This window comes from Sceloporus occidentalis, unplaced genomic scaffold (assembly GCF_023333645.1).
Source record: "Sceloporus occidentalis isolate IW3139 unplaced genomic scaffold, rSceOcc1.0.p SCAF_85, whole genome shotgun sequence".
Lineage (NCBI taxonomy): Eukaryota > Metazoa > Chordata > Lepidosauria > Squamata > Phrynosomatidae > Sceloporus > Sceloporus occidentalis.
In genome coordinates, this window is record NW_028317065.1 from 1,082,895 (window position 1) to 1,154,983 (window position 72,089).

The 72,089-nt window shown below is 41.8% G+C and overlaps 1 protein-coding gene and 1 pseudogene across 1 annotated transcript; both read right to left on the bottom strand.

Moving 5' to 3' along the window:
- Window positions 1-7,500: 7,500 nt before the first annotated feature.
- Window positions 7,501-35,454, bottom strand: LOC149285053 (anoctamin-8-like). Its single transcript, XM_089495851.1, has 19 exons — window positions 35,448-35,454; window positions 34,685-34,795; window positions 34,284-34,416; window positions 33,635-33,773; window positions 24,740-24,836; window positions 24,470-24,586; window positions 23,839-23,966; window positions 20,063-20,224; window positions 19,526-19,678; window positions 17,704-17,830; window positions 17,244-17,299; window positions 16,691-16,765; window positions 13,466-13,609; window positions 11,039-11,770; window positions 10,032-10,223; window positions 9,555-9,686; window positions 8,383-8,493; window positions 7,648-8,157; window positions 7,501-7,575 (listed from the first exon to the last, which is right to left on the bottom strand). Exons 1-19 carry the CDS (start codon window positions 35,452-35,454, stop codon window positions 7,501-7,503), a joined length of 3,201 nt encoding a protein of 1,066 aa, XP_089351977.1.
- A 34,487-nt stretch (window positions 35,455-69,941) lies between these two features.
- Window positions 69,942-72,089, bottom strand: part of LOC149285054 (actin-related protein 5-like) — an 11,490-nt pseudogene continuing 9,342 nt past the window's right edge.

The following is a 72,089-nucleotide window of genomic DNA, read 5'->3' on the forward strand; positions in this document are numbered from 1 at the left end:
TCATACATGCAAAGTTAACCTGTTATTGACATCACCCCATCGCCTCCAAAATGTTAAAAAAAATTAAAATTTTTATGTTCGCCAAAAGACACAAATTGTGTATTTGAATGTTCATTAATACATATAAATATGTCTTAGAAAGATTTCTAACTGGTGACAATTTATGCAGGAGCTTCTGTATAACATTTGGTTTTATAATGTCTTTCAGAACAGGCGGCCTTCAGTTTATCTCCCTACAAGAGAATACCCTTCAGACCAAAGTAAGTGTTCTTATTGGAGATGGTTTGCTTGTTATTGTATATTTATCTATTATGGTATTATCTGGTATTTTAATCTTCAGATTGTGATAGATTGAGCATCTTAGTCCATCAAAGATACCAAACAGAGGGGTTAACAAAAGTGAGTTTAACACATTGCCAATGGGTGGCAGAGAGGGAAGACTAAGTGTTATAAGGGCAGTGGTTAAAAAAAATAATTTACATCTACATTGTTTTACGTAATCAATTATGTAAAAATCTTGCAGTCCCATAGAAAACTATAATGCTTTAATTTTTTTTGTTCCAGTCATAGTAACAGAGAAAACAAATATACTTTTGCGTTACCTACACCAACAATGGGACAAAAAGGTATGTATTTTGAACAAGTTTAAATCATTCATGATGTATATAAGCTTTATCACTTCTGGTTCAATATCATACCATATATATACTCAAAACACTGCTTAGATTGCAGCGAATGAAAAAATATTGGGCGCAAATGTTTGTTCTGCTTTACATGTTGTCGTCATAGCTCCATATGATAAAATAAATTCTAGGACGTCCTCAAGTACCAGTAATTTTTGTATTGTAAGAGTGCGCTTATTTGGTTTTCGGCAACTTTATGGACATGCCTGCCGGATAAGGGGTAGTTTGTTGCGGCATGTAGAAAGGTGCTTGGTTTGTGCACCAAGGATTAGGCATTTATTCTTCAGCTGAAATGAAACGCATTGCAGTAACTAGAGAAAGAGAGACTATCAAGACTACTAATAAACTGCTCTTCCACACCAAGCTTTAGCATATGATTTCAAGACTCCTAGCATAAATATCGCCCGTTTTAAGATTTTGTCAAAACTCTCATTTGTTGCGTGAATTATTATTTTTATTAACACAGTTGACCTTAGTGTGCATTAGACTGCTTAAGAGGCACATTTTATAGACAAAATGTTAATCTCCTTTATGTAACCGCTAAAATGTAACAGCAACCGGTTTATATGTTGAAATATAAAGAAATCTGTGGCAAACATAGCCTAAAGTTCAAACCCGGACTGAAAATAATTCTCTTCTCTTCTCTGTTCACGACAGAATGCTGCCAAGAAAAGAGACCAAGACCAGTTTGAAATAGCTGAAACGTCTGCTCCCCCGCGAAAGATAGCACGGACGGACAGCCAAGATATGAATGAGGATACCTAGACACTATTGACAATGCTTCTCTGTGACCCTTCAAGTTTTCCTCCCTCCCCTTCCCTCAACGCTTCCCATTTCTCTTCAGATCTCATAGGAGCCAAAATTGTATTTATTTCTTCCAGATTTTATTTATGCTGTGCTGCATACAGTTCGGAGAAAGGATGTTAAAACAGAAATGAACCTTTTTTTAAACTATTTTTTTTTTTTTTAAAGACTTTTCCCCTCCCTTTCCCTGCTGCTGACATCGGCATGCATTTAAAAAAAATCTAAAGTATATTCCCCCTTTGTACTAGAATCCACTATAACACAATTCACCACTTGCGAGAAAAGATTTCTTTGGTGCCAGAAAAACGATTCTATAGGCAAGGGTGTAAAACTGAAAATCTTTGTAGTTTAGTAACAAACTACGTGGTTTTTTTTCCCCCCTTACTTTTTTTTTTTTTGGAGGAATGGGTATATGGAAGTGTGCATGTGTGTATATGTATATATATATTAAGAGAAAGATGTACACAAAAACGTTCTAGCTTGTGTGTCAGAAATCCTCACCCAACACCATAGCAAAGACTGACTACTTACCATAAAGGATTAATGGAGTTCCTCTTCTAGAGTCACCTGCATGACCACCATACTGATGTACTACATTGGACTTTGTATGTGTTGTTGACTGGTCTCTTCACTAGTCTGAACTACAATAAGCTCGTGTTTGCCCAATCAACTATATCGATACCCAACATTTCAAGCCCCATGTACACTAGACTTGCTGAGAAGCATTAAACAGATGTTGATGCCGTAATTGCACTTTGATGGCCACCAGTTCTAAGACCTGGGGTTATTGTGCTGCATTGCTCATATTTATGTAGGAAAGATGTCAAATCACTTTAACAATTCACTCACCAAAACTAAATATTTTTTTTTTTGTAAAAACATTTTGTCTGTTTTATGAAGGTCTTTGGATGAATACCAAGGTTATTTTAAAGTGCTTTTTATGTTATTAAAAAGACTGAAATCTGAATGTTCTTGGCACAAGTTTGATGGTCATTGCTCGTAGTTGCCTGTTAAGCTCTGTTGGTGCTACCTGGTGGCGCCGTTGTACAAAAAAAATTATGTTGCACTCTACTCAATTCTGCTACGTTCTGTGGTCAGGACCTATCAATCCTGTGGCCTTCCAATAAAGTCTCCGAAACAGCATGGTCTGCAGTTTTTACTTCATTTTTGCTGAAGCTTTGTAATTGTATTGCTGTAGGCCAACTACTGAGGTGATTATACTCTAAACATAGATGGTGAAACGCATTAAAGAAAATAAATCATTATATACTCATTTAAAATAGGAGCTGGCCTTGCATAATGCATACTTGGTTATGCATTACACAGGACCTAAGCTCCTCTTGCAGGAGAAGCTTTTAGTTGGCCCTGTGGTTAATTTGTAACTGTAAAAAAGTCCTATTGCAGTTTGGTTTTGCAAGAGATTTTACTGCATTCTATTGTTAATGCTGTTAAAAGTGAGATTTTCATCATTCCAGTAAACTTTTTCAAATAGCAATTTAACCTTGAATGTATATCTGATGTCCTGGAAAGCAATTCTGTGAGCTAGCTGTGTCCATAGTGGTTATTCTAGCAAGTTATTTTTGTCATTCTGCTGACGGATAGTACAGTACAAAAATGGGTAAAAAATAAAATAATTTGAAGCTCAGATTTTTTTGTTGAAATATATTTTTATTGCATTTCTGCTGATTTTACAAAAATATGAGAAAATAAATTAAAGAAATAAATATCCCCATTCCCAGGCTGTTTAAAAGAAGATAAACAGTGATGTCATTGAGATCTCCTTTATAGGAGATGTATACAGATTATCACGCAAAGCTCTGCAGGATTCTAGGGGAAAAAGGCCTGTGATATATATATTTTGTTTAACCCACAGCTTTACTAATGACAATGACAAAGTTAAAGGATTAGTCTCTCCTAGAGCCAGTGTGTAATACCAAAATGTACTAATGACATGCTTAGGGTACAGTCCTTTCTAAGACCAACATTTACAGTTTACATGAAACCATTTAAAGGTTAGTCTTTGCTTACCATGTTCCACATATTACAATGGAATAAGTCAAGAGATTCTCCTAAATCTGAAACCCACTCCTTATTTGAGTGCATGTAGAGACTGTATTGTTCTGTTATGGCAAAATGAGGTGTATGTTCAGGCCAATAAGATACATAAACAGAATTATTGGTTAGTATAGCGCCATCGTATTCTGCAGTGCTGCACAATGGGGTGCTGATATGCCTTAATGTCCCATAGTGATGGCATCTGCCACGCAGTACTACGCAAGGTCGCATAGGGCATGTTTTTGGTTGTATTATACCATGGGGCTACTGTATAAAAGTTTGAAAAGTGATCTGGCTACCTTGGCAACCAATTGACTTGTCCAACCAGCAACATCATTCCAACTAACATTGCTGTTTGGATCAGACCACTTTTTAAAGTTTTGCACCAGAATAACTTTCTATACATAACCACCAACGTCTTTACACCAAGCCAGCTGTATGCATTTTACCATATCGGGTCTTTTTACGTCTGGTTTCTTGCTATCAACATTTTACCCATTTAAATTAGTTCTTAACCGTGTACTCTACTTGAGTGATTATATTTCCTTGTATCTACATGCTTACCAACCTCTACTTTGAGTTACACAATGAAACTTCCCCATAGAGCATTTTTTTTTTTTTTACATCTTCAGGAATACAAATTATTTCCCCAGATTTTTTTTTCTTTTTAACATTATTAGCAAAACAATTTTTCCTTGCATAGTTATAATTCAAACATTAAAATAACAAAATGCTTTTTAAACAAATATAAATCCTTCCATGTGAGATGGATGCCTACATAATAAATCCAGATAAAGTCAGACAGTGACACAAGCCAAAAGAACAAGCAAAGGAACTAGTTCTATCAAGGGTGATGATGGGCAAAGAAGAACGGCAACACACGGCTCTAGCCATGGCTGTGCATGCTAGGATTGGTAGTCCACACAAGCCAGATGTTAGATGTCCTTGGCTGGGAGGGAATATGACTTTTAGCTGACAACACACTGCTGTCTTCAGTAAGAGCTGCAGGCAGGTATGAGCTGATGTTCTGCAGGAAATTGTGGCATTTCAGAAACTCATGGGGTTAAAAAAAAGAGATCCTATACACTGATTTAGAAGGAAAACTTCCATGTATGAGGGGCTGACACATGAAAACACATATAAACGGCAGCTAAACAACATAAATAGCACCAGATTCACACACCCTGGCTGTAGAAATGATTAATGATGGAACTTTGAATTATCATACCTTATAAACACAACCCCTCATGTAACCTGTATTTTTTATTAATATATGAGTTTTAAAAGTTTTAACATGTTTGCTCATACAGGCAAATTTCTAGGCAGAAGTTACGTAAAGGGATGTAGTTTCCTGTTGTCATTGGTTATAATGCAATGCTAAGGCAGCAGGCACTCTATGGCCAGAAGTCCATATTTATTCCAATCTGAGGATCTAATGGCAGTTTCTTGGAGTCATACACAGGGCTGAATTTGCTACTAGGCATGTGCTGACAGCATCATGTCTTTATGAGGGCAAAGGAGGCAAAAAGGATTGCACTTAAAGGTAGCCCTTTCTGTAACTGAATGCTGCTGCTCATCCTACGTTGCCATTTTTATGTTTTGTTGTTTTCTACCCATGGGAGCACTGTTGATGACTTTGTGAATATTGTGCACTTTTAAGTGTACATCTGGCCCAGGCCACAGAGTCAAGAACTGACTCATTCATGGTCTATTGTAGGGGTGGGTAATTATTAAATCATTGTAGCACACAAGATACTTCTGAAGCTTGGCAGTCAAATGACAAGGCATGTCCTTTTTGACTTTTTAGTCGCCCCCCCCCCAATTCATATCTCCAATGTTCTCAACCCTCTTCATTTCTCCCTTACCACATTCTCCACCATAGTTCCTCGTTTTAGTTTACAACTTCATCTCAATGTTTTCCTCTCCATTAATTTCTCTTTTGCCACACGCTACTCTTTCTCCATTTCATTCCCCTCTCTATTCATTATTTTCCACATGGATCAAGGAAGTCATCACAGAGGACTTTGGCAGGTTATCTCTTACTGCTCTATAGATACTTCCTGTGGACCTGTCAGCGGAGATCTTCACTTACATTTTAAGGTTTCAGTTAGTGAGTTATGTAAGGATAAATATATATATATCTTGAAGCATGTCTGTTTAATGTCATTTATTGGGTTCCTAAAAATGTCTACGTACTAAAGAAGAAGAAGAAAAAAGGTTAGAAAAACATTTTAATGGCAGAACCATTCATAAAGCTTATTTTTTTTGTAAATAGTTAAAAAATGTTAATGTGTGCCTAGTAGAGATGTACTGTGTTGGTTCTTTAACAACAGGCCATATAAAAGGTTACCTACAGCCAGTACTGATCTTATTGATACACATTGCAGGTATTTTCTAGAAACAAGATGGACCGATGGAATAAAGAATAAAATATCACATTAAGAAAGAATGTGTTTTCAGGATTCTTTAAACTGAGCAATTGGCTTCGTGTTAAATTGAGTTGACTAGGGTCTCCAACAGGTCTAGCTGGTTTTATAATACAAATCTCCATCTAAAAATGGCTACAGTGGAGAAAGGGAACTGTAGTCCAACACGAACCAGATGGCAGCAGTTATCTAGCCTTGATCTAAGCACCTTTGGCTATAGAGTAATGTGTTGTTTGTAGTACAGTCGCTAAAGAAAAAAGATGCATTATATTGGTCTTTTTAATGGTCTAGATTTTTTTTATCAATCCCATTCAATTTTTTTAATTAATTTCTTCCTTATACACTATTATGTATATTTGACCACATTAAACTACTTGATTCAAGGTTCCTTCACACACATAAAGACCTGCAATGATTGGTAACAAAGACTCTAAAACCTGGCTTTGATGTATTTTATCTAGATATAGTTCCAATGGAAATGTTAATGGTGTTCACATTTCCACACTTAGCTGTGGATCATTGAAAGGGCTGACACCTAAATTCCATTGTATCTGATCCTATGGGAGAGTCCTTGAATTTATACTCCCCACTTCCTATTACATTCTTTTTTTAATCTAGAGGTAGGGAAGTAATGGTGTGATCAAAGGCTAGGCTGGCAGAAGTCAAAATGAAAACATGCACCGAGTTTGTTCCTCCAGAGTACTCAGAATCTGCAGGGGGGGCATAGGGCTATCCCACTACGCACCCAAATGATTAGCCACATTTAAGTGACTGAGAAAATAAGTTTGAACAAGATGCTAATCTGTTAGGAAGAATTTAGGAAAGTGACAGGTTCAACTGATCCGAGTGGAAAGATCAACCCGTCCAGCCAGAACTAGTGTGTCTTCAAAAATCCATCACAACCCCTCCTCACCCCTTGTTGTAAGAGCTTGGAGTAAATGTTCTAGTTAAAGTATCTGGACACTAGGGGATGATTTACGGTACAGTTCCATCTGCAGCTTATGGGAAAAACAGAGTGGCCAAGCCCGGTATCCAGACCCTCAATATCATTATTTACCAGCATGTACCCTATAAAGTTTTAAGAAATGTATTGGATATACTTGAGTGACCACAAAGACCCTTGTGTATTTGATGAAAGGAAACGTGGCTCGATGCTACCTCATTGTTATACAGCGCTGTGCATATGCACGACTAATGCAATTCCATTTATCAAAACCTGGAGTTTGTATAGATACCTCTGGCATCATTAAACATCACATACTGTTTGTTATGCAGAAGGCTGTAAGCATAAAAAAAGTATTCAATATCACTATGTACCACAGTGCCTTCTTCCCATGGACCCATATAGGTATACACAGCAGACTCTTGTTGGCAATGGTATTCAGTAGCCTGTGTGGGAACTCCACACCAGCAAATTTACATGATCATTGGGACGGAGACTGTTTTCAACCTTATGATAACGATACACATCCTGCGAGGCTGCTAAATCCCTCTATCACATTGGATTGAAGTGGAAAAAGGGATTGCTGGTTTCACTGTTTATGTGCCTTGCCCTGGTCCTCCCCATCATCCATGGATATATCCTCTGAAAGCCCATTTAGCTGAGACTTGCCAGGTACTGTTCCATCAGAGGATGAGCCCATCCCTGTGGCCCCTCGTGGTTGCATGGAAATAGGTACCCCGAGTCCATTACCTCCCACCTGTCCTTCTCCCTTGCCCCCGAAGTTAAAAAGCTTTCCAGGGTTGAAGGGCTTAGTTGGAGAGTGGGCTCTCTCCGGTGTAGCTTCTCTTCTTGTTTCTGGGGATTTCAAGAACTTGAAGCTGAGGAAGCTAGGGATTTTAGTGTCTCCCCCTGGGGGTGATTGTGGAGATTTGGCATTGGTCCCTGACAAAAACTTGCTCTGCAGGGGAATAATTTGCTTTAGTTTTAGCACATTATTGCTGGCCAGCAGTGAGCTGGGCCTCTTCGGTTTGTCATGGGTGTTCCCCCCAGAGGGGCCACATGGCTTAGGTTTACTTGTGTTTTTTTCATGGGATTGGGAGTCTTGCCCTGGGGGTCTTCCTTCATCGGCTCCTCGGGATTCCCGCTCTTTTCGAGCATGGTAATCAGCATGGCGCTGCCTCTCCTCCTCCTCCCGCTTCCTGCGCTGCTGTTGCTGGTAGCGATGCTGAGCCTGGCGCTCATGTTTCTGCAGATCACAAATAATGGAAATACATGAGGGTGAGTTTATTACTATTGGCTTGTAGATGTTTTCTGACTTCTGACAGTGTATGTTTAGGACTATCTTTTATAGATTCCAATAAAAAATACAGTTAATCTGACAGACAGTGATCACTATAAGAATTAGAAGGTCATCTTCTCCTTACCACCATGTCTTTTAACACTAAAATTGATTCACATTCCAGCTTACTACCTTAAACGCTTCTCTCCTTTGATATTCCAGCTTTGCCATTTCCTCAGCCACCCATCCGGGGATGTCTGGAATTACCACATGTATGATGTACTTCAGGAGCAACGCAAAGTGCTGCAGGGAAAGAGTCATTGAGAACATTACACAGCTTTAGACTCATGTGCAGGCCAGACAAGTTTACAAGATAGAATACTCAAGTGTCTTAGAGAAACAAACATAAATACTTTCTATTCTTATAGTTAGTAAAAAGCCATCAGTGTGATGCAAGCAAATGTAATCGCCAAAATGCCTTTAATTCTGCGAGAACATACTGGAAGGTAGAGTTTTGGTTACTGGCATATAGTTTGGCCAGGGCATATATTATGGCTACAGCATCTATCTGCTAGTGCTAGTGATTTCAACCAAACTTTAGGAATGTCAGCTTGAATGCCATGATGAGCCCCAAGTTGTAATGGAAATTATAGCAGCTAGTATATTCAGAGGTAGTAAAGTTCAGTCAAGTTTACAATAGAGTTGTCAATCTGTTGTCTTGCAACCCAACAAATTTCAATTTACCAACTCGGGAAGAGCCAAGTAAACCCAGAATTGTATTAAACTCAATAGCACCATCAGATATGACAAACAACTTGACAACTATTAAGTGGAACTCAACAGAACTTGATAGTAGACTTGCAATGTCCAACTTGACAACACACAATGCTGCAGTAAGCTGACTGCAGCAACACTCTAACAGGTTCCTCCCATGTGTGCAGCCCACACATAAGAAGATTAGAGATTCCACATAGAATTGGCAACACAAGAAAAGGTAAATGGAATACAAAGCAAATGTAGCAATGTAAAAAAGTGTCAGTAAGCTTGTGTTAACGCGTGGCAATATATAAAACCCATGTAAATCCCTTACCGCCAACCCCACAAAAAAGTTGTGCAAGCCGTATATAAATAGATTTACTGAAATTAACTTTTTATAAGTCATTTATTTATAGGGGCTGTCAAACCTCCTTAACAAACTATATTTTTATGCATTCACAATTTACCTTTTATGTATTCAGCACCTGACTTTTATTTTTTGCATACACACATCATAACAAACCAAGCCAAATACAGGTGAAATGCACACATGCTAGAAACACTGGTATTTACCATAAGCTAGAGGGGGGAGAATGACTGCTACAAACCTCTAGGACCACAATAAATATGATCACACTTTCAGGTCCCAGCCACGGTAGGAGTCTCTGTAGCTGCCCGCACTGACCAATCAGGTAACAGTTCACAATTATGGCTATAACACCCATTGCCTCCATCACATTCTGGAAAGACATGGTGATAATCATCAAGCATGGCTTTTGAAAAGTGTCACACTTTGCCATTTTCTGCCAACATCTATATTACCCTGGAGCCCTAAAGAAAAAGTTAATTATTAAGTGGAATAACAGGCCGGTTTCCACAATCATACTATAAACCTTAATAAACACATAATTGAATTATATAGTGCGATCATGTTCCATAATATATATATATATATATGTGTGTACTTGAGAAAAAAATTATGAGTTTATGTTAAGGAAATATTAAATAACTGATTCAAAATGTAATAAAGGGGATTCAGTCATTCTGTTGTCTAACATTACTTTCCAAACCCACCAGCTCCTTACTTGCCACTGTCCTATACCATCCACACGGCGACCAAATGGTCTCTGATACCCACTGCATAGCTTGAAGGCATCACTGCGTATTTCAATGATATTGTTAATAAGGGCACATAATGCAGCAAGTGGGAAGGCCGAAGAGAAGAGGACCACATAGCCAAACTGCACAAACATCTCTTGGTAATCCTGAAAAGTATCCTGGGAAAGAGAAATGGTCTTATGAAGCTGTTTGTGTTGCTAACTACAGTATGGTACACGGGATAAAGAAAATTCAAGACGGCTAAGCAAGTCACAGCAATAAACATTTCCACAATACAAAATCTAGAACCATATAGACAGCATACGCCTAGAAAAATTACCTAATTCTGAAAAGGAATTTAAGGACGGCACGATTTGTGAGTGATAAATTATATCGCAACAATGGGGTCATTATTAATATATACTGTATATAAGTGATTATGTTGCAGGATAAAAGGCCTTTAGAAATAAATCCATTGTGTTAATGTACTTGCTTACTACTGTTACAAGAAATAGATAAAATGTGGACCGCAAGCTATATTTACTAAGGTCCATGTTGAAGGTACAGAATAAGATAGCTATAGATCAGATTTGGAGGGAATTTATGTGGAACTCAGTACAAGCAAGCAAATCTGATTGAACCCTACGCTCAAGATAACTTCTAGCAAACACAGTATTTCTAGATGCTTATTTTGAACCAAATTAACTGGAGCCATAACGCAAACTGCTGAAAAGCATGTAATACCACATCTGTGCTATTTGCATATATACATTTAGTCTATGTCATATCTTTTAAAGGGCCAGCATAAAAAAACAAAGCCGCATAAGATTATGGGACCTCAGAGGTCTCTTCAGATCAAATACTTTTTTCTTTGTTAGGCCATTAAGCAGTATCACCTTTGACTAATTACTCCATCTTCACTTGGACTAACACAGCTATGTCCTAATTCATAAAAGCATATTCAATTATACACATGTATTTCACCCCCTCTCACCTCGTACTTCTTCATACAACTTTCCACCTCAGCCTGTGACAGCTTTGTGGGGTAAAACTCATCTGGAGGGACCATCCAGGAGTCTCTTTTCTGCTTCTTATCCAACTCATACTCTTCCTCCTCTCCGCCCTTGCTTAATTCCTCACCCACAGTCACTTTCTTTCTTGATCTCCTGTACTGCCTCAATTTTACCCCAGTCTCTTGTTCTCCTCCATCCTGCTGGCCATCAGTCTCTCTCTCGTCTTCCTCATCCTCTTCCAGCTGAAACACAGAGGCAGGGTCACTGCCTTTCTCTACCAGTGTAGGGCTACCCTCCTGCAGGAACCCATCTTCCTCCTCTTGCTGGGGTAGAATACAGCCTTCTCCTCTTTTCTCACCCTTCTCCACAAAACTAACCCTCTTTAACTTTAGTCCACAATCCATAATACTTTCTTCTTCTGTCTCATCATCTTCAGACGCTATGCCTTCTTCCTCCTCCTCTGGCACCCCACATCCTCCATTTAGGCACTTTTTGCGCCCAACTGAACCAGGTTCCATTGAGTCCCCAGAGAACCATGTTGGGCGCTGAGGGATAACATACTTCTGCAACATCCTCCTCAAGCCATGGTGAATGATGCGCCAGGCGGATTGTGGATTCAATTCTCCTTGCTGGATTTTCTGGTAGAGGTGGGGCTGTGAGACCTCCTTCATGTTCTGCAGGAATTGGCGTATGACCAGGAGCGTGGCCAGCATCTGTGTATGGGGGCAACAAGGCACTTCTGGGATCAGGCATGGACACCATGGACCCTGTCTATTAAATGGTGCAAATTAATATTGCACCTTACAGAATATGACACTGCAATTCCCTAGATGATCTTAATAACATAAATGACAGATTTTCTTTGGGGTATTACATATTTACCAATGTAAAATATATGAAATATGTACGTCCCTCAAAAGAAAAAAATGTAACTAAAGGATATATATGTGTGTAAAAGCAGCGTCACAGCTCTTTGTCTGTAATACTGATTTCACTGCTTTACAGAGACAGAGTGGAAATTGGTTCTCCCACTGCCTGTGCTATGAAAAGGGTGGGACATATGGGGGCAACAACGCACTTCTGGGATCAGGCATGGACACCATGGACCCTGTCATCATGTTATATCGCATAAGCCATAGATTACACCTTTTTTTCTGTACTTAACTTATTGTGAGAACACAACACAAATTTTATTGGCCCCTTGTTTGGTAGCTTGGGTTTTGGGTAAAGGCAACCCACTGAAATCAGAGCTGTTTAAACCCACATTTTGGAAATAGTTGCTGTAGTACATGCTATACTCTGGGCACTGCTTAAACAAAAATTGGCTACTGGATAATTACATGATAGCTTGGGGTGTATTTCTAAGATATTATTTAAATAAACGTTTTCTGGTTTGATGATAACTTTGCAGTGTTCATCTATTCAAGCTCATAACCCGATTTTTTTTAACACATTATCCCAATTTCTTCCTATTTTTATTTAGTAATTTGCTTATATTCTGGATATTGATGACATTTTTCCTATAATTATTCAACAGTAAGATAAATATTCCCTGAATAGGTGTCCAGAATTAACCTCCACTTTTTTGTTTTTCATAAATAATGAATCTTTAAAAGTAGGTCTCTTTCCTAAAGCATCTAGGAATAAGATTTTGTTCCAAGTATTTATCTAATAGCATTATATTCCACCAGTTAAATTTACCAATTTTACCATTTTTTCTCTTACCAAAGAGCTTCACAAACTTCCAGCCCTGAGCCCCTCACTTTACTTAGAAGAGTGGCACCAATCTTAAGAAAATTCTTAATCCAGGCAAAATCGATCTTTTATTTAAGGATCTGTAAAACCCTTGCTATTTTTTCTGAATGTGAAATCACTTATATTATATGACCATACAGAATTACTTCCATATACACAAACATTTTTTCCTGCCGACTGGAGTTAATTATACTCACAATTGTCCAATATTAGTATTAGTTAAATGATTTGCTATGTATTTTTGTTGCTTGTTTACATACATTATCTATATGCTGTGAGAATATTCTTTATTTTATTTTGGTTTATGTTCACTTGAGGTTTACCTTTTTAGACGGTTCTTTGGCATTTTTGTGTGCAACAGAAGAACACTAGACAAATGATTGCCCATTTGGTTAATTTACCTTCTTACTTAGACTTAACTATCCATCAGCTTATTTGGCATTCCATCACAGGAGGTTTGTGGGAGCCACTGATTTTGGCAGTGTTGTTTTAATAAAAGCAACTTATATTCATACGCCAATATACTAGAGGTGAAATGCCTTTTGGTAACATTTACATTTAACTAGTGGGAGTAGCTATCATGCATTTTCATTATGCTCTGTTATGCAACCCACATTAGCACCAAGCTTCCCACCCCACCACTCCCTTCATACTTTTGATCTGATGAGACACCCGGCTGATCTGAGTAGTGCCCTGAGGAAGATGAAGAACAGGTGAAACTGAAGGGTGAGGAAAGGAAGGAGAGCATCTTTAGTCTGACGGGTGATGCTTTGGGGGAGAGAGAATACAAGCAGGAGCTGTAAGGTGAGATGGAAAGCAGGTAGGGAGGGAAAAGACAAGGAAAAACAGAGGGAAATGGGAAAAAAAGAGATAATGAACAAAAAATGAAAGAGGGAACTTAAGAGAAATGACAGAATTAAGGCAACATCACATGTTCTAGTCCCCATCAATTAACTGGCTCACCAATAATTTAGAAAAGAACACAGGTCTAAAATTATATTTATTACGTTTATTACATAACGTGCTAAGGAATCCAAGCAAACTAATCGCCCCCGGGGGTTTGTGTATGCGGGTACCCCTGGCCAAGGGACTGTGAGAGTGAGGCGGTGAGCAGCACAGAAGAATTTTCTTTTTCCTTTCTTGATCACCAGTAGTAAGTTATGCTTATTGATGGTTTTTTACTTATTATCAATCCCTTTATTTGTTGCCAATCATGAGGGTATTATTTGAAGAAAGAGACCATCACTCTTAGGAGACAGCTATTACTTTAAACTGCTGCTCCTTCCCACATCAATTTTACCCATCCTTTTCTATCTGTTCTTACAGTGAATATGTTACCAACAACATGTTGTAAAATACTCGAGCATTAAATTGGGGACAAGAGATCAGACAGGCGCTAATGAGTATTAGGATGGTATTAACGTTTAATATGTGCTGATGCATATAGTGCCATCATATTCAGCTGAGCTATATAAGTGATATGGAGCATACTAAATAAAATATTAGTTATGTATTTAAAGCTCCTTTTTTTCTGATTTTGGGTTATGGCTTGTAACAGCCCACCTACTGTCACAGTACAGCTGTACGAAAAGGGAAAGCTGGCAGGAAGGCTGTGGTTTTGACTCCCTCACTTCGCTATTCATTATGAAGGACACACACTAGTACGTTTCTCCAGCAAACATTGCATAATGCATAATTTAATGGGAAGGGAGACTGATGGAATCACATGGATCTAACTCTGTGTTACACATGGCCAGCCAAGGTCTTCCGCACACTCTCACAGGGGTTGGACCTTCAAAACATATAATGAAGTCAAGGATACAAACCCACTCTGTGGCAAACTCTCATGTCAACTCTCCCTTTAGGGAATAGATCCAAAAGAGTGAGTTCCAACTGTAAGGTTCTGCAACCTTCTATATGTTAATATCGTACAGCATCAAACAAGAGCCCAAGGGGTTTAGTTAAACATGTGATTCTGCGATTAACTTGTCACTGTCGATTAGAAGAGTAAATAAGTTGTGAAATGCATTTTATTTCCGTTATTTTTTTATGTGCCATTTATTTTCTACATAATGATCCTTCCAAGTGGCATGCATTAACCCTTCACTGCCATAACGTCACAGAGACAGCTCGCTTTTAGGTCCTTTTGAAGATGACAATATAGTATTGTGAACTACTGTTACCTACAGTACACCTTATATTGAATATGTAATACCTATATTTCCTCACAATGATCGCACTACACTGTGTATTAGATTTTTTTTGTCATGGAATTAAGTCTAGGAAAGGACCTTGTGATAAAAAATATGGAGAAATGGTAGGGAAAAAGCTGCAGTAATAGAAGCTCCAACAGTCCAACAATATGGTATGGTTTTCTCCATTGAACTGCAACCTTGAAGAAGGTGAAGAAAAATGGGACAGATGGGATGGAAAGGCAAATGGATACATTGAAGGTTGATACAAGCATTCCTCATTTTACATCATCAACTTACATCAGTCCTCCATTTTAGACCCAACTGCAAGTTTTTGGATACTATTGCTTCCCCTGTGCCGTTCCAATAAAAACTAATTTCCTGCATAGTGCTATTATGCACATATATTTAAAGCAGTGCACTTTAGATTAACTATAAAGCCCAGTGAGTACTGTGTTTCCTTTATATAGTTACTTTAATTTCATTTCTATAAGCAAAATGGGCAACAGACCTCAAAAAACAAACAGGCAACAAAAATTGTACTTAACTGATATAATTTTGTCTTATGTCATTTTTTTCCTTAAGCCTAACCAGATGTGAATGTGAGGACTGCTTGTATAAGGCAGACTGTGGGACACTATTTTGTTTTAGTTTTTAAATCAAGCGCTCTTCCCTGTTTAATTGCGTAGAAGCAAACAACAAGCTGACTTCTACCCAATAACCAATGCATACCACAAACACCTACCTTACCTTAGCTAAGCAAAAATATGGTCAAAAAGTGAGACAGATTGACTTCAGATAGGTGCTTTTAAAAATAATTTGTTGGGTAAGCGCTGATTTCATGCTTTCTTGTACATATTGGTTATTTCAGTAGCACCCCAAAATTTGGGCTTCATTGCTTTTAAGGGTGTCTCTTTTTTTTTGTACAGTTCTAGGTTATGACCAGACCTAAGGTTTGAGCACCCCACCTGCCACGCAGGTGCCTCAGTAATGGTGTCCAGAGAGGGCTTTGAATTGCACAAGAGTCTCAGTGGGTTAAAATGCAATGCAGTCTCACTGATTTAGCTCCTTGGTAAGCAATACAGCCATGTTACGATTACACAGGACTACTCCGACATAGTTGCAGGCTAAGCAATATATGGCCATATAGTGCAACAGAAATCCCAATATTTATGAGTCTGATAGGTGCTTTAAAACAGTATTTGCTGGGTGTGTGCTAATTCCTCGCTTTGCTGTATGATCTGTATTTTTTTTATCACTGCCCTTTTCCCTTTGCATTTTTGGATTTTTTGAGGATTTGCCAATAATATGTCCTGAGGAAAGTTAGCAATGACTGAAACGTCGACTTGACTTTGAATAAAGAGAAATTGTTAATTTAAAGACCTGGAGTGCTGACCATCTTTTGAAAGTGCTATATATATATATATATATATATATATATATATATATATATATATATATATACATATATATAATCTGTATTAAGTTTTGTATGCAACCTGAAAAAATGCAATTTTCAAATATATTACAGTATGTTAGTAAGCTTCCTTGACCCTTTTATACCACCTGGTTTATACATGCTAATATAATTAATGGATTTTGGTCGATTATCCCTGAAATGTGCTTCTAACACCATATATGGATCCCCACCAAAAACCACAGCCCAAACAAAAAATACAAACTTACCTCCTTCAGTCGCTCCATGTCCTTGAGGTAGAACCCGATATAGAAAAGACTCAGGTAGGAATTTACAAACTGGAACTTAAGGGAGACGGGTAAAATAAAAACATACGGTGTCAAAATATGAGAAAGAAAAACGGAGAAAGCATAAACTGTATGTAAACAACTATGCATAAAGATGGTTATGATGGAGTGAGAGAATGGGTGGAATGGTGATTTACTAATTAATGAGAAACAAGGGGAGGGTCAAGATCACTCAGCATATAACTTGCCTCCATGAAGAGGTTAATTCTCGTTCAAACTAACATCCAGATTCTTTATTTTTCTAATGCAAGATTCAAATCAGTTGCTTCCCAAAATAACCCAATTAACTACATGGAATACACATTTTTCAAGAGTCAAGCAATAAGTAGGTGCCTAGGATTGTAATGGAACTTGCAGCACACCTTGAGGTCCTCTAAAAGATGTGGCTGTCATATCTCTTGCATGCATTCTAACCTCATATAGCCTCAATCCAGTGCACATCTAGGAATACAATAGTGTGGAGCATTCTACTTACTAAAACAATTTTGATGATGAGATGTTTCTCATAGGCACTCTGTAAACGGTAATTCTCTGCAAAGAATGAAAAGAAGTATAGGTAAAAGAAGGCACATGTTTTAACAATGAGAGAAAGCAATGATGACAGAAGGAAGATCCTGTTTTACATTCTGCAGAGATCACTTGGTACCAACAATTCTTTTAGACTTACATTGTTTTATGGTAAGTCATACATCATGCCACCACTTAGATCTAATATCATGGCAGACTCAGTCCTTATTTTATTATGGTTTTTGGCCACAATAAGTAATGCTGCCCCATGTTCTCATGTTCCCAATAAAACTCTCTATGTTACAGAGAATAAAGCAATAAACTAGAACAGAGAACACTACATAAAGACAAAATGAAAAACTGGAATATGGAAAAGAATAAACAGAGGGATATATCCTGACGGCAGGAGAAAAAGAGATCTATCATACCCATATCATTTAACCAGTACGCTATCTTCCTGTAAACCTCGTCACAGGAACTAACTATGACAGCCAGGAGGATCTTGGGGAAGAAACGCACAAGCCGAGGGAGCTCCTTTATACTTAGCACAAACTCCTGCCGAAAGATAGAGAAGCATAGAATGAGTGATGCTAGGTAGTTGCCTTAATATAGAAATATTGCTGCAATCGGAAATCAGGTTAATTATAAAAGTCACGTGCTTTCAAAACCAGCCCCAGGACCATCAGTGCGTCTTACTGAGCGCAAGTTCATGATCACATATAGACATATCACATATCAGTAGCTTCATCATTTTGACAAATCAGTTGGTGCTTATGTAATAGTCAACTGTGACAGGTTTATGACAAAGTGCGCAGTTGATGTGTAAAAAAATCTGAACGCTCGATGTCACGGTAGTCAACATGAAGGTTTATGGTTGCCCCAATGTTTTAAAGCTTTAATCAAGTACTTTTAGTATATTGGTGTATGGTGTTAGAGTGTTTGTGTATGGTCTTAGAATGTGTGCTGGTCTATGGTGTTAGATTGCAAGTCCTGAAGAAATACTGCCCCTAGGTGCCAAAACTCAATGCTCACCCCTGAAAAACAACTTCAGCTAGTAGCCACTGGGTGGTAGTATACACTACATAACAAACATGTACTCGGTAAAACTGTAAACTTGTCCAGGTAATGTGGTCTCATATTAGATACCATTGTATACAAAGTAGAGGCGGCCCTTTACAAAATGATGCTCAGTCTGCTTGATAGTTTTCCTGCAACCACACTGAATAACTGTGTCCAAGTTTTATGGTTCCCAGCTATACCTCTGGCATGACATTAAAATACCTATATGGTGGATGACCTTCAGTACGGCCCTAGATACAGAAGACAGCACCACAAAGAAATGTTCTTTAATGACTGCTGTTTTACCAGTCTGGCATGCCAATATAGACAGACCTGATTCTTTCCATGATTAATCATATGGAGTTTGTGCTATATGCCTTCCAACTAAGTAAGACATTAAAGGATTTAGTTGTCACACAGTTATGAAAAGAAAGGTTTGCAGTTCAGGTGTAGAAATGGTTAACCTCTATAAAACATCTTAAGGAACTAATAAAACCAGCCATAGCCCCCACATAGCTTCCACTAGGTACCACCTATGCAGCACCTAGAAGAAACTAATAAAGCAACTGGAGGTACTGCAACTGTACATCACCTTGAAGGAGCTAATAAAGGAGACCCACTGTATACCTCCTACTCTGGGTCGTTTGGTTAAACCTCCATGGTGGTCAGACAGCCTTTGCCAAGCCAAATACTCATTGGGGATCAGGGATGTAAAGGATTGTGTAATTATAGTTCACCAATAACCATTAGAACAACCATATTAGTACCGTACATTTCTAGGGCCAAATGTATATAACATGGAGGGTAGAAGGCTTAGAATAAATATAAGAAAATGTTTCTTCACTTAGCAGTTAGAACATTTTCCCAGCAAAAGTGGTAGGGGTTAATACAGTAAGGAAAAACGATGCATGAATGGGATATGCAAAAAATCAAGAAGTTAAGTTTGAGGTCTAACTGGAGTAAAACTAGTAGGCTAAATGGGCCAAATGGTTGTTATTCCCATCAAATTCTATATTTTCTACCTAGTGGCTACATCTGCTCAGGTCAGTTTTGAGAACACTCTGTGGATCACTCTGATGATGTAACTACTATTCTAAAATAAAAGACTGAAATCAGTAAGGTTTACATAAAATCAGAAACCAAATATTACTGCACTAGTAAGTTTTGCTCAGAAATAAATATTCCACTAACCTGAAGCTCAAAGCAAGCCAGCATCACCACAAAAACAAAACACAGACAGGACACGCAGACTGGGAGACTGACGCAGGACTGGAAAAGTAGACGTTTCCAGGGTGGGTAGTAGAACTCTTCACAGTTGGTCACTGGACTAATCCTCTTGACACCCTTTGGAAACATTATAAATCATGAGAAATGCTATTAGGAGAGATCAGATTAAAGAAGCAATATTTGTTTGTAGGGGAATCAAGTCCTTACTTTTCACCACTTTTATCAGTACTGTTTGCATTAGGGTCAAGACTGCTAACTGCTGACCCAGCATAATGCACATTTTATTTGGAGAGATTTCTTTCGCGTCCTCTTACAGGATAAACTTTGCACAGTTCTTCTTGCTGGAGTATTTTATTGGGGTTATCCATTCATAGCTCACACTGACTGAATGGCGAATTAAAATGTTTAAAACAACTGTAAACTACTGTTTTAGTGAGTATTCCTTAAGATCCCATATAAACATTACCTTACTCACCCTCATTACTCTAACATGTCACTCACCCTGAATTGAGGACGTGGCTCCTCAATAAACTCAGCAGGGGTGTCCAGTGTGCCCCATTTGTAGGCCTGCTCTGCTCCTCTTCGTTTCCAACCCTCCAGGAAAAGTGTAGCCCAAATGACATTGAAAAGGGCAAAGACCACGCAGCAAATATCACGACTGGTCTGAAAAATGACAGACGGTGAATAGCTGAAGGGCCAGGCAACAAGATAGGACAAATGCAAACAACACATCGACACATAAAACCCTACCCTTCTTCTACATACCTTTTTATTAACAGTAATTCGTTCAGGAGAAAAACATTGCTCCCTTTCCAAGCTTTTAACTAAAGTTACAAAGTTATTGTACAACTTTGATTTTATTAAGGCAAATCAAAGTAAATGAACAAATCTTGCTTGGAAAGATACACCAGTAAGACATCCCTCGCTTTCAACTGTACTTAGAAGGGAGACATGCTGTATCAAGAGAACTTGGTTCTGTCCCAGAAATAGTCTGAGATACAGAATAGCCCATATCATCTTTTTGGTTGGAATTCTGAATAGCAATTTCTCCATGAAAAGGCTGTCAAGTCCATGGAAACAGCAATAGTAAAAAGGTATGACCTTTGACTGAAGGTCTACATTTGGTTCCAGTACATTTGGAAGAAGACTCTTCTGTGGTTTAATAAATTCAAGGAAATCACGCACTCAGTAACCCTAGACGACACCAGGCCCATGGGTATTTGCTAGGCCATAGCCACCTGTGAATTTTAAATTCTCACCTAGAACTTCTGCATTGAAGGTAAAAGCTTATGAGGTACCTGGTGAGTAATTTGTTCAAAATAAAAGAAGCCATTTTCAGTGACCAAATTATATAACACTAAGGGGAATGTCAGAAGGCCATTGCAGAACTGGAAACTATGCTGAAGGAGTCACTCAGACATGAGCTATTAGCTAAGTTACAACCAAGGTGACAGTACAGTACAGACTTGCCTATTAGGCAAGTTTATTCGTTAAGGTCCATGTTCTTATTAGTGCTAACACGACTGACCAAAAAAAAACCAGGACTCAAAATTACAGACAAGTCAATTCTAAGTAGTAACTCGACTAGCCACAGTTACAATGCTGTCAAGTGCTTTTGAGTTTCTTTTGAAGATAAGTTTCATTTACCAGCTGTAGAATTGCTGTCAAATACCTGAGGTACTGGAGTTGACGGCTCAGTCTGTTTGACTAGTCCCAAGTCAGCTCACTTTCCCGCGGCGTTGAGTTAATTCGACAAGTTTTAACCCCCTTTTCAAGTGACAGTTTAAGTTGTTGTGAAAAAGAGAGTTGCTCTGCTTTCCCTTGTACCTCCATGCAAGCTGCAAGTCAGATCCACTTGAAATCTAGTGAAGCTGGCAGTCCACAAATTGCTCTACTTACAAACAATCACTCACCATAACCTTGATGGCATGTGGTCTTTTAACCCTTTCTGTGCCAATCATGTATGTGTAGGCAAGGTTGGCAAAAAAGGACTCCAGTATCATTTACATGTCTCACCCCCACCCATACAGTTAAACTTGTGTGTTTAACTGTATGCGCAGTTACATTTACAATAAATAACACCACATGTTTACCTCTTAAACATGTAGGAGAAATGTGCCATAAGTTTCTAACATTTTACCTGAGCATAGTAAATGTAACCTGACTTGCATACCATTTACTAGTCCTCAGCCTCTAACGACACTGGCATAAATGTAGCCATCATATGAATAGCATGAATTGGACTGTAACAAATACATCTTAAGGCTGGGGGAGGACAAACCCTGGACACCTGGTTGCCATGGTGACTAGAGCACTCCCTGGCACCCAGGGTTGGGCGCCTTATGGCATCAGCTCCACCGCGCCCCTGCAGGAAAGCATAGGGTGCCGGATTCACTAGGGCAGCAGTGTGTCTCCATGAGGTAAGAGGGGGAGTAGTGTTTGTGAGTATGTGTGCATTTATATATGTGTATATACATATATTAAAAGCATTAGGAAGACTTCTAAAGTGGAAGAGTGCATGACTGCATCGCTGAGATAACCTCCTACTGCCCCTATTTATCGCTTGACAAGATGGTGACAAAGCTGGTTCACAAGTGGACTTTACAAGAGTTGTACCCTAATGGTGACTGAAGGTGTCCAAGTACATTAGAGTTAATGGATAAAAGACACACTTGAGCCAAATGTGTTATTGTATGCGTTGTTTAAGTTTGTCTGTGTTGAAGCCATAGTCAATATTGTTAGCCAGATGGTGGAATGAGTAAGTTTAAGACCATAGTTCCAGGCACCAGAGATGGCTACAGATCTGTTCAGGCATGACTCTGTGTGACAAGAAGAAGCCTTAAAGCTTCATATGGCACATTTAAACACACAAGAACATTTGACCTTCCGTTGAAATTACTTTTATAGGCGCAAGAGATCATCACAAAAAAACGAAACAATAAATACCTATTCTCCCTTAACGCCTGAACCACTCCTCAGCACTTACTAATGGCGGAGGCAGCTAAGCTACTTCATACTTCATGTCACTGTCATTTGCACCTCAGCTGTGCCTCTTCCTCAGCCTTTTGTTCTTACTTCTTCAAGACAGGAATTCAATATATAAAGGGCATCTTGTGCCCTGGGAGCTCTGGGGTATCTCATTCCAAAACTCTTCTTACACTGCTGTTTCAGGATCAGATCATGAACCTTGACATTTATAACACAAATTAATGTACACCGATCAGCCATTGCAGTATGACCACTGACAGGTGAAATGAAGTGAATCTTATCATGGCACCTGTCAGTGGGTGGGATATATTAGGCAGCAATTGAACATTTTGTCCTCAAAGTGGTAGATGCAGGAAAAGTGGGAAAGCATAAGGATCTAACCAACTTTCACAAGGACCAAATTGTGATGGCTAGACGACTGGGTCACAACATCTCCAAAACTGCAGTTCTTGTGGGGTGCAGTGGTCAGTACCTATCAAAAGTGGTCCAAGGAAGGAAAAGTGGTGAACCATTGACAGGGTCATGGGTAGCCAAGGCTCATAGATGCAAGTAGGGGGCAAAGGCTGGCCCATATGGTCAAATCCAACAGACAAGCTTCTGTAGCTCAAATTGCTAAAAAAAGTGAATGCTGGTTGTGATAGAAAGGTGTCAGAACACACAGTGCATCACAGTTTGTTGTGTATGGGGTTGAGTAGCTGCAGACCAGTCAGGGTGTCCATACTGACCCCTGTCCACTGCCGAAAGTGCCCACAATGGGCACGTGAGCATAAGAACTGGACCACTGAGCAGGTTGATGGCCGGGTGCGTGAGCGTTGCTTACCTGGAGAACACATGGCACCAGTATGCATCCATGGAGGCCCCACCCTGGAACTTACAGGACTTAAAATAATTTGCTGCTAACATCTTGTTGCCAGACACCACAGCACACCTTCAGCGGTCTAGTGGAGTCCATGACTCAACGGGTCAGGGCTGTTATAGCGACAAAAAGGGGACCTACACAATGTTAGGCAGGTGGTCATAATGTTATTGCTTATCAGTGTATGAAATTGTTTAATTTGCAAAGGAAACAATTTTCTGTTGTACTTCCTGCTGTATTTACACCCTGCTGAAGAATCTTTTCTGCCAGTGGCAGGAAATATATTAATTATATTAATATATTAATCCTGCCAGTGGCATGAAATATATTAAATATATTAATATATTAATGGAATATTTACACATAAAGTGTGTATTTAAAATAATTATGTTTGTTCTTTTTTTTTATAAATCTTATATTTTAATGACTTTACCTGGTCAGACTCGGTAAAGAACCACAGCATCATGCCAAACATGGCAGGATAGACCAATGACGAAGTGTAGAATCCAAGCCAGGAGAAGTACATGGCAACCTTCACCCCAAAATAGTCACATATCTCATCTGTACAAAGAGATATAATTTGTTGAGAATAACTACCATGCTTTACTGTACACGAGGCCCACATTAAAATAAGAATACCATTTCTAGTTGTTACTTTTATAGGGAACTAGATTAATAAGGAAGCCCAATGAAGCCATCTAGATTGTAAGCTCGTTTGAGCAGGGCCCTCCTCACCTGTAGTTTCTATAAGTCAAATTGTTATGTTTTATATTATATATATGTATGTCCTGTTTGCCCATTGTACAGAGCTGCAGAATATGGTGCTATAGAAAATGAAACAAATTAATAATAACATGGAAACAAATTATTAAAAAGCTGGATACTACTGTATACACAATGTAAATTTTTAGTTGATATAATATGAATGATTTCATATACATAATTAAAATAGATAGGTGTCCTGCATCCTTAAACAGAACTTATAAAACATGTTTCTTGTAAAGTAGTCAAGCCTCTCCTCCTTAACATTTTTGTAAAGAATATTATAGAAAAACTTGTATTACCAAGAGGTTGCCTTTCACAAACAGCCTGGACCCAGGACTTCATGAGCCGGCTCAGTATCCGCTGTTCATGGACAGGAAACACCTGCTGGATGACCCCACGAGCAGTAAGTTCTGGGACTGCAACAGTGATGAGGTGATGTACAATAAGCAAGAGTAGAAGAATGAAGGAGAAGGAAAAAGAAGGTAAAATTTGAGTGAGAGTAATTCACAAACAGAAGGTATAAGGGGATATTTAATTACACCAATAAGCTTGTGTAAAAGCTCACTCACTGATTGGCTGCCCTTCCAGGAAGTGGATATTATGCAGAGATTCACCATGTTTGGCTCTGAGGTTCTCCATCCAGTACCTGATGATGCTCTGGCGTTCCTGCACAATACCAGACATTTATTAATAAGCTGTGTCTCTCTTATTTGAAAACAAAACAAGTTCTACATAAACCTGTGCAGCACAAGGCATTTCAATAAGTCAAGGCCCAGCACCATGCTCGAGAGGTATTCTGGAACTGCGCCACTAAACAAAGTGAACAGATGAGATCATACAAAGCAGAAACTAAAACAGCAGTATTTCTGCATTGTGATAACAATGCTGGGCCTGTACACCATGTGTTTTCGTTACAGATGTGTTCCAACCTTTTAGTAACACTACCAACCAGAAGACCAGTGCTTTTACAATCAGGGCTGGTCTAAGCATTTTTGTTGTGGCAGCAGAAGTATATCACGTAATAAAGCAGATAGACACCATATATAACGCAACAGAATATCACATCATAATGCAGGGCTCGACAAATCCCAGGCGCCAGGTCGCCATGGCGACAGAGAATTTTGTCCCGGCGCCTAGGTGTTTGTCAGCCTCTTACATCTACAAAAAATTGCCCCCGCGTCACCACGCGGAGACTGGGAGTCTGGGCAGACAGCACAGCCACTTCGAGCCCGCCCCCGAGCCTGAGATCACTCCCACGGAGTGATCCTGTAGGCTGAAAACACGGTTGCAGGAAAACCAGCAGGCTACAGCAGTCATCAAATAGACTCCCCCTGCAATGGCTGGCCTATAGACCAGCAATTGCGTCCCATCTGCCAGGGACAGTGGAGAGGGTTCTTCGGTCTCCACATGAGTGTGGAGAGCAGCCCCAACCCTCCTCTGCTGCCCAATCGCTCCATGACAGTGCAGCGTTAACCCCTTCAATGCCACAATTGTGTATGACACATTCGTGGCATTGCAGGGGTTAACATTTGTCCCCAAAAGCTTGTGGGGACTAAATATCAGTCAATGTTGTGCTCCAATGGAACATCAGCATTGAAATAGTTAAAAAAAAAATAATAAAAAAGAAAAAAAACAGCACTGACCTGGAAATGTCAGTGAGTTTAGTAAGTGGGCTGATGATGATCAGATCACTCCTAACCAACTGTTAGTTTAAAAAAAATCCTGTCTCCTAACTTTTTTAGCTGGCGCCTAGATTCACAACAAATTTGTCAAGCCCTGTCATAATGCACAGGAATATCACATCATAACACAGAAAAACATCATATTATACAGTAACTAAGAAATATCACATAACACAGAGAGATATCTCACTATAAGGCAGTGATATCACATCATAAAACAGAGATACAACATCATAACACGGAGGAATATCACATTATACTGCAGAAAAGATGAGGCAGAGAGATATCACAAATATTCAGCTTTCTCACAAGTATGTCACAATTATTTCTGGGACACCCAGTAGCGTACCTAGCGGGGGGCGGGGGGCTGCGGTCCGCACCGGGTGCCGCTCATCAGGGGGGTGCCAACTTGCCGGCACCCGGCACCCCTCCAGAGACGGACAGTAATGTCCGCCGCTGGAGGAGCAGGCTCCCAAGGGAGCGGTATCAGAGGTCTTTAGCCCTTGAACCCGGCTTAAAATCACTCAAGGGAGCCGGGGCCTTAACAGACCTCCGATATCGCTCCCTTGCGATCCGCGCGGCAACAGCTGCTGTGCACCGGGATTTGTTGTCAGATCCCGGCGCACAACACTGAAGCCACGCCCACTAAACCGGAAGAAGACAGAAGAACTGAAGAAGAGGAGCGAAGAGGAGGAAAAGAAGCTGTAAGGAGAAAAGAGGAAAGGTAGGAAAGCATTCAGTGAGTGAGAGTGGATTGGTATATGTGTGGATTGGTGTATGTGTGGATTGGTATGTGTGGATTAGTATATGTGTGGATTGGTATATGTGTGGATTGGTATATGTGTGGATTGGTATATATGGATTGGTATGTGTGGATTGGTATGTGTGGATTAGTATATGTCTGGATTGGTATATGTCTGGATTGGTATATGTCTGGATTGGTGTATGTGTGGATTGGTATGTGTGTGGATTGGTATGTGTGTGGATTGGTATGTGTGTGGATTGGTATATGTGTGGATTGGTATGTGTGTGGATTGGTATGTGTGGATTAGTATGTGTGGATTGGTATATATGTGGATTGGTATATGTGTGGATTGGTATATGTGTGGATTGGTATATGGGTGGATTGGTATGTGTGGACTGGTGTATGTCTGGATTGGTGTGTGTGTGGATTGGTGTGTGTGTGGATTGGTATGTGTGTGGATTGGTTTGTGTGTGGATTGGTATATGTGCGGATTGGTAAGTGTGTGAGAGTGATGGGTGTTATGCTGTACCATTTCCAATGTATTTTTCATTATATAATTATGCTCTAGTACATCATAACTCCCATCACTCTATACTGTTCCATACAGTGGCAGAGCTGGGAGACAGAGGCCTTGCACCCCCACCGCAGGACTCCTGAAAGGTAAGTGAACTTCAAAGTGGGAGAGGGTTGATAGTTAGGAGGGGGTAGATAGGGAGAAGGGAGTGAGACGGGGGGATAGGGGGTAGATAGGGAGAAGGGAGTGAGAAGGGGTAGGTAGGACAAAAGGGAGTGAGAAGGGGTAGATAGGGCAATCATACTCCTATCATGCCAAGTCTGCGAGTACATCCTGGAATCTGGGTATGCCTGGGCATGATAGAAATGTGATTGCTGTTAACAATCATATATATATATATATATATATATATATATTAATATTGTTATTTAATTGTTTTGTCCTATTTTGGTGTGTTACTTGCTTGAAATAAAAGTTTTTTTTATGGTGTAGGGGGGGGTCATATTCGGTTTCGGCCAGGTAAATGCTGCATTTTCGGTTTCAGTCCAGAATTCGTTTCGGTGCATCCCTACTACTAATAAAGTGGTAGGCCTACACCACATCAATGTTTGGCTTAGTGTCAAGGCTGAGTTGGGAGCGGAGCGCAGAGACACCGGGTGCAAGGGAGTGAAGTAAAGGGTAATCCAACACACAAAGTCCAGAATACAGCCAAGGGTCAAAAGTCCATGTAATCAGATCAGAAGGTTCGCAGTACAACAAGGGTAATCCAAAAACAAAGTCCAGAAATCCAGCCGAGGGTCAAAAGTCCGTATAATCCAAATAGAGCAGAACCAGCAACAGGGTATAGGAATCCGGTAGGGAACTTGAACAACCAAGTACTGAAGGTACAGGGTTGCAGGTTTAAATAGCCCGCCTAATTGTTACTCCTCCTCTAACCCCCCCTCTCTCTGTGGCTGTCAAGTAATCCCTAATCCCTCCCCTCTGCGGTTAGACCGCAGGACACGCCTCCCCTGGCTGTCAGTAGCGGTCTGGGACTGCAGGACACACCCCCCCGGCTGCCAGCAGCGGTCTGGGACCGCAGGACCCGCCCCCCCGCCACACTGTTAGTCCTGGCGTGCGGCTGCCGCCGCAACGGAGACCGGGGACGCGGCCCGCGGCACGGAGATGCCGTGCCGTGCGGCCGAGGATGTAGCTGCTCAGCGGGGACTCCGCCGGGTGAGGACCTCCGTCGCCGACGGGTTGGGACCCGACGGACATATGGCCGAGGACGCGGGCGATGTCGCCGCCGGGCGAGAGCCCCCGCCGACGACCGGTAGGGTCCTGACACTTAGTATATAGTGATTGGAGTTATGCTGCACTATTGTCAATGTCTGGCTCAGTGTATAGTGATCCCTATAATTTGATGCAAACCGAAATGAGAGTGTCTGAGTCACCCCAGACAATAGGAGACCATAAGCCTTGTCGATATGTCTGAATTAAAAATCGACTTTATTATATATTAGATGAAATGCAATGGGTATCAATAAAAACCTATATAAAAAGAAAAAAGCAATGAAAAATTGGTTTGAAAGTGAATCAAAACAAATTAATGGCTGATATTTGTTGCTTTTAATCAATATTTAGTATAGTTTATTTTTAATTCAGACACATTACATGAATAAGCTATTCTAAGGTTATCTAGTCTGCTTATTTTGTTGCCAGATCACAGATTGGCGTGCAGGGAAGAATCTGAGCACACTAAAGCAGAACACGATGCAGGGCTTAATTATCAATTTTTCGGTGGTCCGAGTGGCGGACACCGGAATTCTTTGTCGCAGGCCAGTGTACACCACTTCAGTGTCTGCGAATCAGACCACCGACAAAAGTGATAACTGAGTTCTGCTATCTTATCCCAATCAGTAGACAAACACCCTTATCATACTGCGAAATGGCCTGGTCTTCATTACCCAGGCACTCCTCCTATACATTACTGGTACATTACTCGTGACCCTACATTTAATACACAAAGAAAAATATATTACTTTTCAATGGAAGTTTAGGAACTGTTTTGTCGATTCACTACACCAAAGTTCTGAATAGCTATTATTCTACTTTGATGCAGGAAATACTTTAAAGTCAGCCATATACTTTTATAATCTGCTTCATATGAACAGGAATTGCTATTCTAACCTATCAAAAGTATATACAGGATGATTTTTCCCGACATAAGCCTTCCGTTTGTATTACCTTAAGCCTGCTAGCAGTGGATAATTCGACAATCTAAGCTTCCCCACACTTTTAGCTGTTGTAGAAAAACCCAGGCTGAGAGTTCAACAACATATCATGATTGTGATTATGATTGTTTAAGGCTACTTGAATACATTCATGAGTCAGTAGTGTGGATTGAGACACTATTTCTTAAAGGTGCAGCCTTGTCCACAATATTTTTTTTTAAACTAAGGTTGGAGTTTAGCGATATCCTTAAATCCTCTGCTGATGCCTGAGATCAGGCCTTTTTACCCATCACTAGATTGTGCTTTGGCTTACACCCATGTCCAGTGAGTTGGATACAGGCCCGGACTGGCCATCGGGCACACCGGGCGTTTGCCCGGTGGGCCGGGCCACGGCAGGGCCGCATTGACTTAGGGGCTGATGGAGCTGCAGCTCCAGGCCCCTACCCTACCTACGGCCGCATTAACGCAGGGCATAAGGGGCACCTGCCCCTTAAGCCCGCCGCAACTGCGACCGGGTCCGCCACTCTAAGGGGCCGGGAAGTCCCCACCAAGGCCGGTCTTACGGGTCTGCGGCCGCACAGGGTTTAAATTAAAACATCGGGGTTTTTTTAACTTTATTTAACATCCTCCATGTTAAATAAAGTTTTTTTTTACTTTATTTAACATGGAGGATGTTAAATAAAGTTGAAAAAAAGCCCCGATGTTTTAATTTAAACCCTGTGCGGCCGCAAACCCCTAAGGCTGGCCCTGGTGGGGGCTTCCCGGCCCCTTAGAGCAGGACCGGCCTTTGGGGTGTGCGACCGCACAGGGCGTCACACTCTAGGGGGCGGTCCGCACCGGGTGCCGCTCATCAGGGGGTGCCAACTTGCGGCACCCGGCACCCCTCCAGAGACGGACAGTAATGTCCGCCGCTGGAGGAGCAGGCTTAAAATCACTCAAGGGAGCCGGAGGTCTGCTAAAGACCTCCGATACCGCTCCCTTGTGATCCGCGCGGCAACAGCTGCTGTGCGCCGGGGTTTGTTGTTAGATCCCGGCGCGCAACACTGAAGCCGCGCCCACCGCTGTCCGTGCCCTCTGAACCGGAAGAAGACAGAGAAGACAGAAGAACTGAAGAAGAGGAGCGAAGAGGAGGAAAAGGAGCTGTAAGGAGAAAAGAGGAAAGGTAGGAAAATATTCAGTGAGAGTGGATTAGTATATATGTGTGGATGGGTATATATGTGTGGATTGGTGTTTGTGTGGATTGGTATATACGTGTGGATTGGTATATACGTGTGGATTGGTATATACGTGTGGATTGGTATATACGTGTGGATTGGTATATACGTGTGGATTGGTATATAGGTGTGGATTGGTATATAGGTGTGGATTGGTATATACGTGTGGATTGGTATATACGTGTGGATTGGTATATACGTGTGGATTGGTATATAGGTGTGGATTGGTATATAGGTGTGGATTGGTAAGTGTGTGAGAGTGATGGGTGTTATGCTGTACCATTTCCAATGTCTTTTTCATGATCTAATTATGCTCTAAAAGTACATCATAACTCCCATCACTCTATACTGTTCCATACAGTGGCAGAGCTGGGAGGCAGAGGCCTTGCACCCTCACCGCAGGACTCCTGAAAGGTAAGTGAACTTCAAAGAGGGAGAGGGTAGATAGGAGGGGGTAGATAGGGAGAAGGGCGTGAGACGGGGGAAAGGGGGTAGATAGGGGGAAAGGGGGTAGATAGGGGAGAAGGGAGTGAGAAGGGGTAGATGGGGCAGAAGGGAGTGAGAAGGGGTAGATAGGGCAATCATACTCCTATCATGCCAAGTCTGCGAGTACATCCTGGAATCTGGGTATGCCTGGGCATGATAGGAATGTGATTGCTGTTAACAATCATATATATATACATATAATATTGTTTTTTAATTGTTTTGTCCTATTTTGGTGTGTTACTTACTTTAAATAAAAGGTTTTTTTTTATGGTGTGGGGAGGTCATATTCGGTTTCGGACAGGTAAATGCTGCATTTTCGGTTTCAGTCCAGAATTCGTTTCGGTGCATCCCTACTACTAAGCCAGACAATGAAGTGGTAGGCCTACACCACAACAATGTTTGGCGTAGTATATAGTGATTGGGGTTATGCTGCACTATTGTCAATGTCTGGCTCAATGTATAGTGATAGGGATTACGCTGTACCACTGTCAATGTGTGCCTCAGTATATAGTGATAGGTGTTATGCTGTACCACCGTCAATTTCTGCCTCAGTATATAGTGATAAGTATTATGCTGTACCACCGTCAATGTCTGCCTCAGTATATAATGATAACAGTGAGAAGAGGCAGAGGTGGTAGATAGTGATACAGGGGGACAGATAGTGAGAAAGGGAAGTTTTGTTACAAGTTTTTATTCCTTTCTTTTTTTGGGATGGGGGGGCACCAGAGGAGTAGTCCGCACAGGGCGCCAGAACACCTAAGGCCGGCTCTGCCTTAGAGTGGCGGACCCGGTTGCAGTTGCGGCGGGCTTAAGGGGCTCTGCCTTAATGCGGCCATATAGGCCCAGTCAGTCCGGTCCTGACTGGGCCTATTTTAAGGTAGGAGCCTGGAGCTGCAGCTCCATCAGCCCCTAAGTCAATCCTGCCCTGCCACAGGCGCGGTCGCAGTTGCTGCTTGCTCTGGCAACAAGGTAAATAGGGTGAGGGAAGGGGCTGCAGTGAGAAGGGGCAGAGGGGGGTTAGGTAGTGAGAAAGGGGGAGAGGGGATAGATAGAGGCGGTACATATTGAGAAGTGGGGAAGGGGGTTACATAGTGAAAAGGGGGAACATAGTGAGAAGGGGCAGATAAGATGATGAGAGGGGGTAGTGTGAATGCGTATGAGAATGAATGAATAAATGTGTGGATGAATTGTGTGAATGCGTATGACAATTAATGAATTCATGTGTGGATGAATTGCTTGAATGATTTGTGAGACTGCATTAATGAATGTGTTAATGATTTGTGTGAATGATTAAATGCAAAGATGGTACATGAAGGGTGGGCTTTAACAATAAATAAATAAATAAATATGGGCTGCTCAGGCTTAAATGCCCGGGCCTATTTTTTGTCCCAGTCCGGGCCTGGTTGGATACCTTTAAGAATTGTAGGCTGCTTACTTAAGGTTTAACAAATACTTTAATGAAACAAGGTAGAGACAGGCCTTATCCACAATAGATGACAGAACAGACGCAGCTGATGAAAACACTTCCATTTGGACATATACCATAGCAACGCGGACAAATCACAGTGACAAGCAAAAATGACATTACAAATACATTGCCACATTTTACAAACAAGCTATAACCCTACTGTCCCAGCATGGATGTTTGTAAACGCTTCCTAGTGGACAACATTAAGAGGATGAGATAAGTAGTAGGTTGCAGGTAGTGTTGCCAGATGCCATGAACAAAAGGATTGTATGCCAAAAACTAAAATAATATGCCACTAGGTAGCAATTATAGCTTGCAGTTGCCTATAGGGCTGGCAACAACTTGCTCCTGCATTAGCTCCAGAACAGCCATGCTCCTGCATTAGCTCCAGAACAGCCATGCTCCTGCATTAGCTTTCAAAAACCCTGGGGTAAACTACAGAAATAGAACATTAATGCTCCTACATTGTTCCATCTATGTCATTAGCAAAAGATGTGCTCATACACTGCGGCATGACTCATAACGAGGAAAGCTGTGCCTCTGCAACATGCTATCAAACCATTCAGAAATACTGTATTTCATACCTCCCAACATTTCAAAATGTGAAAGAGGGACACTTTTTTAAAAAAATCTCGCGGAACTCACATATACAAGCAATTACACTTTACAATGTCGTGCTTGCATCGCCACTTAAAACACGGGACAGAGGAAGGGATAGGCGGGACAGGGACCCAAAATTGGGACTGTCCCTCCTAAATCAGGATAGTTGGGGGCATGGTATTTTATAATATGATTTTAAAATCAGACGGGTGTTTGTCAAGGTAATTCACAAAGGCATTAAGTTAAGGTCAATAAGAGCATTTAAACTGCCGTAACAAAACAGCAATCCAATAAGGTCAGAAAGCGCAGATACAAGTACCAACCTAGTGCTAAGAAGGTCAACACAGAGGAATAATATAGGCTACTATGTCAAAGGTGGGGAAACAAAATCGCCCAGTGCTGTTATACTGCCCCTTCACTGTGTAACAGTATGTAGAATAGTTGCAGCTAGACACACTTAAGTAACAAAGTACTTAAGTGTATCATTCTCTTGACTGTTCCTATAAACACACAATTGAATGGAAAAGATGGCAGAACCTTACCTGAGATGTGAAAAAATTCAACTCATTTTCAATGTTCTGGTAGATATAATCCTCCTCACAAGAGAAGATCCGAGTTCCACCTCCAAATTCTGCTTTCACTGGCTTTCGCAGACCAATCTCCTCCGCACCGCGGAGTAAACTACCAAGTGGGGTAGAAATAATAAAACTTTAATAAAAATAGATAAAAGGAAGAACACTTACAATGAGACGGGGAAATTCTGACAATATATTTATGGTGTACTGGAGTTCTAGAGAAATAGAGTGTACCTTGGGGGTGGCATAAATAAAGCTAACGTGCGGTCTATATTTGGATCCTTACAAAACACACTTTTGAACTGATGTGCGCTCTCTTACATAAAATTTCATTTTAATGGTCTCTTCCTGTTTACCCCAAATCTTTTAGAGGTCTAATTAGTTAAACTACGCTTCATGTTTCATTATAAGGATTTACAAGGCCAGGGCATTCCAGTGGTCTTTCTGAATCACTTTCCTGCTCAGCCCACTTTATATTTCTCCTGAATCTCTACAACACTTCCACCACTTCCTGTGAAACATACACATAATTATTTTACCTCAAGTCTTACCCCTGTCCTTGCATACAGGAAAATACATTTCAGTACATTAGAGCATATAGTAGAAAGGCGCATACTTTTCATATGTAGATGTGACAAAGAAGGCATAGATTCTTGTGTGCCGCTGATGACGAATCTGCATGATGAGCTCAGGAATACCCAGTCGTACGTGGTTTAGCAGCCATAGTAGAGTGTGGTCATCAGTAGTGTCTGAGCATAAAGTAGTGAAAGGGTAGTACAGCAAGGTTAGTCATAATAAAAATTAAAGGTGATTTTCTGTTTCTGTGTTCATCACAACTTTCAACTAGCAGTGTGCTTTTGTGCTACAAGGTTACACGTGTTACAGCCATTTCTCACCAACAGGATCTCTCAGCTGTATGTGGCTGAGTGCTTGGAATGTAGGCAATGAAGGTACTTTTCAGATGTCTGACACATTCTTACAGTATGATAGGTGTAGCCCTTACAAAGTGACTTTTACCTGGGAACGTCATGACAACATCACAATTTTCTGTGGGCACTGTCTTCATCCAGGATTTGTGTGATGTAATGTAGCGACCAGCCTGCAGAAGGCGCTTCCCAAAAAGCTTATCTGTGAGGAGATAGGAATAAGATGGTATGTAAATTTTATACCTGTCCAGTACATCCAACAAACCGAAATCTATTTAACTGCAAGAATTTAGCATTTGTTAAACTTATTGACATTCCTATAGGGTTAGAGTTTTTATGTAATCCCAATTTTGTGCCACCATTAATACACCATTGTACTGTAAGACTGGATGTGTATAACAGGAGGACAGTGACCTGATAAGGTTGTAAGTATTTCAAATATTCCAAATCTACAAAATTGGAATACTTAGGTGAATAACTGTATTTATCTCTATGGGTTTTTTTGTCATTTTTTGATGGCTCCTACATAGTATATTTCTTCTCAGAATTGGCACAAGATCATTCTACATTCTGATTCATTGAATCCATAGCCATAGGGATCTTGGTGCCTGGGGAAAGGTCAGAGGTCCTGCCCCATGTTGATGTCATATCCACTTCTGGAGGTGGCTCACGCTCGCCTTCTCTCTGCAGTGTCTGGGGTAGCTGCCCTCTTGTCCCACAGAAGTTATGGCCCCTGCTGCCTCATCCAACTAGTTCCACTCCCCAAAACCCACTAAAATCTATGCCCATTGTAAATTGATATGGCGACGTGTTTGGATTTCCTAAGATAGTATAGGAATATATTAATTTCTCACAAGCCATCGTGTTAAACTGCATAGCTGATATGTTCTGCATCATCCACAACTATGCATTGCATAGTAGAATCAAATCAAACTTCAGAGTCAACTTAGGTGTCTTCTTCAAGCTTGTCAGAAAATGAAAGCCTATTCAATTTACTGTCATGTCACAGCTTCTGCATGAACCCACTACTCTGTATGTTGTTCACTGTTAGTACAGGAAATCCAGCTGAGTATAGCCTATACACAGTTACTTGCTAGATAAAACCCCTCAGCAAAACCGTTTAATATCCATGGAGGTTGTGAATTAGATACCTCCAGCATTGGTTGGGTTTACTAATATACAACCCAGGATTGGACAGCACAAAGGTCAAAGGAATCTGATATTGCCATACACAACAAGACTGGCTATAAATATAGCACACTGAAAATGTTTCTAGAAGAAGAAGAGTTAACTATAGCTCAAATTCGCAAACCGGTCACAGCATTGCATCTAATACCAAGTGATAACAAGTGTCACTTGGCACTGAGCATCAACCATTTATACAGACATCGCTTACCAGTGTTCTGTATTAAGTGTTATCATCACTCAGTACTACTTATTAGGACAAGTCTATTCATTAGAAGTCAGTAGCAATCACCATCAACCAAGAGAACATAGCAGGGTTCAACACAGCCATATTAAGCCTTGTATCTGTACAGCACTCCTCTGTGAGTCTTGCCTCACTTAGTCTTCATCGATCAATACTAGACTAGCAAAATTATACTCCAAGCATTTCCAGTAGTGCTTAATCCTTAAGGACTGGAAATAACCGGCTTCTGTAGGAATGAATAACACATTGCTTAGTGATGCCTAATGTTAAATTGTTTGATAACATGTTAATTAGAGAAATCCTTAAAAGTTGGCAGTCTTACGACCCCAAGGACTGACTTCGAGACAACTGCTGTAGAGAATTTACAAAAGATACATGTTCTCAATCAGCCGAGACTGGATGCTGACAAAGCGATCTTCTATTGTCGTTCCTGCAGCAACGCTCGCTAGTTTCAGCTCACAAATGGTAAAAACAAAGCTACAGGTTTTGGTGAAAATCTCATCTGGCTGTTGGGGGTGGATCTGGTGGTGCCAGTGTCCATCAGAAAACAGCTTGCAACTTATAATGTACAAGCTTCATTTATAAGAATGTTGCGGGAATTGGAAAATCAATTTGGGCTTGTTATTTTCAAATTTTGCTAGTAATTATTCCTTTCCTATTGCTATTGGGTGGCTGTAGCAGCATTTATATCCAGTATCTCACAAAAGTGAGTACACCCTTTTTTATTTATATTTCATGTGACATCACTGAAGAAATTACACTCTGTTACAATGTAAATTAGTGAGTGTACAGCCTGTATAACAGTGTAAATTTGCTGTTCCCTAAAAATAACTCAACACACAGCCAACAAAAGTGGCAACAAAAGTGAGTACACCCCTAAGTGGAAATGTCCAAATTGGGCCCAATTAGCCATTTCCCCTCCCCGGTGTCATGTCACTCGTTAGTGTTACAAGGTCTCAGGTGTGAATGGGGAGCAGGGCCGCATACTGCATCAAATTGGTCTGCATGTCGTCCCAGAAGGAAGCCTCTTCTAAACATGATGCACAAGCCTGCAAACAGTTTGGTGAAGACAAGCAGACTGAGGACATGGATTACTGGAACCATGTCCTGTGGTCCAATGAGACCAAGATAAACTTATTTGGTTCAGATGGTGTGAAGCGTGTGTGGCGGCAACCAGGTGAGGAGTACAAAGACAAGTGTGTCTTGCCTACAGTCAAGCGTGGTGGTGGGAGTGTCATGTTCTGGGCTTGCATGAGTGCTGCCGGCACTGGGGAGCTACAGTTCATTGAGGGAACCATGAATGCCAACATGTACTGTGACATACTGAAGCAGAGCATGATCCCCTCCCTTTGGAGACTGGGCCGCAGGGCTGTATTCCAACATGATAACAATGCCAAACACACCTCCAAGATGACCACTGCCTTACTAAATAAGCTGAGGGTAAAGGTGATGGACTGGCCAACCATGTCTCCAGACCTAAGCTCTATTGATCATCTGTGGGGCATCCTCAAACAGAAGGTGGGGGAGCGCAAGGTCTCTAACATCCACCAGCTCTGTGATGTTGTCTTCTGAAGTGGAAGAGGACTCCAGTGGCAACCTGTGAAGCTCTGGTGAACTCCATGCCCAAGAGGGTTAAGGCAGTGCTGGAAAATAATGGTGGCCACACAAAATATTGACACTTTGGGCCCAATTTTGACCTTTTGTTGCCAAGGTTTAGAGGGGACAGCAAATGTAAACTGTTATACAGGCTGTACACTCACTACTTTACATTGTAGCAGAGTGTCATTTCTTCAGTGTTGTCACATGAAAAGATATAATAAAATATTTACAAAAATGTGAGGAGTGTACTCACTTTTGTGAGATACTGTAGTTTTTAGGGGAGAAGGAAGGAGACTTCAAAATAGGGAATTAAATACTAAGTTTTCAAACCTTTTGCCACATATCTCAGCATTCCTTTATGAAAACAATTACATTCGCAGGAGCTGCTTCACACTCGGAGAATGACAGAGGAATCATTTTTCTATTTTTATGATTGCAAAATAAAAAGCATAATTTAATTTAGTTGTGCATCTAAATTGTATGGCAGAATAATTCTGCACAATGTTAGCCAACCCTTTATGTCAGCTTTCTTTCCTAACATAGGATGCCCAATCCTATGTTGCACTGGGGGATAACAGTATGCTATTGTTAACGACAGAACAGAGGCCGATGACAAATTAGACTAAAACAAGCACATATTCAGCACATCCCTCGCATTTCCCACACTGCCTGGCATTGACAATTATGCACAATCCATGTGACAGCTGGCACGGCAAAGTGAAACACTGGCCCCCCTCCTCCCCTAAATCCAGGGAGCTTAATTTGAAAATCAAACATAAGCACTTAAACCTTTATATATGGATACAAGAGGCGTTTGCATTTGGAATTTACAATATATTTCTTGTGGTACTGAGACCATAGAGATATAATACACATCCTCAGGCAGTTATGGTGTTAGTAAATAATGCTCTAGGCACTTATTCCCCTAAATGTAGTCATTTTGCCCCAAAACCTAACATAGTAACTAATGTTTGCCGGGATAAACTGAGACTCAGTTCTAAAGGCGTTAGCTAGAGGAGCCAGGTGGTAAACTAAAGCTCTCATGATCCCTAGATAGACTATGCTCAGTTAAAAACCATCTGAGGCTCCTGGGATAAAAGTATTATTTGTATTACTTTTATTACGTTATTTTTGTATCATTCATACAATTCAGTTTTGGATTGGAAACATGACCTGATATTGGCATTCAAAGCCCTTCGCTAAGAGATATTAAACACTTGCAAGTTGAGCTTCCTCTGAAGTCGATGGGAGTTCAATCTGCATACTTGTGAGTGGAGTGGCTGCCACTCCACTCGCATGTACATATACACTTGAGTATGAACTGGGCAAATGTCTCTCTCACCTACTGAGTGAACAATGGTGCAATTATATGTCTGTCTATGTCATTCTGGAAATAGCAGGCTTTTAACCCAGTCAACTGCGTTACCCGTCTGTTCTCTGCTTTCCCTGATGATTTACCTGTTTACTATATGTAACAGTCTCTAGTTTGCAAGTGGCACTTTTGTCTGCTTTGTCTTGTTGTCTTATTCTCATGTCTATTCAAATTTTCTATTAAAAGCCCAGCTTCAATGCTGCAACCAGGTTTATGAGACACTTGGACCAGTGTCCTGCTAACCAGCAGTCCCAACTGGAGTCCAAACAGAATATACTGCAGCAAATGGCGTGGACCAGGGCATGACTCAGGTGGTACATAAAACCAAGACCCCATACCATAACACTGGCTCAGCGTGAGATGAAAACTTTGTCCACTGATGATATCAACACCACATTCTGATCCTTGCCACAGAATAATAGCAATCATGTATGTTTACTCTTTGAGAAAGTGACCTCCAGTAACATCAATATCTTCTAATATAACTATATATCTTCCATAACTAACACTTCTATATTCACAATGCCTGCCATGCATCTGATGCTGGTAAATAGTAATGTTATGGAAATAATTACATACATAATATTTATTTACTGAAAAGAGAAAAACCCTAGATTCACAATCCCTAATAACACTATACTCAGCCCTATGGCTTTACATTCTGATATTCCAGTAGTCTGATTCAGCATACTCTAATAGTCCAGACAGACACTTGCTTGACTTGGCACACTCTAACTATCCAATAAACACATCTGAGTCAGCACTACTTAATATTCCAACCCATTCACTTCGCTGATTCAGCACTCTCGAATGTAAATCTCATATAAACTCATACTCCATCCCTTAATATTCCAATATGCGAAAAGCTTTTAACATAATGGATCTGAAATATGCTTTTACATACACTTAAGTAGCATTTAACCCTCTTCATTTTATATGGTACCTGCATGTTCATACTGCAGCGCAGCTTAGTTGATAAAGTGTACACTGTTCCACTTAAAATCCCAGTTCACAAATAGCTCTAACCCCCCCGCTCTACGCTTCACCATCTAAAACTCCAATACATATGAGCTGTATACATCACCATTTAATATTTAATATATTTCCAGTACACACAGAACCCTACACCCTACCCACTGCCACATTCAGTACATATAGGGCTCTATGTCCACCATATAATATTCCAGTACACAAAGAACCAACACAGCACTCTCTAATATGAAAGAACTCTATGCTACACCCTCTAACATTTAAGTACACAAAGTTCTACACTTCACAGTCTACTATCCCAGTACACACAGCCCTACCGCACCCTTTACCATCCCAGTACACAGAGGGCTCTACGCAAGCACAACATCATCAATGTTCCGGTACATACAAAGAGCTACAATTTAAAATGTAACACTTTGGTACACATAGAGCTCTTTATTGCATTCCAAATATTTCAGTACACAATGCAACTCTATATTTCAGTTCACACACAGCTCAACAATGCAGATGCTATCATTCCAGTACAAACAGTGCTAAACATTGCATCCTTTATCATTGTAGTACACAGAAACATCTACAATGCACCTTCTTACATTCCAGTATGCACAGAGCTCTAAACGTCACCATCTAATATTCAGTACACAGCACACACACAGCCCAATTGCTATTATTCCAGTACACACAGAGCACCCTTTATCATTCCAGTATACAAATAGCTCTGTACTGCACTGACATTCATGTACACTCAGAACTGTGTGTAATCTGTATTTTCCTGGTGTGACAGAAAGCAGGGGATGATAATGGAGGGAGTGTATATATCCCCTTATATTTTGCAGGGTGGTTACCCACAATAGGTTTTCTAGCCCCAGGGAGATGTACTGTTAATATTGGACTTATTAACGTCTGTTGTTATTTGTGTGTTTTGGGTCCCTGGGGTGGAGCATTTGGAGAGTAGGGCGGGCCAGTGCTCCACTCCACAGTTTATGAGCAGCCGAAGACCAGCAGGTGGGAATCCAGTCCGGAGATTATCGGATACTCTCCTAGTACTCACCTGGTTCCACTAATTAATGGGAGAGGCAGTTAAGTAGCCTCCTGGTCTCAGGGCAAAAGAGGAGATCATTTGGCTCCCTGAGAGAGAGAGCTGCCAAAAACACTGACTGCTGCAATTATTGCATATATTGTGTTATTTTGTTTTGTTGGAACGGATAAGCCGTCCAACTGCAGTTAGGTTGGAGTAACTTGTATTAGTTAGTGCTCACAAGAGCGAGGCTTTTTGTTTTGATTTATTTATTTTCTGTTATGCCTGTGACGAAAAATAAAAACAGGCCCAGCCTTTTATTTTACCCTCCTCGTGTCTGAGCCGTCTCTGCAGCCTGGAAGACTGTGTGTAAGTAAAGATTCCCGGACAGAGTACCAAAGTGAAGGGGTATTCTGTCACATATGGTGGAGAATGCGGGCAACACACGAACAAGTCGGTAAGGTGTAAAAGAGACTAAAGAAAATGGAGGATGTCATTAAAGCACTTATCCAGTGCACCACAGTGCAGCAAGAAACTAACAAAAGGGCAGCTGAGACTAATACTATACAGCAAGAGAATATCGCTGCACTACAGCAACTGGTGCTAGCCCAAAAAGAAAACACAGAAGCTATGATCAGGCAAGCCGCATTAGCTCAAGCTGAAGCTCATCAAATGCTCAGAGAGGAGCAGCAAAATGCCACTCGTGCCATGCAGCAAGAGATCCAGGTCCTATCTGAAAGGCTTACCAGGGACACCGCAGAAGGACTGCAAGGTCCCAAGGTAATCAGAGCAAGTAACTATCTGCAAAAGATGGTGCCTACAGATGATGTTGAGGCCTACCTTATGGCATTTGAGCGAACAGTGGAAAGAGAAGGCTGGCCTGTGGCTGAATGGGCAAGCTTAATAGCACCGTTTCTAAGTGGAGAACCTCAAAAAGCATACTACGATCTGGAACCAGACCAAGCAAGGGATTATAACAAGCTAAAATTGGAGATCCTGGCACGTTTGGGAGTCACAGCCGCTATCCGCGCACAGAGATTTCACGCCTGGATGTACAGCCCAGGAAAAGCCGTTCGGTCACAGATGTTTGACTTGATACATCTCGCCAGGAAGTGGTTACAGCCGGAGGTTAACTCATCAAGCTACATAGTGGAGCAACTAGTGATGGACCGATTTTTGAGAGGTTTACCAGTTACTCTCCGCCGGTGGGTCAGTCAGAGCGAACCCCAGACAGCTGACCAGTTGGTTGCTTTAGTAGAGCGGTACATTGCAGCCGAAGAAGTAATCCAACATCCTGCAACGGAGCGAAACCTAAAAAGCCCCAGCAAATATGGTAAGACTGCTCCTGGGAAAAGGGGAACTTTTGAAGAGCAAGTAGGCTCTTATAATTCCAGGGACATAACGCCAAGAGAGAGAGGTTTTTTCATGCAGGAAGAACCTACAAGGGACACTAGAATGATAAAATGTTTTAAATGTCGGGCATTTGGACATATAGCAAAAGACTGCCCTGATAATATTGAACCAATGGAGTGTAACTTGGGTAATAATAGGGATGGTTATTCATTATATTCACGATCCGTGTGTTCTGCAAACAAAAGTGGTTGTGAAAAAAATCATCCATGGTGTTCGGTGACTGTGGAAGGGAAAACAGTACAGGCCTTACTGGACTCTGGAAGTATGGTGACTCTGCTTGACAAGTCTTTGGTTCCCGACATTTGTATTGATAATTGTAATAAGGTAGATATCGCATGCATACATGGGGACATACACAATTATCCTACTACTATAGTACGAGTTGAGACACATTGTGGCACAGTAAACTGTCAAGTTGGCCTGGTACCAAAATTAGCACACGACATGATAATCGGTAGAGATTTCCCACATTTTTTAGGGTTATGGGATTCCTCTGAGAATAATGCATCTAGGTTGTCGGATGATTTTCCTTTTGCAGAGATGTTGGTAGACGAGCTGAATAATGATGAGAAGCCTGAAGCTAAGTTGTTATGTCCTACTAAAACACTAGTTGGCGACAATCCAGAACAAACTGACACCTTGAATAGTCCGGAACAAGACATGGGGTTAATTGATTTAGAAGTTAGCCCAGGTAACTTCCATAGTGCACAGTGGGCAGATCCTACTTTATCAGTGGCTAGAAGCACTATTGCAGTAAGCAACGGATCGCCTACTGACCCAGGAAAACCACTTACCTATCCGTATTTTGAAGTTGATAATGACTTAATATATAGAATTGGTAAAAAAGAGGCAACAAAACAGTTGTTGGTGCCACAAAGTTATAGGCGCACAGTGTTAAATCTTGCACATAGCCATGTCTTAGGGGGTCATCTAGGAGTGGACAAAACAAGAGAAAGGATACTCAGAAGATTTTATTGGCCAGGGGTGATTGCAGACATAACAAATTACTGTGCATCCTGTCCTGATTGTCAGCGCACCGCCCCATTTAAAGCATTCCGTAGTCCATTGGTGCCCTTGCCCATCATTGAAACCCCATTTGAACGTATTGCAATGGATTTTGTTGGCCCGTTGGTGAAATCTGCGAGAGGACACCAATATATATTAGTAATATTGGATTACGCCACCTGATATCCCGAGGCGATACCTATGCGTACAACCTCTGCAAAGTCTATTGCCAAAGAGTTGTGGATGATGTTTAGCCGGGTTGGGATCCCAAAAGAAATTTTGACAGACCAGGGAACACCATTCATGTCTAATGTCACTAAAGAGTTATGCAAGCTCCTTAACATAAAGCACCTGAAAACATCTGTGTATCACCCACAAACAGATGGCCTTGTAGAGCGGTTTAACAAAACCTTAAAGGCAATGCTAAGGAGAGTAATTGATAAAGACGGGAAAAATTGGGATTTTCTGTTACCCTATTTAATGTTTGCCATTAGGGAAGTGCCCCAAGCCTCTACGGGTTTTTCACCATTTGAATTATTGTATGGTAGGCATCCCCGGGGGCTACTTGACATAGCTAAGGAAACTTGGGAACAAGAAGGTACTGCATATCGTAGCGTCATTTCCCACATAAGCCAAATGCAGGAACGTATGGAAGCTATTATGCCCATAGTACGAGAGCATATGGAAAAGGCCCAACAGGATCAGAAGAATAGTTATAACAGGAACGCCAGGGTTCGGGTGTTTCAGCCTGGTGATAGAGTCCTAGTCCTGGTCCCCACCGTAGAAAATAAATTCCTAGCAACCTGGCATGGACCATATGAAATTATTGAAAGGGTAGGAGAAGTAAACTACAGGGTGAGACAGCCAGGCAGAAGAAGGCCTGAACAAATATATCACGTAAATCTGCTTAAGCCATGGAAGGACAGGGAAGTCTTAGTTGCAGTGGAAGCCACTACCTTTCCCCTAAAGGATAATGTGGAACCAGAGGTTAACATACCAGTAACCCTGTCAGTACACCAGACACGTGAGGTGAAGGAATTTATTAGATTAAATACAGATGTGTTTTCTCCAAACCCAGGCAGAACAAATGTTATAAAACATGATATTATAACAGAACCAGGTAAAAGGATCTACCTCAAACCTTATAGAATACCTGAAGCTCGCAGGGAAGCAGTTAGGCAGAAGTAAAAAAAATGCTACACCTTGGGGTAATTGAAGAGTCATGCAGTGATTGGAGTAGCCCTATTGTACTTGTACCAAAACCGGATGGTACAATAAGATTTTGTAATGATTACCGTAAATTGAATGCCATCTCAAAATTTGATTCATATCCCATGCCCAGAGTTGATGAGCTAGTAGAAAGACTGGGGAAAGCCCGTTACCTTACTACACTTGATTTAACCAAGGGATACTGGCAGGTTCCGCTAACAGAGCGAGCGAAAGAAAAAACTGCTTTTTCTACCCCCGATGGTGTTTTTCAATATAAGGTTTTACCTTTTGGGTTACATGGAGCCCCTGCCACCTTTCAAAGGATGATGGACAGGTTATTGAAACCACATATGCGTTATGCAGCTGCATATTTGGATGACGTAGTCATACATAGTGAAGACTGGGGATCTCACCTTCCAAAAGTGCAAGCCGTGTTGAATTCAATCCGAGATGCTGGGTTAACGGCTAACCCGAGTAAATGTACAATTGGCCTAGAGGAAGCCAAATACTTAGGGTATTCAATTGGAAGGGGTTTAGTGAAACCTCAGCAGGCAAAAATAGAAGCCATACGCAATTGGCCGCAACCAGCCACTAAGAAACAGGTGAGAACATTCCTAGGTTTAATTGGATACTACAGGAGGTTCATCTCTGAATTTGCTACAATTGCAAGTCCGTTAATAGACCTTACAAAAGCAAAAGCCCCGGTGTTGGTAAAATGGCCCCCAGAAACTGAGAAAGCATTCAAAAAGTTGAAGGAAATCATCTGTACCCAACCAGTGTTAGTAACCCCTGACTTCTCCAAAGAATTCATTTTGCAGACAGATGCATCTGATGTTGGACTGGGTGCAGTCCTTTCTCAGGAAAGCCGAGGGGAAGAGCACCCAATCTTGTACATAAGCAGGAAGCTTAACCCACACGAAAGGAATTACTCTATTGTAGAGAAAGAATGCCTTGCTATAAAGTGGGCGGTAGACCACCTTAAATATTACCTGCTAGGGAGAAAGTTTAGACTGGTAACTGACCATGCACCACTTACATGGATGTGCCAGAACAAAGAGAAAAACAGTAGAGTAACGCGCTGGTTTCTGAGTTTGCAACCTTATCACTTTTCAGTAGAACACAGTGCTGGATGCAAACAGGGAAATGCTGATGGGCTCTCAAGAATGCACTCGCTGATGTCTATGGTCGCTCACCCCATCAGGTCTGAGCTGGGGGGGAGGATGTGTGACAGAAAGCAGGGGATGATAATGGAGGGAGTGTATATATCCCCTTATATTTTGCAGGGTGGTTACCCACAATAGGTTTTCTAGCCCCAGGGAGATGTACTGTTAATATTGGACTTATTAACGTCTGTTGTTATTTGTGTGTTTTTGGGTCCCTGGGGTGGAGCATTTGGAGAGTAGAGCGGGCCAGTGCTCCACTCCACAGTTTATGAGCAGCCGAAGACCAGCAGGTGGGAATCCAGTCCGGAGATTATCGGATACTCTCCTAGTACTCACCTGGTTCCACTAATTAATGGGAGAGGCAGTTAAGTAGCCTCCTGGTCTCAGGGCAAAAGAGGAGATCATTTGGCTCCCTGAGAGAGAGAGCTGCCAAAAACACTGACTGCTGCAATTATTGCATATATTGTGTTATTTTGTTTTGTTGGAACGGATAAGCCGTCCAACTGCAGTTAGGTTGGAGTAACTTGTATTAGTTAGTGCTCACAAGAGCGAGGCTTTTTGTTTTGATTTATTTATTTTCTGTTATGCCTGTGACGAAAAATAAAAACAGGCCCAGCCTTTTATTTTACCCTCCTCGTGTCTGAGCCGTCTCTGCAGCCTTGAAGACTGTGTGTAAGTAAAGATTCCCGGACAGAGTACCAAAGTGAAGGGGTATTCTGTCACACTGGGTATATAACACTCTAGCCTTCCACCCTTTTCATTTAATCCACACCCTGAACTCAGGCTGGCTCGTGGTCATATTATCCAGTGAAATCCAGACTGGTTACTTGAAGACCATTGGACTGGGCCCATAAAATTCCTTGGGAATACTGCTTGCCCTGAAGACTCAGACGTAGATAGAGACTGGGGCGGCAGGAGTACGTTAGGCATATTACTCCAGGAACAAGAGCAGTGAGCAATCAGTGTGCATTTTCATCTTGTGAAGTGTGGTACATAATTGAAAACAGAAACCGGTGGGAATGAGTACAATAGATCAAGAAATTGATTTATTTCTTAAGTCATCTATGTGAAAGATTTCGGACTTCCTATGTCTGGCACTAAGCAAAAAATGCATGTATATTCAGCTCACAGTGTACCTGCGCGTAAAGCATCACATCACTGCGTGCATAGTAATGAATGGGACATAGGTTCCTAGCCCTGATTCGCCAAATGCTAATTCTGCATCTCAGTCATGAGTCAGTGGATTGTACTATGAATTGTCCCATTCATGCTCTTGGGAGGAGCCCGAGCAATGCCACTGCAGCACAATGTTCTCACTAACCTTCTCACAAAGTCACGCAGCACTCCTGATAGGACTACGCACATTAACTGCTTTACAGCCACATCGGCTACACTCTTCAGGCAGACGATAGATTCGGCTTCTCACCAATAATCAGTTCAGAATTATTTACGTTGTGTCATTGGATAGGACAAGTTAAATTATTTTAGAACTATGTCCTATTGCTCCTCATACAGCTTCATATAAAACACTGATTCCCTCAGGAAACATTTTGAGCCTCCTAGAAAAGAAGAACATCAGAGGACAAACGAGGGACAAAGGGATGCGTGTCTCAAACAGGGACCCTTGGAAGATATGCAATAAGATTATTTAATTTGTGAATAGTCCAAGGAAACCAATGCCTCCACGAATATTTTCAACTCTTAAATATAATCTTAGACATGTCTCTCACCTAGAAAACGACCAGACAGTTCCCAGCAAAATGGTCCTCAAGGCGAAATAGCAAATGTGCTACCTAACGTAATGGTCTCACTGCCCCCGAAGTATTTTCACAAAGCCTGACATGATATACATTCTATTCTTCTCCTTAAACTACCCCTAGCCTATCCTATTGTGTCACCTAACCCCCTGATATAACATATTACTATTATATTATTACATTATCTTCTGCCAAAACTAATACTTGAATCTCTCTAGGATATTTAGCTTCCGATTAATAGGAGAAGTCCAATGGAAAACAAATCTTTTTCTTTGATGATAAAATACAGTGCAGTATACAGCGATGTACCATAGTTTACCAATGAGGATTTTATTCCATTTGGTTCCAATACACGTGCTTTATCAGCAGCTCTGGAGGTTGTGTGATACTCTTCTTTATGGTAATACTAATTAAGTCCTGCTTATCCTCCATAGATTTTTATCAGCCAGTGTGTGAGTGACACACTATTTTTGCCACAAGGAGGTATGATAACATACCTCCCAAGTTTCCCTAGTTAGGAGGGACAGTCCCTTTTTAGGAATCCCTCTTTCTTCTCTTTCTATGTTTTCTAGGTGCTCTGAACAATTCCTAGGTATCAGTGCATGGCAGTGTTCCACTAAATGGACTAAATGAAAGTGCAATTAAAATACATTCTTCTTCTAAATACCTAGTATATTTTTTTAATGTTATATTAGTAATAAAACTAGTGGCAGTTTTCCATTTCATTCTGCATATCTATTATTATAACCGCTCTTAATGTGCCAAATGCACATGCACCGCACAGACGTTTCATATCAGAAGATCTCAGAATTATTATTTGTTTTATATAGCGCCATCAAATTCCGTAGCGCTGTACAATGGATGATTACATGATGTGTGCGCTATCCATGTGAAAGGTCTCTGCTATGTATATGTTCTACGACCAATGTGCAAGATGTACAATGACATGTGATAGATCCAGTAAGGGATCTCTGTGTAAAGTGCAGTATCTATGTATATGATCTATGATTATATACAAAATGTAGTTAGAAGTGGCACAGTTAGAGTTTATAAATAAAACCATCTTCATCATGAACTTGCCTGTATGCGAACAGATAAATTTTTCAACCTGACGTATCATTTTATCCTAGTCTGTTCATCGTGTGTCTAATTTATTTGCCTGTATGTCTTATGAACTATCACGAGACTTTTTGTGATCTGAACAATTACAGTTCGTTATAAATGTAATGGCCGGGATCAAAAAGAACGACTCGTGGATGAGCTGTTTAGAGATCATTGTGTTTCAAAGCAGCTTTGTCTACAACAGACTCCTGGATGTCCTTAAGGCTAGACATATTTTTGAATATGAACATTTCTGTTGAAAAACCTGTCTTGGTTATGAACCTGTTTAAACATCATCACTTCATCCATAGTAACCCCTCCTCCCGAGCCCCCAACTCACCTTGGCTCCTTGGATTAAGGTCAAGCCAGCCGCTTCTCTTCCCCCGCTGCATCATGCTGCCCCCTGCTCTCAGAGAAATCTCCTACATGCAGATTATCACTCTCCCTCTCTACTAACGAAAAATACACATCTAAACTCATGTTCTAGTAGGTCAAAAATCAGGTCGGAGCTGGCAGATAATTCAAACACATTCTCTCTACTGAATACTGCAGCATTTCAATATAAAACTTTCTGCTGTGATACCGAGATATATATTTGCCAAGGATTTATTTTGCCAAACACTCAACTCTCACAGTTATTAGATTATGCACCCTGACGGCTCAGAGATAATCAGCAAAAAATCATAGAAAGACCTCCTTCCACTTTACCTCTTTCCCTCTATATACAAATTAAAGGGTTAATGTATTGGATATTTACAAATGGATATCTATCTACCCGAAACTGTCAAATTCTTCCCTGCCTTATTTACATTGAGCTAGCTCAGTCTTCCTTTCCGAAGAAACATGCCAGGTGGAGCCCTTTGCAATGCATTGTTGAGCCAAATTGCAGATTTCAGCTCCCCTGCAAGCTACTTGTTTAGTGAATGTACGCAATAGTACAGAAACACCATGTTGTGTCTAAACCTTTCCCATTGCTGAGGTTGTCATGTCTTAAAGATATTGGTGTCGTCAGCATGGAAGAGTTGCTCATGAGTTCACTTGGGAGCCCAACTCTGGTGTGCACTAGTTAATCTTCACCGGCTGGCTTCTTGAATGAACCAAGGAGATTACAAGGCTACCAGCCATCAAACGTCCACCATTTTTAACCATTCTTGATATAATAAATAAGCCATGACTAGTCAAACTTACAAGAGCTTAAGTCCCAAACCTATTGAGATCCCAGCTGAAGCTTCAATATTTGGGGACCTCCAAATGATGATGAACTACTGAAGGTACATAATATATATATATATAATAATCAATGTTAGCAGAACTGCTGGAAACATGATACTTGGTCCACAAGTTCCTTGGGCTTACACGTATAGAGGATAATATTTATGACTAAACAATCTACCATTCTAATGAATTACTTCCTTTTAAAAGGGACAGTTAACTCTCCCATTGCCATCTTCTTCTGCCGTCTGATGATTCTTGTAACTGATTAGTTGCTTGCGCCCAGGGGTCTGAAAAGACACCCAACAGCAGCGTTTACCTAGCCAGTGCTGGACCTGACTGGAGGTGAGTATATATCACATACACAGAGATGTATTCAGCTGAACACATCTCCTGCATGGCAACTAGCTACAGGTTGTGGAAAGGGGCAAATTCTGCCGAATCCCCCCATTCATTTGAAAAAGGGGCCACACAGCTATCATTTGCATTAATGTGTATATGATGGATGGAGTACTTTATTGATTAATACACAAAACTTGTTGATAAATACCAGTCATCTATGGTATATCTTACAGCCCATGTGTAAATCAGAGAATACCTACCTTAGCACTGACCAGTCTTATAAAAAACAGGGATTCTGTACACTTGCAAAAATAATATCAAAGCAAGTGTACACAATTTGCCAGTTACTGGAACCTCAGTCATTAGTTTCCCTCTAAGAGATGCAATCATTCATCGTTAATAAATATCAATACGCTTCATAAATATTACATATTAGCTCATTTAATGCTTAGCAGGATACAGTAGGCATTTCCCCCTGTGTACGCCATATGGGAAACCTGCTAGAGGTATCGGGTTAAAGGAAAAATGATATGATCAGCTAGGCCATTAGTGGATGGATATAACATTACTAAGCGTTCCAGGCCCTAAATATGGCTTAGAAATGCAGAATCTGTCAGCAGATAAAAGTTATTTGTTCTTACTGGAGTAAAGCTCTCATACCCCTTTATATTCAGGTTTTAACATTTGGTACAATCTGGGCAGATTTCGCAATTGCAGAGTTGCCATTTCAACAAGGGAAGTACCATAATTGCTTGATTATAAGACAACCCCCCAAAATTTAAATATTAATTTAGGAAAAAAAGTAAAAGCCTGAATATAAGACTACCCTATAGGAAAAAAGTGTTATTAGTAAATATGAATTCACATGTAAACAATTTTTTCCTATTTAATGAAAACTATGATTGAGAATAATGCATTTTTGTTTTTATTTCCTTTTATTTGCAAACCCCCAGTTATTCACATCTGACCCCTGGCTTGCCACTCCCCCCCCCCAGATATACCTTATACCCCCTATATGCCACTCTGCCCCCCCAGATATGCCTTATACCCCCTATATGCCACTCTGCCCCTCAGATATGCCTTATACCCCTGTATATGCCACTCTACCCCAGTGCATTCCCAGACTTGTCCCCCGTGCTCGACTCCCTGGTGTCTAGTGGGGGCAGACGGTGAACGTCTGCGCAATGCGCGTAGACAACCTCCGCTGCTACCTGACACTTCTGCTAGAGCTTCTATGACGGAGCACCGGAAGTGTGGGGTTGTGCGCAGACAACCTCTGCTGCTGCAATCCGGTAGTTCCACCAGGGTTTCTATGACTGAGCACTGGAAGGTCATATCACGTTGGCGCTTTGTCATAGAAGCCCCAGACGAAATGCTGGCAGCAGCAGAGGTTGTCTGCATACATCGCGCAGATGTTCACCGGCTCCCAGAGAGGAGGATCCAGGTCCCCTGCAGCGCTGCGGGGGATCTGGATAATAGTCTTATAGCCAATTATAAGACAACCTTGAATATAAGACGAGGGGTAATTTTCAGAGCATTTGCTCTGAAAAAACCTTGTCTTATATTCGAGTAAATACTGTGTTTTTTTTCTGTGCAAAGTTAATAATCCACTTTAAAGAACCTTTAAATTATCATGGTGGTCCCCTTGCAAATGCCGAATCCCCCAGATGCATTTCCTCTTTGCCCCCCCCTTGTTATTTTCAATGCAGGAGACATGTGTTAGGCTGAACATATCTTACATGTGATTTACTTATTGCCAGTCAACTACAGCGATTGCTTGGGGTCTGTTCAGATATCAATGTTAGTGTTAGTGTTTTCCTGCAGCTGATTGGCTGCTTCAACCACTGGCAAGGGAGAAGATGGACGCTGTAGAGCTGCAGCTTCTACCTCAGGGAAGTGCTTTTTTAATTGTTGTAAAAGAATGCACATTAAAGTACTCAGAGTGCTTTAATATGTGTTCTTTAATGGGGCTGTCAGGGACCGTAAACCGTCCCTTTTATTAACTAGGCAGCTGTCTTCTATTTCATTAAGAAATAGCTATATACGGTCATAATGCTCTACGATTTCCATAACGTAACACAGATAGCATGGATTGAATAGGCCACTCATTGGTAAAGCCGATTATTATATAAGACTGTTATTTTTATTACTTTTAAGACTGAGACCCATGTTTAACAAAAGCTGAAAAGATCAGCTTGCATGCCAAATTGTTGTTATTCTTTAGTTTGATGTCACCAGGTAAGTTTTGATCACTTGCTGTGTTATACAACAAGGCATGTGCGACAGGATCATGAAAATACAAAAGCTTCTTTCAATTGCTTCACTTAGAAATCCATCTTCAAAAGAATCCGGGTGGTCAACCTGGTAAAAGCAACGGGGCTCGGTGAGGAAGATCATAGAATAGGCAAAAAGGTATAATGGAGGCCTTACACTGCGGGGGGGCTTGTCCAATGAGGACCCTCAACGTCAGCACGTCAACCCCCAGGTTAAAGCATATGACAGTGGATGTCGGATCTCAGAGCAGGCCTGAGATAATAGAGGGCACTTGGCATTTGACAGGGACAAGGAATTGTACAGGAGGCTGGGGTAAGGGGTATAGGGGCAGGGAATCTGACAAGGTGGGAATATAACACAAAGAAGATGTAAAACATAGGCAAGATGTAAAACACAAGGGAGATGTAATGGTGGAGTGTAAAACATGGGTGAGATGTAAAGGCGGGCATATTTGGGAACTTTCTGGCTACCCAGGGCCCCCTCTTGCGGAATGCAGGCAGAAGGTCCCACTGATGTCAGTGGGTGCTCCCACTGATGTTGCAGGCTGTTCCACTGATGTCAGTGGGTGGTCCATGCGCTTTTGTTGATGGGAAAGTGGGCTGGCAGTGGGGAGTGCTGCAACGTGTGGTGACCTGGAGAACTGGTGCTTCACCCAGAGTCTCCGGGCGAAATCCACACAGTTCACAGGTATGATGCTGGGCATTAAACCAAGATGTAATTTAATAATAATAAAAAAAAAACATGGGGGGGGGATATAAGAGGGGAATAATGAAAAAAAGACAAAATGGAGTAGTAAAGAAAGAGCTTAATAAAAAAAATAGCTAAGGAACAAGTAAATTGGGAGCGGCAAAAAAGTCATGGGAGAAGCAGAGGAGAGGTGTTAATAAAAAGACATGGGGAGACATATAAAAGGTGTTAATAAATACACAAGGAGAAAATAGTAATTGACGGGGAACAAATATCAAGAGAATTGTAGTAGAATTTCAAAACTGAGGCCAAAAAAACTGAGTTCAGAAAATTTCTAACTCAGCTGCTATTTTGGCCCATTTTCAGATTCTCTTGCACACCGATTGAAATTTTCAATTTTGCTTAGTACGTAACCCCAAGAATGTTTTTATGTTTCCGAGTTTATGATCGTAAACATTTAATCAAAGAAAAATCTATATTTTTTTAATTTAAATAAATTATACTTTTATTTGTTGTTAAATCTGATTTATAATTTTGTTTATTGCAATTTTTGTTTGGCGGTGGAATGCTTTATCCCATACTGCCTAGATTGTAACTATTGGAGCAGCTCTCTTTATCTAATGCATTGGTTTGTCTTAGTCTGTTGGCAGTATATAAATAAAATATACTAATAAGTAGCCACGGATATGTGTTCTAGCTGTTTTATATTAGCCAAATCTACTTTGTGGTAATTTGTACTAATGAGTGTGCTTTTCTAGACTAGCCAGCATACTGTATTTTGGTCCCTGTATATGGAATGTGTTTTAGGGCAAAATGTGATTTATGATAAGTTCTTTCTTTCCAATATAGAATCATCCCATTAAACTGCAGACTCCCACAATAAACCACCACAGCTCATGTAATGGGTGTCCACATTCATTCATCTAGACAGATGGATCATTATTGCCCTTTCAAATAACTTTTTTCCCAAATGTTTTTGTTATCCTTAGCATTAAAACAAAAGACTGTTTTGACAGAAGGGCTTTCCTAAGGTATATTGCAACAATACACTTTCTAATTTTATTCTGCAGCAAACTCACTGCTGAATATGGGCGATATGATCATTTTAACCCCTTAATGACAAAGGGGTTAATGCCCCCTTAATGACAACCCCTTAATGACCTGTACGGGCTCAAAATGCATTGTTTTCAATGGGTTTAGGGACCGCCCATTGTCCTTAAGGGGTTAAATACAGTTAGGTGTCTCCCTACATACCCTCTTTTAGTCAGTCTGTACAGGCCTGGACTGGCCATCTGGCACAACAGGCAAATGCTCGCTGGGCTGGTGGTCAATAGAGCCAAATATATAGATAGCACGCTCCAGCAAAACACACTGCAACAGCATAGAGACATAACACTGTGAAATGCCACAGTGAAACCAGCTCCCTGAAGACATATTTTTTGGTGTGGAGGTTCCACCCATGAAGACTCCATTGGTTCTCTGCTTTTGGAGGTGACCTTGGAAGATCCATTCTCCATCGGTTTGGGCCAAGGAGAAAAGTAAGGGGCTGCTTATCCCCTGTGGGATAGAAGAAAAAAATTGGGAACCTGTTATCCATTGTGGCCCCATCACTTTGGAGCAGTGGTTCACTTTTTTCAGCAACAAACTGAAAGGCACAAGGCACCTCAGGCTTAAAAAACAAAAGGAAAAAAATGCAGCCACTGATCTTAAAGTGCTGCTTAGTCCTCCTCGGTTGCAGAGTCCATACTGATATCTAGTAATATTATTTAATCCCTAAAGGACAGAGATGTTTTTCTTAGTTTTTTGCACCCTTTGTGACAGTGGCTTTTTTTTAGCATTTCTTCTGTAATAATAATAATAATAATACTTTTCTTCTCGTATTTACTGTACCCAATTATACATTTTTTTTTCTGGACAAGAAGGGCTTCCTTTAGATACCATTATTTTGACCAAATCATTTCATTTACTATACAAAAAAAATGGTGAAAAAGTTTTAAAAAGCACCTTTTCTGACTTTTATTATTTAAAAAATCTTTTACTCATCTACAATAGCTAATGAAAAAAACTGTTAAATAGATGTTAATATTTGTCCTAAATTTAGGAATACCCAATGATTTTTTGCTTTAAGTTGTGCCATTCCCGCAAGAAAGCATAGGGTGCGGTATTGACAATGGTAGTATGGCCAGTTTTTAATCCATTGTCGCATAGAACCCTGGGCGTCAGGAAGTGGTTTTCAGGTATGAATTTACAGCTACAAGTATATGTCACTGTCAAACATCACCATCTTGATACCATCTATTCCTAGTTTTGTTGGGATGTTTGGGGGATAAAGGCACGTTATTTTATTTGGAATTTTGACATATAGTCATCCTGCGCCCATATCCTATTTGAGACATCTTTTAAGCTAGCCAATTCAATTTACCCCATCAAGCCATACATTTTTGAAATCTAGACACCTTAGGGTATTTTATATGCTGGTATTTTAATTATTTCCATCTCTGATCGCCTCCTGAGCTCTTTTAATATGGAGTATGTTGTCGCTCTGTGCAGCAATCAGACGGGGCCACTGCAGCAGTTTTGGGTGTTGCTGAATGCCGCGATATTGAGCCATTACAGCAACACCGTTTGGGAAGAGAAATAAATCTTTGATCGCTTTCTAAACCCCAAGACGTGCTAGGCCCATCAATTGTCCATAAGGGGATGTATTTCCGTGATGTGCCAGGCATGTCAATAGTCGTCAAGGGGTTAATCAATATTTAGACCAAGAGACGGTTGTTCTTCTGGTCCACCTCAAAAATGTGCCCCAAGTCCTTCTAGACTGTAAGCTTGTTTAAGCAGAGCCCTCCTTATCGTTTGCTTCTATAAGTACAAATTGTTATGTAATATACTACATGCTACGCCCTGTTTACTTATTGCACAGCGCTGCAGATTATGATTATGGCACTATATAAATTACTAAGTAATAAAACTGGGGTCAATGCAGGCCTGCAGTATGCAGTCTTCTTATAAACCACCATATTTAAAAGTAGAGGAGGCTCTAAAAAAATCTTCATTTCTATCACAAAGGTGTGTCATGCTTGTGTGGGTGTCTTACCCATCGTCTCTAGGGAGATATATACATCAATATGAATAAGCACTTGTGGTATAAAATGTGCCAATTATTGGCTTAGTGGTATCCTTTTGCAATACAGTAGACTAATAATGTTTACTGAAACATCCTGGATGTGAGTGGCAGCATTTTCACAATAATAGTTATCACAGGGCTAGTTATATGGAGGCTTTAAGGGTTAAATTAATTCCAAAAATGTTCCAGCAGAATTACTGCAGTACATAGGCGAAAAGAACTATAGAAAAAAGTGATTGGATAAGAGTCCATGGACTAGCATTATTTTTTACCAGGCCCTGTTTCGTTCTGATGAGCTCCTACTCATCATAGTAATTGGTAAAACCAAGCTGAATGTCTTCCTACTTTGGCGCTATGGTGGATTCTAAGACTTATGGATGGCTATCCTGCGTCTGAGATGAGCCCAATGGATAATCAAGGTTTACATCAGGAAAAACTAGACTAGATGGACCGAAGGGTTCTTATCTGCAATCAGCAAAGATCGACAACTAATAATACAGTGACAAATAATGGACGATATTAAAGTAAAGCAAGCACACATGTGGGAGTCACTATCTCTTAAAGGGACACTACAGCAAGCATATGCACTTTAATGCATATGATAGCTATGTGTCCCCTTTATATTTAGTTTTCCAGCCCTCAACAGCAAAGCTTTCCAAAGGACACTCATGTTATGCTTGATGCCAGCCAGCTTCAGAACTGGCTTGTGCAGGAGTTTCAAAGGGTTTAATTAGGCAACCTCTGTGCATGATGCACTCTAATGGATCACAACGTGAGTGGTTTCCTGCTAATCATTGAGTGCTTCAAGCTAAGGAACCGGGGGGCAGGGAAGGAAACAAATGAACATGCAAGAGAGAAAGAACAATTAAAGGTACCACTAAGCTATATTATGCATTAAAGTACACATGATTGCTGGATTGTCTAATTAAAGTATCTACAAAGCTTTAATATGCATTTTTATTGGTGAGGTTGTATGGGACATTGGAGTGTCCCTTTATTAGGCATGCAGTTTCTACTTGTAGTAAAATTGTAGCAGTCCTGCCAGCACATAAGTCATATACATACCTGGGAACTCTCCGGGTTTGACCCGGAGATTGCCGGCCTCCGGTTCTCTGGGTCAAGACCCGAATCCTCCGGGTCGCGGGAATGCCCCCGATGTCAATGGGACCGCCCACCAACATCAGTGGGACCACCCACCGACATCAGCGGGAACTCCTCTGACCTCAGTGTGCAGTACTGGCCGTGTCCCGCAAGGGAAGGCTCCGGGTAGCCGGAGCCGAAAAGTTCCCAGGTATGGTCATATATGATTGAGTTTGGCACATTTTGCTGAGCTGGTTGCTGGGCATTTTTTGAGATTGTGTTTGAGGGTGTGGCCATAGGTGAGTGACAGCTTTAATGTTTCATTTAGTATAGAGAAAAGAGAGGAGAGACAAGAACAAAAAAATAGAGGCAGGAGACAAAAGTAGAGAATAAAAAAAGAAAAGTAAGAAGTTAGAAGAAGAAAGAACACGAGGAGAGATGAGAGAATGGAGAATGTAAAGAAAAAGTGTAGAGAAAACTACAAGGAGAAGAAAGATAAACAAATGAGAAAAGAGGGTAGAAATAAAGGAGATAATAAACAAAAGAACAATGAGAGAAAATACAGAAGAAAGGAGAGTAGAAAAAAAGAAAGAAAAGAGGGGAGAAAAATGATATAGATGTGAGAAAGATGAGAGACAAGAGAATGAAGAAAAACAAAAGAGAAAATAGATAAGGAGGAGGAGTGAGTAAGAACAAAAAAAAGAAGGGAGCAAGGGAGAGTAGAGTGAAAAGAGAGAAATAATACCAAAAAGAGACACGGAAAAAGGAAATCAGAGTAAAAGGAATGAGAGAAATTAGAGAAGAGATGAGAATAGAAAGAAAACACTTTGACTGAGATTGATGACATTTGGACCTCGTAACAGTTGCAACAGAAAAATGTAAGATATACTTATTACATCTTAAAAATATCCCATAACCCTACTCATAGTTTTGTTGGTCCGGACTGTCTCCAACGCTCTCCTTTCCACATAATCTGTACTCAGTGTCTATTACTTGTTCAAAGGCTTCTTATTCCACCTCTGTGGAATGTGGACTCACATGGCCACAGCACCAGCATTTGGCTGGACTTTAAGAGGTGAATCCATGATTCAGCACTTACCTCTTTCTTCTGAGACATATAAAATGATCTGGGACAGGCAAATTTATAACACGACTTGGGATAGCACCTCAGCAGCTGTGGTCTTCAACCCCCATTGTGAAAAGTTGTGCTTACGAGCGTAGCATCTACAGTGTCAGAAATACTGCATCTTTTATTAAATTGACTAATAATGAATGCTACTGTAAACTACAGTAACTGGTGTTTTTTATTACTGCAAAATCATGTCTGATTATATTAACATCTGAAACTTTTGCATAGCCTGTTAAAGCAATAAACAAGTAAAGCTAATAAAATTATATTGAATGGAGTACCAAAACACTACGGAAACCTATTAATGCATTTATGAGTATCTTAATGTACATCATATGTAATTAAATGTGTATCCTAGTCAGGATTAGGCGGGGTGTCATGCATATCACCTGGGTAGTAAGACTTTATACAGCACAAGCCATCATGATTTTTTTAAGGAGTCAGGAACACAGAAACATAGACTTTTAAGGCATCAAAGAACCATTCAGCCCATCTAGTCTGCTGGTTTTTCCTGATGTAAGGACTCAGACCTTAATCAGTGCTTATGGCTATCCCATGCAGGTTCATTCCAATAGCCTCTACAACTTCTGATGGAAGGCTGTTCCATTTATCTACCACCCACTCGATAAAGTAAAATGGCCTGGAAACGGTATAGCCATAGAAAACAATGTGAGATGCCACAGAAGGTTGGTAGCCAGAAGTAAAAACATACACCATTGCTACCTGGCTTGCAGGATTTCCTAGCCATCCATATGACATTCTGTATTGTGGGTGAAAGGCATTGGTATTTGTGTTGAAATAGGACACAATACCACAATACCACAATACCTGCACATAGTAAAGTGTCCCAAGGGCTGCCACCACTTTGGACCTGTCTCCTTTTCCGCCTCCCTGATTCAGGTGCTTCAGGCAACTGTCTATAATGCCTGGTACGAAGACTAGTCCTGAATTTATAGGAACAAGCAAGAAACATTTTATCTCACTGCATTAACTATGCATTATACAGAGTTAACACAACCCTTGGAGGTGGCCCTTCATAATAAATAGTTAATGTGATGAGAGGAGAATTTACAACTATTACAACCCATCTGTTTAATGAGTAAAACCCTCTTTTGTTAATGGAAGGAATTCATAGAAGGCCTTTTTGCCATTAGCCCTAATGAAAGACCATACATTGCATACAAAATACTTAATAATCTTTACATGATCCTACTGGTGGAGTTGAACACAGATTATAAATCACCATCCCCTGCACATCCAAAAATGCTCAAAATCCATAAGGATGCTAGGCCTGCACAATAGTTGTATCGTACTTTACATGACCTCATGTGCTAGCATTAGTACTGTAAACCCATCATCATGCAGTATGTATATCCATTGCCTGGGCAATGCAGTGCAGAGGTAACAGTAACATTCAAATGTTTATATACAATTTAACAAACAGTAGCGGGCACTATAAATATGAACCTGCAACTCTGCTGCTTTAATTGGAGATTTAATATGTTCAGGATCAGAGCCGCACTGGAAGCACACGGCACATGTTATTACACACATGCACCATCAGGTACCATACGCCGCAGAGGATCCTGCATCTCACATATATGTGTAAGCGTCAGTCTGTAAAAGTCCTAATCTCAGCCAGGCAATATGTACAGCATTTAGGAAAGCGTGCAATCCTCACATGTTTATACAAAGCATGGCCAGGGCACTGCGAAGACATAGTACTAGAGGCCAATCCATATAACCTTGTCTGACAGCACATGTTCCAGCAGCACCCAGGCTTTGGGATTGCATCCTATTGTTGCTTATAACACCATAGCCGAATAAAGGAATGCCTTTGTACATGCCAGAGCCTGTATAATAGAGAAATCGTGGTCCCTGCACAAGCTTAAATAAAGGATTCAGTACCCGAGTATACAGAAAGAATGAACACTGCAATCAGGAAGAAGCATGAGATGTCACATTCCATATCCTCACACCGATAGCACCATACATCGCATGCACTGCAGAAACTACTAAATCCTCTATACCCTCCTATACAGCGCTCGGCAGTAACACATCATCACTGGATGTGACCCGTGCGCTGTTACACATATAGGGAGTCACGGGAGCCCATAGATGACAGCTTTCCTGCCCCCATAACACCTACCCTCACCCCTTTATTCCCAGGGTTTATTATAAGCTGGCACCAGCCTTACCCAGGACCCCAGTCGTGCCATGCGGGTTGGCAGCCGGCTCTGCCCGTTCCCCATCAGACTGGGCTTTCCTTCCTCTGTCCGGCTCGGTGTCCGGCATTGTGTTGCCGGGATCAGGATGGCATGGGTCCGGAGCTCCCCGCTGTCATTGGGGCTGTGCGGGGAGAGAGAGAGAGAGAGAGGAGGGACAAAGGGACACTCAGCCAGCAAGGAGCCTTACGCGTTTCATATTTAGCTTGTCGGGCCCGCCCTGCTCGTTTTCGTCTTCCTTGTACGTGCTGTGTGATTTACTATTCTGCCTCAAGGACTGTGGGTTTCTTCAAGTGACCTTCTATTTATTGACAGACCTTTAATATTATTCATCCCTAGATTACCAAAGGTAATTTGTATCCTTCATTGGTTACCATGTGTGATTACCTTTTTTATTTTTTATGCACCCACATGAAGAATATATGGTGGTTTTCAAGTAGCGCTTCCTTGTGAAACCATAAAAATACTTATTGGGAATGAAATATAAAAAAAGGCGGGAAAAGGCCAGAAAAAAATAAACTGCACACCCTTTCCAATTTTGTCAATTCTCCGTTTATTGAAATATGCACACAGACAGTTTACAAAAATGAAATGACAGTGCAATCCGGTATGTATAGTGTTGTACAAAGCAAACAGGATCAGAAGTAAAGTCCCTTCGAGAAATACATTGTAGCGAGTAAAAACAAAAAACATCAGGGACACAACATCATAGCAAAACAGAGTCGTCAATGCATGCATATAACACCCCTTCACTATCTTGGAAGAGGAAGACCACTGGAGAAGAATGACCATGTTTCGTCAAATAATAATAAAGGAACGTATACGTACAAACCGAATGGAACAGAAAATCAACACAATCTGCCAAACAGTGTTACCATAAATTAGCAGTCACTTGGAACATCACAGTACATGAGGGAAAACAGGTAAAAGAACCCGCATATGACATAGCTAGTCAAAATCAAAAAACCCCAGGAAAACGCGAACCCCAAGGGAGTTTAAATTCACGAACACCAGGAAGAGTGAGTATAGCGCTCACACAGAACATAGATTGAGAAATCGCGGCGACGTGAGGAAAACCTGCCAGGGCAGCCATTTAAGACCATTCTGATACGCTCTACCATTTGCAGAGGCCACTAAGTCTTCCATATGAAAAATAAAATTAACCCTATCGACCCAGGCGCCAATGGGAGGAGGACCAGGTGCCTTCCAAAAACGGGGGATAACAGCCTTCGCCGCCTGAATCAGGTGCAATGTTAAGGAGAGCTTATACACTCCATAAGGAGTACGCGTGTGGTGCAATAATAGAGCTTCAGGGGAGGCCACAAAGTCAGGGTCCGACACCTCCCGAATTACGTCCACCACAACCCCCCAGAAAGGACGAATACCACCGCACTCCCACCATAAGTGCATATATGAACCCTCGGCAAGACTACATCGCCAACAGAGAGGTGACACGCTGGGAAGGAAACGGTGCAGTTCCACAGGAACCTTATACCACCTCGACAACAATTTGAAGGAGCATTCCTGAACCTTACTGGACACTGTACTTTTGTGTGTAATAAGAAAAATTTTCCCCCATTCAGAATCACTAAGCTGGAGATTAAGGTCCCTTTCCCAGAGGCTGAGAAAAAACGGTTTCGTGTCGCCCAGCTCTTCAATCAGCAAAACATAAAGTTGGGATAAAAGACGGGCAGGTTCCTTCCGTAACGTACATAATTTTTCAAAGGGGGACAAACCACGCGTGAGCCGCGGACACGGTAACATCGACCGAAGGTAATGGGTGATTTGGTGGAACATGAAAGTAGCCTGAAATGAGGGGGAAGCCTGACCAGAGAGGTCCGTAAGGGATCGAAAGGAAGAGCCCCGCATGACGTGACAAACCCGCACCCGTGCAATATGTAACGGCGCCAGCAGGGCCGAAAGTCTCTGGAGAGTATCAGCATTCAGCTCGGGATTGTGTGTTAGCGGCCACATAGGGCCGGGGATAGTTAGTAAGGTCCCCCGGGCGACTACCTTTTTTAAAACCCGAAAAGTAGCGGAGATCGTGGGATGATATCGCAACGTAAGGGCCCTATACCGATCGGGCAACCACGGCGCAGCGGAGATGTCGTGAACCAAGAAAGAATTTTCCAAAGACACCCACAATTTGGGAGCCTCCAATGACCATTCCACCACCCGTCGAAGGTGCGATGCCATCCAATATCGTTCTATGTTGGGGATCCCCAGGCCCCCCCTACCCTTAGGCCTAGTTAAATGATGGAAAGCCAGACGCGGTCTACGGTCATTCCAAACATATTTGATAAAAGCCCTATGACAAGCCCTAAAGTAAGCCCTGGGCAGGAATATCGGCAGGCATTGTAGTAGGTATAAAAATCTGGGAAGAACGTTCATTTTTATAACACCGACACGTCCAAACCATGAAATATGAGGTACGCCCATCGACGAAGATCAGAAACCACCGAGGAGAGAAGGGCGGAAAAATTTAAGTGCATCAGTTGAGAGAGATCAGCCGGAAGCCAAATACCCAGGTACTTGATGGCCGAGTCGGCCCATTTGAACGGCAAGGAGAGAACAAGTTGCGTTTTACAGGTATCAGTGATATTAAACCCCAAGATCTCCGACTTCTGCAAATTTATCTTATAATTCGACAGGTTCCTAAAAATGTCTAATTCCTGAACAACATGAGGGAGGGAGTCTGCAGGTTGGGTGACCATACAGAGCATGTCGTCTGCATAAATTGCTAGTTTGTGCGTGCAGCCATCTATAGTGAGCCCCGAGATATGATCGTTCGCCCTCAAGGCGCGAGCCAGGGGTTCTATTACTAAAACAAATAGCAACGGGGAAAGAGGGCAACCCTGCCTCGTGCCATTTTCTATATCCAGGCGGTCAGAGAGCGTGCCATTGACCCTAATTTGCGCGGAGGGATTCGCATATAATGCCCTCACCTGGTGCAAAAAATTCCCCTGGATGCCAATGTGCTCCAACAGGCGGAACAGAAAGGGCCAAGCGACCCTATCAAACGCCTTTTCGGCGTCCATCGAGACCAGGGCGTATGAAAGATTGTGTTCTGTGGCATAAGTTAGCAAATTCAGGACCCTAATGGTGTTATGCCTGGCCTCCCTCCCAGAAACGAAACCCACCTGATCCCTATGTATCAATAAAGGAATGTGTGTTTGCAATCTCATGGCCATGACTTTAGCTAAAAGCTTGAGATCAGTATTAATTAGGGAGATAGGGCGATAACTAGCGCAATGATCAGCATCTTTGCCGGGTTTAGGGATTACCGTTATGTGTGCCAAATTAGTCTGTGGGTCAGGAAAGTGGCCCTTAGCAAAGGAGTTGAACAAAGTTGCTAAATGAGCGCCCAAAACCGGAAAGAAACGGTCATAGTATAGACTAGTGAAACCGTCCGGACCGGGGCTCTTGCCCTTAGGGGTCAGTTTTAACGCGGCTTTCACTTCCTCACATAATATCGGGGCATTCAAAAGACCCCTCTCAACCTCCCCCAGGGGCCGCGGGGCATACTTCTTTAAGTATGATTCCAGAGCCTCAGAATAGCGGGGGTTAGAGTCCACTAAGGACGGCAAACTATAGAGGGATTGGTAGTATGCATGGAAACATTTGGCAATCTCCCCCGATTCATAATGGAGAGAGCCGGAGGGGCTTCGGATCTTTGATATAAAGGTAGCCGCTCTTTTGGCCCGAAGCGCCCTAGCCAGCAATTTCCCCGGCTTGTCCCCCATTTCGTAAAAGAGTTTTTTGGTCATGAGAAAGGAGCGTCTCGTTCTGTCGTCTAGGAGGGAGGCCAGTTGTGTCCTAAGAGCCCGCAATTGCAGCAGCGCCGCAGGGTCTAGAGTATCCTTATGACAACGTTCAAGACGATAAATCTGCGTGGTAAGGGAAAGCATGCTTGCCAACCTCAATTTCCTAAGGGAGGAACCCAACCTTATGAAGTGTCCCCTAATGACTGTCTTGTGCGCCTCCCATATAACAGGAAAGGGGAGCTCATCGGAGATATTTTCAGTAAAATAATTTGAAAGGTGTTCGGAAAGATCCGCGAGATAGACGGGGTTGTCTAAAAGACTCTCATTCAATCGCCACGTCCAGGGTCTGCTGACAGGGCGCTGCAACTGAATGGAAAAGTGAATAGGGGCATGATCACTTAGCGAGCGAATGCCTATACTAGAGGAGTGCAGGTGTAGCAAATGATGGTGGGAAAGGAAAAACGCATCTATTCTCGAGTACTTGTCATGTAGAGAGGAGTAATAAGTATAATCCCTATCAGTCGGATGTTGTGACCGCCACACATCCACAAGCTGATGAAGGTGTAGCGCTCTCCTAACCTTTTTGATATGACTAAAGGGAATAGAGGAGGACCTGGAAGAGGAATCCCTATAAGGATCTAACATCATATTCAGGTCCCCGCCGAAGACCGTGAGGCCCTCTTGAAAGTCACCCAATTTGGACAATATGCGACTCAGAAAAATCGATTGATTACGGTTGGGGGCATAAGCATTTGCCAGCGTAATTTTCTGAGTCCCCAAAAACCCCTTCACAAAGATGGATCTGCCCTCCAGGTCCCTCCAGACATCTAAGAGGCGAAAGGGGAGTATTTTGTGGAGTAGGATGGCCACACCCTTCGTTTTAGAGTCTGGCGAGCTTGAAAGAAACGAGTGGGAGAAATGGCGATTGGTAAGATCAAACTCCCTTGATGCTTTAAAGTGCGTCTCCTGGAGGAACGCTATATGCGTCTTAAAGGACTGCAGGAGATAAAGCACTTTGGACCGCTGTTGGGGTTGATTTAAACCTCTCACATTGAGAGAGGTGAAGGTAACTATATCAGGTGCCATAATCTGTCTGGAGGAACCAAGCGATACAGGTAACAAGGCAGCATAACAATGCAAACGAAACAAAACCAAAAAAAGAAAGAAACAAAACAACTGGAATCCCCAGTACACTCAGGAAGCATAACCGAGAACTCTGGATGCCATAGCATCAGGTAGTGGGCCAGTAGACCGATCGGACGGTCAAATTCCCATGTCTCGTCCTACAGAAGAGGAGAGGCAGGACAGCCCCGGGGCACGTGGGTTAGGCAGCAGCCACCGCGAGACAGCGGCTGCAGGAACAGCGCACCATGCGTGCACTGCAACAAGAACAAGACAAACATACAGCAAAGTAAAACAACCCGGTGTAAAGAAGCCAGGCGGCACACCCGGCTCTTCAGTGACACCACAATGACAACCGAGACCCCCTACTGACAAAATAGGGACATAACAAAATGGAGACACAAAAGACATAGCATACCCCCGTCCCCTGTAGCTACATACGGGGAACGTGAGGAGAGGAGTGACCCCATGTACCCCCGAACAGAGGGCCAAATGAAAAATAATACAACGCGAAAAGTAATGCATGAGGAGAGGTAAATAAAGACAGATAAGAGGAAAGGTGAAAATTGTAATCATAAATGTGTGCGTGCGATGAGAGCAGAAAAATCGGACGACAGGGTACCGGTGAGCCACCCCGTAAAATACAGACTAATAACACCCCCCTCCCCCACGAAGAAGGTACCGTAACATCCACACGACAGTCCGCTAGCAGCCATAGCGGCCTCGTGTCGACAAGTATGGTCCCTCGCCCCGTCGCAGGTAGAAGCATGAGCGCAGCATAGCCTCCGGTATCGTGTACGGTGAGTATGATGCGAAGAAAGGAGGTACGCCATTAACAGCAGGATGTCCATATGTGAGCCGAACGGAAAAAGGGCGAGAGGGGGGTAGAGAGGCAAAAATCAAAAAACAAGGCCGTCACTCTCGGGGTCCGTCTTGTCTCCTTTGGCGTTTTAGTCGTCGTGGTCTCGGCGACCAGTCCTTCGCGGGGTCCGATAAACTCACAGGAGGTTGAAAGGAGTGCTCCCAATCCGGGACCTCGCAGTGGGGAAGATCCAGAGCAGCCGTGAAGGGTTCCACATCCTCGCGTTGCCTGATGATATGCGTACGCTCCCCTCGTCGCACAATGAGGGCGAAGGGGAAGCCCCATTGATACGGAATGCCCGCCTCACGGAGGGCTCTCGTGACCGGTTGAAGCGCGCGACGGTGCTGAAGCGTAGCGGGTGATAGGTCCTGATAGACCGAAATAGGATGTGAGTCCCACGAGAAAGATGGATGGTTGCGAAAGGCTCGCATAATTTCCTCCTTTAGCGGAAAGTCCGGCACGCAGCATATCACATCGCGCGGGGGCATAGATCCCGTAGGTCTTTGCCTGAGGGCCCTGTGAGCTCTATCAAAGCGAATCACCAAGTCCATAGGCCTATTGAGGATTTTGTTAAACATTGCCTGTAGCGTAGAAGGTAGATCCACGTGCTCGATGGATTCTGGTAGGCCGCGGATCCTGATGTTGTTCCTGCGGCCCCTATTGTCCAAATCTTCAAGTTTCCGTGATAATACCTGTATCGTAGCCGATTGAAGCCTAATGTGGGATGTTAGAGAGTCTACCGTGTGATAAACACGGGGTTGATCCTCCTCCAGGGCTGCCACGCGGTCCCCGATATGGCGTATGTCCGCCTGTATATCAGTGAGGCTGGAGCGAATCCCCTGGGTCGCTCTGTCAATGATATCGATTATATCCTTTTTTGTAGGTAATGCTGCAAGAGCCTCCCGCCAAGCGTGGTCCGGAGGAGCAAGAGAGGATGGACCCGTCTCTAAAGCGTCGTCATCCACCGCCTCACTGGCCGGACTGGCCGCAGAAGACGGAGGCCTGTGAAAGGAGTCCCGGGAGTCTTGGTCAGCCGGTGCCTGGAAGAAGGATCGCACCGAGGTGAGAGATCCCTTCTCTTTCGTCCCCGATGGCTTAGGAGTAGTAGAGGGTTTGTTGTGCTTGCCCATGATGAACGTGGATGCGTTCCAGAAGCTAATTAGGAGCCAGGTGTACCGGAGCACTGGACTTAAGCGTCCATCTTGTTCGCCGCCAGGCCACGCCCCCACCCTTTCCAATTTTGGTGACGCTTCTAAAATCAATAAATTTCTGTTTGCCAGCACTCCATAGTACTGAACAAGGTTTTCTTTTTTAATTTGACATTTATATTGGGGTCTTTGGACGGTGTGTCTCAGGCTCTTCCCCCAATCTCAGGGTGAAGAGGGGTACATTTTTTTTTGTTTAAATTGAAGCCCGAGGTCAGTGGCTCCGCTGTGAAGAAAAGAAGATGCATAAAAACAGCGCAATCGTGCAAAAAAGGCTATATACAAAATGTTCCCCAATGAGAGGGTCTAGAACCAACTCATTCATATTCTACCCTGCTGTAATCATATATGAGACTCCCAGTTGGCGCTTTTGCTTCAAGTATGTTATGGTTAATAACCCTGCTTGAATGCAGATAACTTTATTAAGTCAGGGTATGAATGAGGACCAGAAACCTAGCCATTTGGTTAATATTTCAAGAGTCTCAGGGTAGCTCATTTACAATAAAAAGTTCCCAGGTATGCCATTGGCACATGTCTCCAGCATGCCTGGAGACTCTCTGGGTTTGATCCAGACTCGCTGCACAAAGCACTGATTCCCACAGAGCCTGTGACACTATCCATTGTCCCCATGTAGAAGAATTGCCTTAGGCCGTGCCCAATCACCGCTCACTTGCTTTCCCCTACTCTCAGCCTACGTAAGGCTGTCTGGGGCTAGCCCCACACACAAACACAGGCCTGCCACCTTGGGAAGCCACTCCTGAAAGAATGCTCCAGGTGGTCCACCCTTGGACGTTCCCAAGTATATTCCAGAAGGATCTCTATTAATAACGAGAGAGTATCCCTGATCCTTTAACTCTGGTCATCCTTTGAGGTGATCACACAGTGAGTTTACTGTACATTCAAGCAAGCGCTCTATTTGTTCTGACACATTTTATTGTGTGAAAATCATAATATGCATTCTCTTTTAATGTTTTGGAAAACTCTTTGCAATGCATGTTTTTACTGAAACCAATGGCAGTACAACTCACATACTTGTAACTTGGGTGGCAGCTCCTGCGCACCTGTGGTAGCCAAACTTTTCTGACTGGCTGCCACTCCGTTCACAAGTATAAGGTGGTATAATATTTTTAGAATATTAGAATACTATTATAATATTATTATTTTATAATATGAGGGGAGAACACCAGTTTAAATAGTGATGTAGCAGCGACCCCACCTCGTCGGAGTCTGCGTTGCCTTAAAAAGCCGTGGCTGGTCTTAAAGGCACACAGCACCTTCTAATGCAGACTATGGGGCTGTGCAGGGTCAGCAATAGAGCAGATATATGGTAGGTAGGCACCGGGGCATCATATTTTCACACTTAACGAGGGAATGGGACATAGAAATCCATGCAGGAAGATCAACTACTACAGGGGATCATCCGTTGCTTTACTAGAGGGCACTATAACATATATCTGGCTATCACCTAAGTGTTGGTGCTCTCTCTAACTTCACTGACTGCTAGGAGGAGCAGACTCCCGTATTTTTTAAATCCTGTTTTGGTAATTACTATATAATTGACACAGTTCTAAACATTACTTTGTTACTATGAAATTGTAAAATTGACTTCAAACCAAACATGCTTTGTGCATAGATATGTCTATCTATTATCTATGTATCTATCTATATATAGAAATATTTTACATTAAAGTATATTTACTGCTCCCTCTGCTGGACCATTAGCCACATTACACGCCATTCTTGTTAATCCAGAAAGAATATGATTCACACTTGCTGTGTTTGTTTAGGTCTTTAATATAAAAAAAATATATCATTCAAAAGATAATACATATAAATTAACCAGGTCTTCTGTTGAGGGGCCTTATGTCGTTTTTTTAAGAACACTCAATACCCACCATTCATTATGATGGATTTTGTTAGCTGGCCCACATTGCGGTATCTTAAGTTACTTCCTAATATCACATTGTTCTTCCAGATCCTTGGAGTAGCGGATTGAGTTACAAGGCACCTGACTCTGTCTCTTGAGGATTTTCCCTGAGCCTTGGCTTCCATTCTTTCTTGGTAACGGCTTCTAGGGGGTGCCATATTCAGCTTTATTGCCACTGATTCCTGTAGACGCGGCACTGTTGAGCAACAGCATTGGCATAAAGCTATCAACCCACGGACAGATTTCTTTACACAACTTAGTAAATCCAGCGTCTTCCGTGATGTCCAAGCTCAGACTCCCTCTTGCCAAACATTTTTGCGACCTTATACTTGGTACCTCTTACTGAGCGGCTCCTGTACTTGTCGGCAGAGCATTGTCGGTCTCCTGGGAGGTGAGCGCTTGCGTGCCACGGGAAGCAGGTTTGGGGAGGTGAATGCCCGTACATTGATTGGAGGCAGCATGTTCTTTCAGGTATTCCCCTCCCTTCTCTTCATAGTCCTGGCGGCTAATCCATCCGTCTTCCCCCTCCACATTCTGTAAGGCCCAGTCTGATGCTCCATGCCAGGCATCCAGGACAGGGCGAGAAGCCACGGAAACCTGGGAAATTGTAATAATAACCAGGGTGATAGAGAAACAGGACATTGCATTGACGTAACAGCTGGACAGGTGCTCCAGAAATTTCATTAGTAATAGGTTTTATAATAAACATTCACAAAACCAAGGAACAAATCAATGCAACTTAATTTGCTACCCAAATCATAAAGATTGATTCTGTAGTAATCTCTATGGTTGGTATATGAAGGGATAATAAACTTGCTTGTAACCCTGGCAACAGAATCATCTTAATGTCCCAGCATAATAGTCTATGGTTACACGAAGAAGTAAAAGTATACTTGTAAGTTCAGAAGCCCATCTTGTATCCTAGAAAAAAATCCTTGCCAATCATAGTACCTGGAAGCTGGAACCAAATGGCCTTATTTGTAGCAGCTCCTTCTCAATCCTGCCCAGCACCCCTGGATACATCATATTACCTCCCGTGAGGAAGACATTTTGAACCAGCTCTAGTTGTACTTCAGGGGGGTAGCTGCAGAAAGATAGAACATCATGCAAATAGAAGATATTTGGCACACTGATGCAGTGGCAAGGATTGGATGAAAGCAGAACTGTTGAACCCCAATGAACGTTCTCCTACCGGTCAAGGATATACTGCATGGTTTCTGCAAGGCCAGCTTGGTCCTCCCCAATCAGTGATGGTTGGAATAGGATCTCAGGGACACGAATTCTCTCTGTGCCAAGATACATTTGGTGGTATTCAGCAATATTGAACATGGCCTGCCAAACACAGAAAATTAGAAGGGCTGAGGACTGATGCTAAATGAGGACCCTGTATTATTTAGTCAATATATAAACCTATACGAGTACAGTATATACGATACCTGGACATTAGGCGCTGTCTTTTCAGTCTCCATCGGCTCCTCAGAGAGAGGCTCCAGCTCAGAGATCCCTTCCATGTCATCCTGTTCTGCTGTAGTTTCTGGAGTCTGTGACAGATCATGACAATACAGTGGAGGATCAACTGGGCCAAAGTCCAAGAAAGCAAGGGCAACGATTCCAATTTCATTGGATAATACCTACCTGTGGCTTGCTGTCAATAGCCTCAACCAGCAACCTCTGCCTGCCCTGCTCCACAGCTGCACCAAGCTTATGGATGTAAGACTGCAGCTCTTCTGCAGAGTCCATGTTCAACTCCACCAAGGCTTTGTGGAACTGCTCGACGTGACCATCCTCCAGAAGCTCCTAAAAGAAAATACATGTAAACCGTGTGTAAAAGCTGCCTGGACCCATCTTTCGATGGGACACACAAAGGTTCAAGACGTACCTGTACATACAGCAGCCGGTCCAACCGCTCCTGGTCCTGCTGGAGCTTTTCCTCCTTACGTCGTGCATTCAGCTCCTGCAGACGTCTTAGCTGCTGTTGTCGGCGCTCCTGCTTCTCCTCAGAGGGTATTGCGCTGTTCAGGAGCTTGCTGGAAAACGGAAGCTGCATCTTGTGCACATTCTGTTCATAGTAATCCGGGCAACGCCACTTCTGGATGGATAAATCGTTAAAGGGGCAGCCATACCCAAATGTTTTACTGTCCTGATCCTCCTGCAATTTGGGTAACATTTCAGTCTGAAACACTGCTCAGGGACAAAACTAGAGGCTACCCCCTGACGTCATCCAGCCAGGAGCATGGGCTAGTGCACATATACATGCTCCAGGAGCATTGCCACTTCTTACTGCGTTCAGCAGTGAACCCAAGGCACAACTTCCATACCAGAAATAAGCCATGGAGGAGCTTAGCTACAAAGCAAACGGTTTCCACCAACAAACTTAAGCAGAAACTATAGGTTTTTCTACCTAGTGGTAATAGCATATAAATAGTACTATTCTGGTGTTACATTAAAAACACACACTTTATATTCCAACGAGACCTGCTCCTAGAG

Bases quoted from the DNA above. Each gene is read 5' to 3' on its own strand.
- LOC149285053 (XM_089495851.1), bottom strand. The intron at 19,679-20,062 runs GTGAGTGACATG...ATGTTTCCAAAG, and splicing joins AGCCACGTCCTCAATTCAGG to GGTGTCAAGAGGATTAGTCC. The intron at 10,224-11,038 runs GTGAGAGGGGGT...TCTCTTTCCCAG, and splicing joins GTTGTATGAAGAAGTACGAG to GATACTTTTCAGGATTACCA.